Source organism: Sminthopsis crassicaudata, chromosome 2 (genome assembly GCF_048593235.1).
Source record: "Sminthopsis crassicaudata isolate SCR6 chromosome 2, ASM4859323v1, whole genome shotgun sequence".
Classification (NCBI taxonomy): Eukaryota; Metazoa; Chordata; class Mammalia; order Dasyuromorphia; family Dasyuridae; genus Sminthopsis; species Sminthopsis crassicaudata.
This window is the reverse complement of record NC_133618.1, coordinates 136214490-136286578: the sequence shown is the minus strand read 5'-3', so window position 1 is coordinate 136286578 and position 72089 is coordinate 136214490. Positions and strand designations below refer to the sequence as shown.

The following is a 72089-nucleotide window of genomic DNA, read 5'->3' as shown; positions in this document are numbered from 1 at the left end:
AGAACTGGATTTAGTTTTTGTTTTATCTCTAATCAAACAATCAGTCAACAAGTATTTAGCCAATCTTTATTGCCAGGCACTGTCCTAGGTTCTGGAAGTATAAATACAATGAGCGAAGCAGTGGCTCCTCCAAAGAGTTTACGTGCTAATCTGGAAATCATGGAAATATAAGTATATAAATGGAATAAAGGCCAATACTAGGTGAGTAACTTTGGAAGTTAGGCTAGACAACCTTTAGGTTAACTTACAATTCCAACATTTTGTGAATTTAAATTAAAGGGGGAAAAGACCAGTTTCTCCAACAAAAACTTTAGCAGTGCTTAGGAAGAGAAGGAAGCTGACGTCAAACTGAAAATAGGTGGCCATAAGGAATGGATTCCCCTTCACTGGATTACTTGTTAGGTGTGTCTTTGAGGAGACTTCTGATCTGGTATGAGTTGAACTGGATGACCTCTAAAGTCACTTCCAGCTCAAAGCTTCTGTGATTATCTTAAGTATGAAGCTAAAGGACAGGAACAGCTATGAATTTAAGAGAAAAGTCCTCCTCTGGAGGGCCAGTAAGCTGAATTTAACATCTATTGTGCCCATGTTGACATGAGGGTATTATGCTATTCCCCATGCCCATGCTTGCCATAGGAGCATGAGGGGAACCCTGATCAAGAAGCTCTTGGTCCCAGTCTGAGAAGGATAAGAAATGCTTCCCACGGAAAGGGCACACCCTGACAAGTGTGGGGCTTTAGAGGGGAATCTGTTTGTCTTTCTGTGTGTATCTTGTATCATCCCTCCCCACTTAATACATCTCCAACTGTAGGTGTGGTTCCAGAACCGAAGGACCAAATGGCGAAAGAAAAGTGCCCTGGAGCCGTCATCTTCCACCACAAGGTCCACGGGAGGCGGAAGCGGAGGCGGTGACCGAACAGCTTCAGAAAACGAAGATGATGAATACAACAAGCCCTTAGATCCCGACTCAGACGATGAGAAGATCCGCCTGCTGCTGCGCAAGCACCGGGCAGCCTTCTCTGTCCTCAGCCTGGGCGCTCATAATGTCTGAGGCCGCTTCCTGGCCGCTATCTCAACCTCCCCTACCCAGTGCCCATCATCCCCATGAGTCTGTTATGAGATCTCCCCGTTCCCCACACACACACACCAAAAAAAATCCAAACCTTCCTCCCCTGCCCCTTAACATACCTATATTCATGCATACACGCACACATGCGTCCCAAAGAACCCCCCTGAACTGTCTACCAAAAATCCATTCGTTTAAAAATACATCAGTCTTGTTTCAGCTGGAGATGGACCTGATAATTCAAGCTTGATATCTCATTAGGACAAGTCAGATAATAGACAGAGCTTTGAAAGCTGATGAAGAGAGGGGCCTGCGGGAGGGTCTGAATTTTTTCTTGGTTTAAACCCAATAGCAATTCCATCATTTTGTCCTTCCTTTTTCTTCACCCCACTCCCACCTCCCATTCTGTTGAAGGGAAAATGTGAAGATTCATGGAGATGGGTGAGTATAAATGAGTTTTGACCCCGAAGGAGAGAAGGGCTAGGAGGAATAAAGCATGAGGGAGAAAAAAGAGAGAGAAAGAAGAAAAGGGAGAAAGAAGGAAAACAAAATGAATCATTGAAACCTTTCACAACCCCTTGATTTTAATTTCTTAGACATGTCCCAGAAGAGTGAGGTCTTTTTCCACTCTGATTTATAAGCAAGGATGCTCAGCAGGGTTGGGGATGTATCAGAAAATGGACAGGTTGTGATCATGCTAAAAACAGAATGAGCTTTTATGCATATACTTTGTTCACCTTTCTCATCCAGAGTTAGTCTTGAAGAGGAGAGACAACAATATCATATAGCTATTAGGGATGTTTTACACTAGGTGTCTAACCCAGGCACTTTCTAAAAGGATTAAGGGAAAAGAGAAGGTTCACAGCTGCAAAGTGAATAGGGTTGAAAATCTAAATTGAAAAGTCATACATATCACCAAGCAGAAGTCCCATGGGATCTTTCCTCCCTCCCCTTTCTGCTCATATCTCTGACCCATTTGGTCATCAAACTTCACAATTTTGCAGAGGTGGACAGAATTTAGGGTGAGGGCCATGGCAGGTGGTATGGGGTCAAGGGTAGGAGGAATGAGGGGAAGAAATCCTAAGCATTATGCCCATTGGGACTTCTTCACTCCACACCTGGACTTCCCTGGGGTACAAAAAACCCAGGAAAGAAAGCTGTGGAAGTGCAGAGCTCTCCTCTGATTGAGTACTTCTTACTAGGCAATTCAGAACAAAGTAGGAAAGGGAAAGCAGGCTCCACATTAGCTTCTCCTGCCTTCCTCCAGGTTATCCTGGGCAGGGGAATGGGGACTGTAGCTGTGAGGAGAAGGCTGATGGATTCAGGGCACTTGCTTTTTTCTGTGTGGTCCCAGTGCCTACAACTGTGAGATTCAGGAGACCACTGAAAACAAGGGATTATTTTTAATTTAATTGAATCTTGTGCCACAGCAGAGCAAAGGAGATCGAGAAGTGAGGCAGCAGCCTCAGAAGCCCCTTGGGGTGGGAAGGAGAATGGAGCTGGGGCAGAAATAAAACAGGAAGCTGCCCTGGAAAAGAGGAATGTTGCACTTACTGATCTCCTCTATGGTTCTGAAGAAAATCGAATAAAAACAAATCTCAGCATATTTTCCATGACTCATGTGTTTCTGTGAAAGACAGGATTCTTCTCCACAGTAGAAAATTAGCTCTGTTTATTGCACATCTCCTTCTCACTTGTCAAGGTTCCCTTGCTTCAAGATAAACTTGCTTCCTAAGCAAGTGAGCTAACTATTGAGATCCCTCTCCATCAGGAAGTATGGATGGTTTTATACACACAAGCGTGAGCATACGTACATATGAATGTATGTATGTATGTATACACATATACATAAATATGGAAAGTTTTTTCAAAATGATTTATAAACATTAAGTCATTTTAATTATCACAATAGTGGAGGAAACTGAGGTAAGCAAAGGTTTATTTGACTTGCCCAGAAACTAAGAGTAAGTGTCTAAAGCTATACTTGAACTCAGCTCTTCCTGATTATAGGTCAAGCATTCTTAATTTCTATACCATCTAGTTGCTTTTTACTGAAGCAGAGAAAAACGGAAGGATGACATTTCACAAGATCTAAGAAGAGACATTTTTATGCAGGCAGAGGGCAAAAGGAATTTTTAAATGTCCAATCCAATCCAGTCTACAGCTATCCCTTCCACATTGTGACTTTCCCCATCACAGTTTCAATATATCATAGGTCTGCATAAGAAATTAAATAGTAATTGTTAGGAAATTTTGCAAAGACTAAAGGCAACATGCAAAGACCAGCAGTTGACACAGAAAAAGTTTAGAAACATAGAACTGCATGAAAATATATGTATATTATTGTATACATTTTTTTTTCAATTTCACAATAGGGTGCCCTAAGCACCTTATAAAAGAAAAGAAAAAAAAATCAGACTCCTTCTCTGGTACGAAGGAAGGACCAAAAATTTTATGTGAATTTTTTAGCTCACAGGAGCACTGACTATGCTCCTAATCCCATTATTGTGGAGGGAATAATTGTAGCAAGCATTTTTATTAAGTATTTACTTACTTCATGCCAGAATTTCTACTAGACAAAAGAAATACCAAGATAATAACCATAAATCAGTCCATTGACTATACAATTATAAACAAATATGCATGTCTATGATATTATGAGAATAGAAAATTAATGGAAGCAGGAAAGAACTTCTGAGGATATGATATATGAAATATTACCTGAACGAAGATGGGACTTCAAAGAGATGGGGGCTAGATGCCAAATTCAGGAACCAATGGTCAGGTCAATTTTTCTGGAACAGAGAGAGTGGGAAGGAAATAATATGCAGTAAATTTAGATTATGGAATTATGAAAGATTTAATTGCCAACCTAAGAAATTTTATTTTGTCTCAGAGGTAATAAACTTCCACTAAGAGTCTTGAGAAGGAGGGCAGAATAATCAGACATATTTTAGGGAAATTACTTTGGATGCTACGTAGAGGATAGTTTGAAAAGGAAAGAACTGGGAAACCATAAATCCAATTAGGACTCTATCCAGCCAAGAGATGATGAGAACCTTAATTATGATGATAACAAGAGCAAATGGAGATAAAAGGGCAGATAAAATATGTTGTAGAAATAGAATTGACAAGATGTGGCAAATAATTGGATTATGAGGAGAGGGTGAGACGGAGAAGAAACATTCCAAGGTTGTGAGCTTGGGTGATGAGAAGGATAGTACTGCCCTCAAGAGACAAAGAGAGAAATCTGAGGGAAAGTTGAGATTAAGGAGACATGGTTTGAACAGGCTGAGTTTAGGAGTGGGAGAAATACACAAGCAGAACATTTATAGTTTCTTCAAACTACATGATTAAAGGTCTGATTTAGCCACAGTCCTAAAAATTCAAACAAGTACCTTTGACAAATTCCTGGTAAGGAATCTAGAGTCAGGGGGATCAAGTAAGAGAGGCAATAGCAAAGGCAATAAACTTGGAATCAGAGAGATTTGGATTTAAATACTGGTTCTGCTATTTACCAGATGATTAAGGGTCATTCAGTTCCCTTCCCTAATCCTCAGTTTTCTCATCTATAAGATGGGAATAGCATTACCTATCTTTACTAAAGTTCTCCTCTTTCCTTAATGGCTATGTCATGGCAACCCAAACTTGGGTAGGTCCTACCATGCTGGGAAGCTTCCCAATGCTTGACCAGCAACAACTAAGAATCATCAAAGGAGCAGTATAGTTAAGTTCAATGAGATTCATAATCACCAAAGCAAAGAGTTACTGCCATAGCAGTTTTCAAAAGTGATTATCCACCCAGACACACAAGGGTCTCGACCTGCATCAGTTGAGAGAATATAAATGCTCCCAAAATCATGGATCCTGGCAGTCTCAAACTGATATTCTCAGATCAAGTCCCTGCCCATCCTCACCTCCCATTCAAAAATTTTTTATGGCTTCCTAGAACGTCTAGGATAAAATATAAAAGCCCCAGCCTCCCATTTTTATACCTTAACTCTTTATTTCTCAGTCATTTCAATCAAGTCTAAATTTTCATGGGTAAGTTGAGGTTTTCTTGGCAGAGATACTGGAGTGGTTTGCCATTTCATTCTCCTGTTCATTTTACAGATGAGAAAACAGAGGCACACAGGATCACACAGATAAAAATTGTTTAAGGCCAGATTTGAATTCAGGAAGATGAGTCTTCCTGATTCTAGTCCTGGCCTTTATCCCACTGGGCCACCTAGTTTCCCCCCCAGCTCCTACTTACCTTCACAATCTGTTTTTACATCCCTCCTCATCATTATACTCTCCATTCCAATTAAACTGCCTTGTTCTCTCATCCATTGTATTTCTCACTTCTGCAGTCCTCTGTTTCTGAAATGGACTCTCTCCTTTCCTCCCTCAACTTCATAGACTCCCTAGCCTCAGTGATATCCCAAGGTGATGTGTAGTGGCCACTGAACATGTTATAGTTTCTTGGAGCCACAGACGAGAGGTGGACAGTCAAAGATGGATGAGCAGCACTGAAAGGGCTTGGCCAGCCCTTGCACCAGCCGTGCTAGTTCGCCCTGAACCCTTAATAAATGCTTGTTGGCTTAAGGTGATGATTTGAATTAAAGAATCTGAAATGAGATTTTATTACCTATAGCATCTACTTAATGGAACTGTGAGAAAATGATTTATAAATTTTAATGTGCCATATGTGATTTACTATTGTTGTTTTTATTGGAATATCAGAGTTAGGAAGAACCAATCCAATCTAATCCTGAGCATGTGCCTCTTTATAACTCAAAAGTGATCATCTATTGGTTTTTCTTGAGCAGCCTGATATTTCTGGAGATATGTATAGAAGATCTGCACATGTTTAACATAGATTGGATTACTTTTTGCTTAGGGGAGGGGGAAGGGGGAAAGAAGGAGAAAAATTTAGAACACAAGATTTTTGTAAGGGTGAATGTTGAAAATCATCCATGCATATATTGGCTGTGGTAATTGGAGTTAAATGACTTCCCTAAGGTCACACAACTAGTAAATGTTGAGTGTCTGAGGTCAGATTTGAACTCAGGTCCTCCTGACTTGAAGGCTGGTACTCTATCCACTGTACCATCTAACTGCCCCATGTATATATTTTGAAAATTAAAAGCTTTAATTTTAAAAAGTAGCCATCTATTTAGAGACCTACAAGGATGGGGAAGTCATTCTCAGGGGGTGGCAAAACTTTTTGCTTTTGGACAAGCTATAATTGTAAAGCAATGTCTCTCCTTTTAACAAGTCAAAAATCTGTCCTTTGTCTCTCCTACTCACTGGTTCTAATTAGGACCAAGCAAACCAGTCCGGCCATTCTTCTGTATACTCGCCCTGGAGTCAGGAGGATCTGAGTTCAAACATGACCTCAGACATTTAACACTTACTAGCTGTGTGACTTAACCCCAATTGCCTCACCAAAATATATATACATACACACACACACACACACACACATACACACATACATACACATCTGTCTGGAATGTTTTAGAGAACATTCATTCTAATTCTGACTTTCTATGATTCTATGAAAAATGTTTCCAATTTTCAAATGTTTAAAATTTTAAAATTTTGGCACATCCCATGATAAAGTCACACATGTGGAATGCTAGATAAATGAAGGACTATTGGGTACATGTGCTGCTGGCTAACTTACCAGACTCAAGTTATGTAATCTTTGTGAAGGGAGCTACAGGAAGCTGAGGGAGATCTTGGGAATGAGGCCAAGGTCACTGACTCACCTTGGAAATACAGCACTAATAATGGGACTTTGGGCCCCAAAGAGGCTGGAATTCAGTTCAACAAGCATTTGCTCAGGGCTTACAATGCACAAGGTCTTTAGGCAGGATACTAAATACAAAGACAAAATTGAAAAGGTCTGTCTGTTGCATCAGAGTATTACCCAGTAGAGCTAGTAGTACTTGCCTAATGGGCAATAAAATGGGAGGAAGAGTAGAGCAATCCAATTAATGAAAAAAATTTATCTAATTGGGAGGTTACTTTTTTTAAAATAAAGCTTTTTATTTCAAAACACATGCATGGATAATTTTTCAATGTTGATCCTTGCAAAACCTTCTGTTCCAAATTCCCCCCCTTCCCCCTACCTCATCCCCTCAATGGAAAGTAATCCAATATATGTTAAACATGGTAAAAATATATGTTAAATCCAATGTATGTATTTATACAACTACCTTGCTGCACAAGAAAAATCAGATCAAAAAGGAAAAAATGAGAAAGAAAACAAAATGTAAGCAAACAAGAAAAAGAATGAAAATGCTATGTTGTGGTCTACACTTAGTTCCCACAGTCCTCTCTCTGGGTGTAAATGTCTCTCTTCATCACAAGATGATTGGAACTGGCCTCAATCATCTCATTGTTGGAAAAAAGCCACGTCCATCAGAATTAATCATCATATAGTATTGTTATTGAAGTATACAATGATCTCCTGTTCCTACTCATTTCACTCAGCATCAGTTCATGTAAGTCTCTCCAGGCCTCTCTAAAATCATCCTGCTGGTCATTTCTTACAGAACAATAATATTCCATAACATTCATATACCACAATTTATTCAGCCGTTCTCCAATTGATGGACATCCATTCAACTTCCAGTTTCTGGCTACTACAAGAGGGCTGCCACAAACATTCTTGCACATACGGGTCCCTTTTCTTCCTTTAAGATCTCTTTGGAATATAAGCCCAGTAGAAACACTGCTGTGTCAAAGGGAATGCACAGTTTGATAGCCCTTTGGGCATAGTTCCAAATTGCTCTCCAGAATAGTTGGATCAGTTCACAATTCCCCAACAATGTATCAGTGTCCCAGTTTTCCCACATCCCCTCCATAATTTGTATGTTACTTAAAGAAACAGTTTTTTATCGATCCATTCCAAACTAAGCTATGAAAACAATAATGTTTTGCATTCCCATAGTACAATTTATAATGTGATTTCACATACAGTAAGATGGAAGGCAATGTGGCCTAGTGGAGAGAACACTGGATTTGTAGTCCAGGGAGACCCAGACTTAGACACTGCCTCTGACATTTTCTAACTATGAACTAAGAGCAGATCACTAAATCCCCCAGTGATTCAGGCAACTACCTGGAGGGGCCAAAATCTGTCATTGTAGAGGAAGTTCCCCACATTGTCACATAAGATAGTTAACATTATAGTGTTATATATCATTATTATTCTATAACTATAACCATACATAGAAATGGTGGATTCAGGGTACAGAATGAGGCATTTGTTTTTATATACAGCAATCGAGAACATTTGATTTGTTTGACTATGCATATTTATTATTATATTATTATTATTTTAATAATAGTTTTTTATTTTCAAAATACATGCAAAGATAGTTTTCAACATTCACCCTTGCAAAACCTTGGGTTCCAAATTTTTCTCCTTCCTTCCCCTCTTTCCTATTTAGCAAGTAATCCATTACAAGTTAAACATGTACAGTTCTTCTAAGCATATTTCCACATTTATCATTATACATATTTATTGTAAGATATTTGTCTTTCTTTTCTTTTTTTCCCCAATAAGGTAGGGATGGAAAGAAAATCAATTTCTGTTAATTTTTTTTTAAATACAAGAGTTTGTAACAGATACACTATGTTACATATTCATTTCCAGAGGTTACAATGTGTACTAGTTTTATTCAACTGTTTGATCTCGTCACAAAGCATGAAGTAGGAGTCCTCTGCAAATGTAATATAAAAACAAAATGCAATTGATAAAACTTTAAACAATTAAAAAATTTTAAAAACCAATGATAACTGAAATATTTGTAGTGCCTGGGATCTCATTTGATCCTCCCAGTAACCTGAGTTATGGTACTGTGATTACTTCCATTTTTCAGAAGAGGAAACTGAGGTGCAATGTGGTCAAGCAATTCACTTAGTATTACATGGAAAATAATTATCAGAATTTGAATTTGAACACAGGTCCTCCTGACTCCATGTCCTACAGCTTTCTATTGGACTATGTCCTTTTTCTATAATATCTCCTTAGATCCTTAACAACCCTGGGAGGATGGCAAAGCAGGGATGATTTATGATCCTTATTTTACAGATGAGGAAACCGGGCCAAAGAGAGGTAAAGTGGATACCAGTAAGTGTCAATGTTCACACCAGCCCTAAGGCCTCCTTTCCCCAGTTCAGGATCCTTTCTATGATACCTCCATTCCAACAGAACTACATGGGATCATAATTTATTTTTAAAAATCATTGTTTTCCAATGGTTAGTGAGCTACTAGAAAAACAAAACAACAACAACAAAAAAAAACTTGCTCTGTTAATACAAACCAGAGACTATTCTTCAATTTACTGCCTTAGAGAATTACCTGGGGACATTAAGTGAATTGCCTAAGATTACATGGCAATTTTGTGTTCAGAGACAGAGATATGAGAATGGTTCTCTTCTATCTACTATATCAAGTTTTCTTGCTTATTATTAATACTAATAATAGTTAGCATTTTATTTTTTATGCAAGTATTTGCATTCTTTCTTTTTTCTTTTCTTTATTTATTCTAAACATAAATCCTAAATACTAAAAGAAAAAAAAAATGTCATGCGCACAGAAGAACATGAGAGGATTCAAAATACAAAGCAATAAATTTCCATTTCAGGATTATGTGAAAACTGGCCATCTCTTCTTTGCTTCCTTGTAGGTTTTCTTTTGTTCTCTGCTGTTAATTTTTTACTTCATTCTTTTCCCTCCCTTTTTCCCCTAAGAAGGCTCCAATTAAGCATGAATATATGTGTGTATACATATATATGTATATAAAAACACACATATATATACATATATACACATACACACATACATAATAGCTAGCATTTTATATTGTATTTTAACATTTGAAAAGTTCTTTAGGGGGCAGCTAGGTGGCTCAGTGGATAGAGCACCAGCCTTGAATTCAGGAGGACCCGAGTTCAAATCTGGTCTCAGACACTTAACACTTCCTAGTGTGTGACCCTGGGCAAGTCACTTAACCCCAGCCTCAGGAAAAAGAAAAAAAAAAAAGTTCTTTATAAAAAAGCATAGTTTCATTTGATCTTTAGATCCTTAGAAATAGATACTATTGTTAACTCCATTTACAAATGAAGACCCTTGCCAAAGGTTAAATGATTTGCCCAGGGTCACACAGCTAATAAATGTCTGTGGCAGCTTTGGAACTATAGTCTTTCTGACTATAGATCCAGCCTCTTTCCACTGACACCATCTTATCTGCTTCTATGTATTAAAGATATGAAGTCTTTGTGTTGGGAAAAAAGGCTATTTTTAATAAATAAGAATCTTATTTCAATTACTAAAAGTCAGAATTAATGAGATTCTACAGCAACTTTAGGAACAACAGGAACAATGATGCAGATGGCACACACAAAGGTGGAATGTGGATACAGATGTAGTAATGTCTGGGCAGATTATATGGTGTTGATTGTCAGTGAGAGTCAGTAATATATTTCAGTCTTCATTCAGACACTATCAGTTCATTCTCTGGAAATAATAGCATTTTCTACCAAGGAATTGTCTTGGACCACTGTATTGCTGAGAACTACTAAGGCTATCATGGTTGGTCATTGCACAATATTGCTGTTACTATGTGCAATGTTCTCCTCAGAATAGACTCTTGACTCAGAACTTGATATTTTCTTCTTTTTAGGTTTTCAGGATATCACTCCCTCCTGCTTCTTCTACCTGTCTTCTTCTTTCTTTGTCTGTCTTCTTTCTTTGTCTTCTTCAATGATTCTCATGCCTTCTAATGAGACTTGTTCTTCACAGTTCTAGCCTGGGTCCTCTTCTATTCTCCCTCTACTGTTGATCTCATCAACTCCCATGGATTTAATCACCAACTCTCTGCTGATTCTCAAATTTATCTATCCTGTTCCAAACTCTCTGCTAATCTTCAATCTCACCTCTCAGATCTTTCAAATGGGATGTCTAGTAGAAATCTTTAATTCAATAAATCCAAAACTGAATTTTCTTTTCCCCTAAATCTTTCCCTCCTTTCCTTGTTACTATAGAGGGCAGCATCATCCTCCCAGAACGTCAAGCTTTCTAGGTCATCCTGATCTCTTCACCATCTCTCACCAGCCCCTGTATCCAATCTGCTGCCAAGGCCTATTGATTTTATCTTTACAATATGTCTCTTCTAGGCTCCTTCTCTCCCCTGAAACTGTCATCACTCTAGTCTGGGCACTCATCACCTCACAGATGGATTGTTGATATAAGGTTGCCCCATGTCTCTCTACTCTGATCCCTCCTTCATTCAACCACTAAAATGATTTTCCTAAACCTGGGTCCAATCATGTAACACCAAATGATCTTTTTGGCGTTCAAAGATCTTCATAATCTTGCCCTCTCCTACTTTTCTAGTCTTCTTACACCATGCTCCCTTCGCATACCTTTTGATCCAGTGATACTGGTTTCTGGCTGTTCCATGAAAAAGATTCCATCTCTTTGATCCAGGCATTCTCTCTGGCTGCACTCCACCCCTTGCTAAAATGTTTTTCCCTCTTCATTCTGACTAGTGACCTCCCTAGTTTCCTTTAAGTCCCAACCAAAATCCGACTTTCTTTGGCTTTCCCAACCCTCTTAATTCTAATGCTTTTCATCTATTAATTATTTCCTATTTATTCTGTATATAGTCAGCTTTATACATTTTTGTTTACCTGCTGTCTCCCATAGAGTCTTATAAGCTCCTTAAGGGCAGAAAGTTTTGTCTCTTTTTGTATCCCCAGTGCTTAACCTATAGCAGGTGCTTAATAAATGTTGATTGATTAATTGATCTCATGGAAAGAATCTCTGAAGTAGGAGCCTAAGGGTGGCAGGTCTGGCTCCATCGCTAACTTTTTGTGTGACCTATGCAAGTCACTAATCTCTCTGAATCTCAGGCTTTTCATTTGGAAAATAGGAATGTCATCTCTTAATTCATAGGTTTGTGATGAAAGCAAAATGAAATGAGTACTGGACTAAGTTTTATTCCTGTGGTTGCAACATCAGTTTCCCACACTAATAAAGGGCTAGACTAAAAGGTAAATGAAATCCACCATTTTTAAAGAAAAAAAGAAAAATTCTCCCCAAAACTAATTTTTGTTCCTATTGTTTCCCGCTCCCTGACCTAATCCAATCCCTCTCTGGTGATTCTGACAAAGAACAGAATTGTCCATTAAGATTTTTACTTCCTCTGACAGAAAGAGATACTAATGAGCAAGACAGGGAGCAGGAGAGAGGAGGAGTCTCAGAAGCAAAGGGTGTCAGCCTGCCATCAAATGAATGACCTAATGGACTAAGTGAAAGCTGGCTATATTCTTTAGAAACTGTCAGATTCATTATTCCTCTGACAGTGCTAGGTCTGGGAAGGAAGGGCTGATAAAAATGTGTATTCAGTGGCTGGGAAATTTTCTTTTTCTTTCCCCTTGACAAGGTTAAGCTCTCCAAAAGGACTAGAAGTGTTTTACCTCCAAGTGAGCGGGCATCCTCCTTTGACTGGGGATAATCCTGGCTTTTTACTACATGCCTCGATCCCCAGCACTTTAGGATGTCAGAGCTAGTCACACTCCATATTTAGAGGAGAAAACAAGTCATAAGTGACAGATTCAGCCTATGGAAGCAATTTTAAAGGTCATCAAATCCAACCCACCTTATTTTACAGATGGAGCAACTGAGGCCTAGAGAGATTAAATGATTTGCTTAGATCACATTGTTAGTCCCACAAAGTAAAATGATCACACAGCTAATGAGGCAGAACCTTCCATTTCAATTCAGGTCTTCTGATTCCAAATCTAGTATTTTTCTCAATTCACTACACTACTAGGTAGGTAGACTAGAAAACATCAAACGCAGAAAGGAGTCCAGGCCCATCTTATAGAAAAAAAAACAAAACAAAACAAAACAAAAAAAACCTTTAAAATGTATTCATTTGCTTTGTGAATTAGAGCATTTACCATACATTGATAATGTTAAATCATGAGACTTGCTAACTCTTGGCTGCATGAAGCTCTCTGCATGCTGGGACTTTTTTTTTCTGGAATGGCTTTAGGAGAAAAAAATAACCTTTAGACCTTAGTGGTCCCCCAATTTCAATAAGTTTTGTGAAAACAAGTGGAATGAATGTTCCCAGATCTCAGTTGGAATTTACAAGTATTTCTTTCCACCCTCCTAACTTAAGATAAAACTGACTAACTAAAATTATGTGAGTAGGGTAAATGACTTCTCTTCCCTAGTCTTAGAATCCATGGAAGTTCAATGTTATAGTTTTGATCCAAACACTGCTAGCACAAAATTCTCAACAATGAGCTTTAACTAGAGTAGAGAGGGTGGGGCTTTGGCTGAAGTCATAGCGACAGCCAATTCTCCCACATTATGACTGCCACGGCTCTGTCCTGGGCCACCAGTCCTGACAATGTCCACTGTCTTCCTGGGGCTGCTTCCCCTTCCCTCACTGCTTCTGCCCATTATCCTCCCTGAATCCTAGGATCTAGGGGGATGACCATGTCCCATTTCCTTCTATTGCTCCTGCCTGCTCCCTCTTCCCAACCTTCACTTTTTATTGGAAGTCAGGTAGGGGCTGAGGAAGAAGGGTCAGGGGTCACTGGCTATGCTACAATACTTTGGGATGAACTATTGCCAGGCTTCTCCTCCCCTGATATGACTATACCTGACCATGAGTAGCTCACATAAAAGCCAGCCTTGGCACAATGAAGGTCAAAGCCAATATTCCTGGTGTGAGCTCCTCAAACTCCTATATCCCAGGAGTTTCTTCAAGGCCTGGACCACAACTTCTTTCCCCTAAAGCCTGGTCATTCTTCTATCCCCAGGAATTATGATTCTGGACTTAGGAAAGCCTCAGACAGAAGAGGCTGTGATCACTTCCTAGTGGCTAATTATGGCTAACTTTTGATGAATAGGAGGCAGAGTGGATAGAGTGCCAGGCTCATCTTCCTAAATTCAAATATAGACTCAGACACTTAGTAGCTGTGTGATCCTAGACAAGTCACTTAATCCTGTTTGCCTCCATTTCCTCATCTGTAAAATAAGGCAGAAGGAAATGGCAACTTCTCCAGTAACTGTTCCAAGAAAACTGTTCCACAGAAAGTCAGACATGATTGAAACAAGTGACAACAACATGGTTAACATCTTAGTGTTATTTATAGACCTTGATAATTTAGTGAACATATGACCATACTATTCATCCAGTACCCTAGTATCCCATAGTAGTCTCCTCTGGCTACAGTCACGTCCTAGACCTTGCAGCCTTTGACCTTAAATAGCCCATACCTGCCTCTGACCAAATTAATAATAAGTAATCATAGCAACAATCACAACCTCAAAAATTCTGATCCTGCTTATGATAACAATCCTAAAAGTATATTAGGTACCATGTCATTGGGGACAGAACAAGCTGGGGAATGGGAAGTGGGGAGGACTTTTGGTCCATTTCCCAAAGGAGCTAAAGGAAGGCAGAAAGGGAATTAGCCTTCGGGAATGGATTCTGTTAAGTCAGCCAAGAAGATCTCAGAATCAATGTTGACCACTAGGAGAAAGAAAAATTGTTCACACACTCTTTCAAATTCAATATGTATTTACCAGGACCCTACTGAAAATGAGGTACTATATCCAATGCAAAAGGGATAGAGACCAAACAAAACAGTCTTTGAACTCAAGAAGCTTTCAAATAAGCAAGAATTTCTTCTGCTTCCATGGTTTTCATGAGAAAAAAGCACTAGACAATTGAATAGCAACAATAGCTTTAAAAATGACTGGGAACACTTTATGGGGCTCCATTTCTGCCCCCTTATAGCATTTTTCTTGTCCTCTCCTTTGTGGCCAACCCAAAAGCCATTAGTTCAAAAGTCCCTCATTAGGCCCCTCTTTGGAACACATTAGCAAGTAAACAAATATAATTTATCTTGGAAAAGTGAGTGAATGCATATTCACCTGTCTGGGCAGAGAATTAATGCAGTGTCAATAGAAGACTACTGTTTACTTCTGTATCTCACACCCTCCTTTTACTGTATTGTATATGGTAGCCTGATTGGCCAAACACTACATATGAAAGGATAAGTCAACAGAGTCAGCTCTAGTAAGTGGGGAGGGGACTCAAATTGTGTAAGAGCTGGTTACCCCCAGCTCCGGAGCAGAAAAAAGGGATGGCAAAAGTGCTCCATCAAAGAGACTGAGTGAGAAAATGAGGGACAGAGGGTGGCAGCACAGTATGTGTGTGTATGTGTGTGTGTAAGACACAGCTCCCTTGTCTCACAGTAAAGGAAAGGTAAAAGTCAAATTAGCACTAGCCTATTAAAAAAAAAAAAAAAAAAAAAAAAAAAAAAAAAAAGATATGTTAGAATGAGAAAGGGAGAGCAGGAAGGAAAAAGGAAAAAATTATAAGGTAACTTTATATATTTAAAAGGAATAGCATGTTGTATATAAGATTTGTAGTTTTATGTGCAATCATTTTTTTAATTATACTATGTTATGGAAATGATTGTTTTATTCTTTAAAAATTTTAATTTGTTAAAAGAATATTTCTCCACAATTCCAAAGGATTTATGTTACCATCAATCTTTACAGAGAGAATTGATAAACACTGAGTGCAAATTGAAGTATAATTTATTTTATTTTATTTTTCTTGCTTTTTTGCAACATGTCTAATATGGAAATGTGTTTTACATGATTTCACAAGTATAATCAATACCATATCGCTTGCCCTATCAATGGGCAGAGGAGGGTAATGAAAAAAAGAATTCAGAACACGCAAAAAAATTAAATGAATGCTATAAATAAAGCATTTATTTTTAAAAGGAATACATCTCCACATTTAAGGAAAGAGCATTTGTAAGAGAACCCCTTTCTCTTTCAATTATAAACTCATGGACAAAAATAACGCAGTTTAGTAAAAAGAGCATTAGATGGTAAAAATAGCTGGATTCAAATCTCACTTCTCCTTTTGGCTTTCTTGAATTCAGCTTCCTCATGAGAGGGTGGCCTAGCTGCCTTCTAGTTCTAAATCTGTTTTGCTATTCATAACATAAAATGTAGCATACAGTAGGCACTTAAGAAATGTTTGTCAAAGGGCACAGTGGATAAAGCACTGGCTTAGAATCAGAAGGAACTGCATTCAAAACTGACCTTGGATACTTACTATTGTGACTCTGGACAAGTAACTTTTAACATTATTGCTTCCAAAAAAAAAAAAGAAATTGTTGATTTTTTGATCATATGATCCCCTGCATGGCTTATCATAGGACAAACATGCACACATGTACACATTATTTGTGTAGGTCCCCCTGAGTGCCCTGTTACCTCTAGGATCAACTACGAACTCTTTGTTTAGCATTTAAAGCCATTTATAACTTATTTCCTTCCTATATTGCCAGGCTTCCTACACATTGCTTCTTTCCATGTCCTCAATAGTCCAGCCATGGGAGCCTATTTGCTATTCCTGACAAACTTTGCACCAACTTCAGTTGCTTTGCATTTTCAGTGACCAACCTGCCTGCTTGGAATGCTCTCCCTCATCAGCTCTGTCTCAAGACTTAGTTCAAATGCTGGCTCTGCAGAAAGCCTTTTTGATATTTTCCAACAATTCTGTTGTTTGTTGTTGAGTCATGTTCAGCTCTTTGTGATGCCATTTGGAGTTTGCCATTTCTTTTTCCAGTTCATTTTACAGAGAAGAAACTGAGGCAAACTGGGTGAAGTGATTTGTCCAGGATCAACTACTGTCTGAGGCTCTTTATGTCTCTTCTATGTGCATTAGAATATAAGATCCTTGAGAGAAGGAATCCCATTTTCTTTTTGGGGGTATACTTTGAATACCAATATCTGACAGAGTGGCTCACACGCAGTATGATCATTAGCAACGCATAGTGACAGAATGAAAGAACTCACACATAGAAGAGGTCACATCCACAAGGGCAAGGAGAAGGGAGGATAGTGTTAGAAGAGTGCTCCAGAGGCATTTTCCATTCTGGGGAAGAGCAGGAAGGGCGTGTGGGGTGAATGGAAGAACCCGTGGTGAATAATCTCATGGGTGTGTACATGCCTGTGTGGCCCAGGAAAAGAAACCAAACGGGCAGATAAGATCTCTCTGTTGCCAAAGCAGAGCACCAATTAAACACAAGGCAGATGTGAGCAAACAAGGCAGTGGCGTCCAAAGAGAAAATCAATACCAGATTATGTGCTCTGGCCCAATCAAATACCAATTAATACAGAGCAGGTGGGTCTTGGGGGTGGAAAGTGGGGGACAGACACACAGAATGGAAGTTGGCCACAGGGTTAGCCAGTACTGGGGATATTGTCTGATCCTGAAGCTGATTAGTGAGTGGGCTCTCTGGATGATAACAAGACCTCCCCATTTGACACACACAATCCTCTGCAGCTGACTCACCCGGCTGAAATTAATACTAGGTCCTCTGCAGCTGACTCACCAGAGCTTAAATTGACACTCTGGCCCAGCAGTTTTGGAATATTTCAACTACATTTCCACCAGACTGAGCTCTATCTCCAGTCTCCCTTGGAGTTAAGAGGCTGTTACCCCTAAATCTAAAAGTGTTTTCGCTCAATCAGGTCTAGCTTATCTGAATGAAGTGAAGAGCTAAAGGGATGGGAAGAGGAGTGAATCATGGGGGGGAACGAAAGTTGAAGAAAAAAATCATACTAGCTCCCCTTACATTGGGTACTGGAAATAAGGAGGGGGGGAGCCCCATAGGATAATAAAAAAAAGATTGGAGGAAGGGGTGAAGAGGAGAAAAGCCTTCAAATGTGCAGATAGTTTACCATATAATTAGATGTGGCTGTAGAAAAATAGGTACTGCTACTTCTCTAAATGTGTTTCCCCAGCAGAAAATAGGAAATTGGGCTGAAATGAGAACTGGAACATTATTCTTTTTTTTCTTTCCCATCTCACAAGAAAAGCCCCAAAATCCTGGTTTGCAAGAAGATCAAAAATGTGACTGAACAATTCATGAATACTTTCCCAAGGAGATTGCAAAAGACAAAGCAGGCAGGTGGTAAGCAGAAAGCATAGGTACCAGGGTAATCACCATAAGGATAACTGACATCCAGAGGCCAGAATTATAGAAGTTTGCCTGGGGAAAGCTTTTGCTAAGTTTACCTGAGTATCCAAAAAAGATAGACCCAGCACTACAGATCTTGAGCTAGCAGATCCCTTAGAGGTCATCTGTCCAATGCCTTTCAGAGGGCCCTGAGAAATTAAACAACTTGCCCAAGGTCTCCTAAACATTAAAGGTCAAAGGCAGAATTTGAGCCCAAATCCTACATTCTCTTCCCCAAATCTCATTGTCAGGAACTTCAAATTCTGAATCTCAGAAAGAAAAAAATCAAAAACAAAAACAAAACACAGATGGCAGTTTAATTCATACCTGCACTAATTCAAATAGGTGAACGGAATCAAGAGACCTGCACTTATGATTATCAAAATATAATACTCAAAAATTACCTCTTCCCCTAAAGTTTCCCAAACTCAGGACAAGGTGACTAAATCAAGGATACATGAGTGAAACCAAGAAGGAAGCAAGGAAAATGTGTCAAAAATAGTATTTTCACATCAATGTCCTTTCTACTGGCATAAAGGGATACTGACTCCTATTTGACTTTTAAGAAGGCAGTCCTACCAACCACAAGCCTTGAAATCTGTAGCTTCTCCTAGACCCCTAGAATCTCATGTCCTCTGACATGAGCCCCAGAGACAGAGACTCTTTGTGAGGGGGTGGTCCACGGTCCATGGACTGTTGCATGCTAAAGAAAAACGAAATTTGCTAGCCGAATATTTTTTAGACATTTTGCAAGATGCACGGCCTCCCTGACAATTTTTAATGTACTAACTGCCTGGTCCAGTGAGCTGATTAATTGGTGCTGGAGAGATCAATAAAAAACAGAAAATTAAAACAATTTTAAAGTGATTAAGTAGTTTAACACCTGTCTCCCGTCACGTCAGCGCAGGAAGAAAAATAAAGCAGGTGTCGAAGGGGCCTCCTGAAGCAAGAGAAAACAGTGCCTGCCTTAGAGAAATGACAAATCATAGCTGGTGGATCAATCTGAAGGCTGCTTGCACTTCCCTAACCCCAATGCTGCTAACAGAAGCTTGGGGACCCTCAAGGAAGAGGCTTGGCATCTCCCCAGGCCTCTCCTGCATTGGTGCATGTCTTGGGTGCAACTTCCTGGGCCTAGTTTCAAGAATTCCTTCTTTATTTCTTACTTTGAGAAAGTCCATATACTCAACAAAAAGTATAGTGAAAGAGTTGCTTAAAAAATATTTTTATACTTGGAAGAATCTGAAATGTTTCTGTTATTGTTCCAATCCTTTAAGAACCAAATTTCTGTGTGATCTAGATGCATTTAAATTCCATGAGGTCATTCACAAGGAGAACAAAAAGTGTCTGTACCATTCCCATTTCTAAAAATACCACTTCCCATCCAGAGAGGTTCACCTCCTCCTCCTCTAAACTAGAGAGAAGTTTGGCACAACAAATACTTTGGAGCCCCACCTACCAACATTTTTGGTTTAAGAAAATTAACCAAATCTCAGGACAAAACTTCGACAAACCCTTAGAATCTGAAGACTGACCCTGCTATCCCTTTATGCAAAAAAAGTGCTCTCCTAAACAACCAACATTTATTTCATTACTCCTGCCCTATAGCTTCATCCAGGTAAAATGCCCCATTTCTGTTCATGGTTGATTAAAAGAAAAAAAAAAAAATTGATAAGATAATTAGTGAAAGCCCAGCCTATAAAGCTTTTTGCTACATTGATGCATCAACAGGTGGTATGTAATCAGCTGATAGGTGACAGAAGAGAACATCTCAAATACTCCTCGAGTTGTGTCTGCAGTCAGAGAAGCATGTTCAGTCTGAAACCTTTATACGTGAAGTGTATTTGTTCACTTGCTTCACAGAATGGAGACAGCAGTGGTCCTACCTATCCAGCAGCCTCTCCTAGCATCAGAGAATCTATGAGCTGAAAAGGACCTTGAACCAGATAATCCTATACTTCTATTTTACAGATGAGGAAATCAAGATCCAGAGAGAAGGGTCTCTTGACCAAAGTCACCCAGGAAGAAAGTGGCAAAATCTAGAATTCAAACCTAGGTTCTATCATACCAAACACGGCATTTGTTCCACCGTGCCTTCCATTGCATTCCTCTAAATCCACTTTCCTGAAAGCCAGCATAAGCATCCTTCATACATCAGTTAGTGGGAGAGACTTGATTATCTTGAACACAGAGAATGGAGGAGCAACAAATGGGCTACTTTCTCCCAAAGTACTATGTTTACTTCTGTAATTGTACAACTGGAACCTGAAGGAATGCTTATCACTTACCATCACTTGGTTCTAGCTATTTCTGCTAAGTGATGGGAAGTCATCTAACTACCAGGAACTATGGCCAAGGACAAAATTTCTCCTGGCAGACAAAGCCTTCACCAGCCTCTCTCTGAGAGAGCAGACAGTATGAAATGCATAGACATGTAATACCAGGAACAAGGTAGCAAACATTCAGATTGTTAATTGGAGTTATTTTATTCATCACCCAACTGGCTGCATGGAGATTAACTTCTTCACTACAGCAACTCTTTCAAGATAAGGAGGCAGCAGTAAGCAGTTGTCTGCCCTCAGATTTAACTGAAACCCCAGCAATCTACTTTCAAGACCTAGGAGATGAGCTAGAACCTCTTCAGAAGTGAACTGGTCAGAATAGAGATCTGCAGCATGGAAGAATAGAGTTGACCTCAGAAAAAAGAAAACCTTGGCTCAAAAACTGCCTCTGAGACTACAGTCATCTATCAGCATCTCAAGCAACTCTCTACAACTGTTCTTTGCAGAATAGGCATTGATCAGTATTGGAAGAGAAAGCTTCCTTACTAGCATTTACCATGCCCATAAAATAACAAGTCTTCCTCCTTCTTCCCCCCTTCCCAATATCAATCAAATCCCCAAATGACAAACAAAAAGACCTCTAAACTCCTGCCACTCATCTCCTTAGTCTAAGCAATATTCAACAGAACCAAATCCCAGCAAATAAGAGTTGGACAATCTTTTGGAGCTTGCTGTGATGTGATCTCTGTACAAATGTGAAGCCAAGAAGAGAGCAAACAAATCCCACAGACCCAACTTTTCTCCTCAGTCTCAAATGTTTGCAAAGAACACTTGCTTTGGGCTCCATCTTTCAAATTGAATCAAACCTGATGGGGATTCACCGGGCCAAAGACAGCAATTGCAAAGAGCCAAAGAGGGCAACTGCAATTTCCAGCACAAACCCTTCCCCACTTTCAGAAACAAAAACTGTGACTGTACCACCCTCAGGCCCATAAGCAGTTCTCTACAGAGTGTGACTCTGGCTGACGGAGATAAAGTTTCCTTGGGCCCAAGTTCCAAACTTGGCTGTTTTGTTTCTGTTAAAATGCAATTGTTTTTCTCCAGAGTGTGCCGTGACTGCTCAGCGTCAGGAAGATGTATGGAAAGCCCTACTTCAATTCGGCATCCCTTTTCTCCCAGACAAACATGGTCGGATTTTAATAAATCAAAGAGCCACACTGTTTAATAAAAATTTATTGACTTACAAGTGATTATTTATCAAAAGGCCATTAATAGCAGGTACTGAAATGATGTGTTACTGGGTGGTGCAGGGAGACTAATAGGAAATCAATGCAGCCAGCCAGCCAGAATGCATATGAGAAGCCCACCCCCCTAGCCAGCGCAATTTCACCAGCAAAATTCACCAGACGCTACCCCTGGTGCAATGAAAAGTTCTCCTTTTTTATTTATCGTTTACAAATGAAATGATCGATACTTTTAATCTAGAGCAAAATTTATTAACTTTCCCATCGGAGAGAGACATATTGACTCGTGGGGGGTGGGGTGGGAGGGTGGTGTTAGTGCATCAGAAGATGGATGGTTGGATGGTCAGCTCTTAACCTGTCCAAGAGTCAGTGTGTGTCCAACTTCCCTTCCAGCATTGACATCGGAAGCCATTTGGGATGACACTGAGTGGAGAAATCAAGTCTGACCACCCAAAAGTGAAGGCAGATGATGCTTCCTGTGCAAGAGTAAAATCCTTTGGGAGACAGAAGACAGCAGTGTTCTTAGGTTCCAACAGGCCTTGGGTTTGTGGCCAATTATCAGAACAGATGACAGGACTTATGGGCAAGGCCAACTCCACTAAAGTTCAGTGTTGGCAGGGATTCTGTACTAAAACCCTGAAGGGGACAGATCCCCTGACCTTCACCTGGCCTATAAAGCTTTATAGGCTGAGCTTTCACTAATTATCAATTTTTTTTTCTTTTAATCAACCATGAACAGAAATGGGGCATTTTACCTGGATGAAGCTATAGGGCAGGAGTAATGAAATAAATGTTGGTTGTTTAGGAGAGCACCTTCTTTGCAGGCACAATTATTTTTAATTAGCATAGTTTTCTACTAAATTTTAAGAGTTTTTATCAGCTGTTTTAGCTAATAAAATGACTCAACTTTTCAGGATCCACCATAGGAATCATAGACCAATAGCAATAGTATCCCTTTCCCATCTTAGAAACCAGAGAAGTTCTTTAGACACTTAAACAACTGACCTATTCCCTTCCTTTCACATGGAGCTAAGAAATCCCCTAGTGGGGGATACATTGTGGGTATTCAGGCTCAAGAGTCAAGAACCACCATTTTAAGTAAATTCACACTTCTGAATTTGGGTACTGGTGCAGAAGTCACAGACATAATACATTTTCTTTTTTACAGACTCTTTGCCAGCATTTTGTAGCATCACCCACACTACAATAAATGTTATCACCACCTCCTTCATGAAATGTTTTCTGGTGTCTTCCATTCCAATTACCCAGTTTTATAAAAGTGACTCCTTCATACTCTCAGATTTTTGTCTGGATTCCTTCATCCCTATGTAACAATCTGCACTGTGCAATCTGTGGCTATCATATGTATTCTTTTGAGGACAGGGACTATTCTTTTGAGGACAGGGACTATGATACTTTTTTTCTGTATGACCATCCATTCTTTCAACTGCAGTATATTAATAAATACTTAAAACCCAAAGGAACAAATTGGATCATTCTGGGACCTTCAGGCACCAATAACAGGGAGCTGGACATAAGATAGTTATTAAGTACACTAAAATACCATATAGAAATTGTTCTTTTTCCCATCTACTCATTCTTTCCTTACCTGTACCTTTTTTCTGAGAAAGTGTGTTCTTCCTTTCTTTCTTTTGATACAATTGAAAACTTTCCTCCAAATCATGAGAAAATAACTTGATATTCTTATTTTGCAAAACAAGCCCACATTACCTTGCTCTTATATACAAAGAATCACTCTCCAACATCCAAAAACAAGATTGGATTTGAAATCACTTCAATACAAATTATAAGTGATGCTCCAGATTGTTAACAGTTTCCTGGGTAAATCCCAGCCACAGACTTAATACTTGTTTGTTAGAAAAAGATTAAACAAACTACAACAACAACAACAACAAAAGCTAAAACCAATATATGATAAAATAAAAATATACATATACAAGAGTGCTTCAAAAATTTAATTTTTTTAAAAAAGAAAAAATCTCAAAAACCTTTTAAGACCAATTTGAAAAATATTAGGATATCAGCTTAGAGGATTCTCCCAAGGAACTGAAAAAATTTAAATCACATTTACAAAGAACAAACTCTTTTAGAACATTTCCTGAAATAGGGTCCCAAAAATTGTTTGTTGCAACCAGAGTATATTAGTAAAAGAAGAAAGCAGAAACGGGGCACCAGGAATTATTAGATCTGGAAACCTGTTCAGAAGATTGAGAGGGCCAGGCCACAGGACCAAAGAAGCAGAAGTCCTCTGGGTATAAAATGAAGATTGATGTAGCAGTGTTTATTTAATACACCATGTTCCTACCATCTCTAAAAAGCCCAAATCAGAGATTACACACTCACCATTGGCCTCTGGATGGCTATGGATGACATTGTAAATTCAGGTGGACAGGAGGCCTGAAAGGTGTTATGATGATCCTCACCAGCTCCAGAGTTCAAAGTAGCAGCAGGAACAGACTGACTTTGGATCTTGCCTCATTGTAACTGAGTAAGCAAAAAAAAAAAAAAAACCCACACACACAAGGGCTATTGTGTCCTCTCAAATCCCATCAGATTCCTTAATCCTGTTTTGCTAAATCCACCATGTACTTGGAACATTGCCTTTACCCCCAAACTGTCTCGAATTCCACCAGGTCCAAATCAACTTTCTGAGTGATTGTCATCTGGGAATCATGTACTCATATGGCAGTCTGATGAAGACTACAAACTCTCAGAATGTTCTAAAAGACATAAAATACCTAGGATTATAAAGGAAGCCAATTAGATTGAAATATAGTTATCAAAATGTTTCCCAAAAAAATTAAAATTCTCAGATTCTAGTTTTAGAATCCATGCATCTACCTAAATCCTACACTGTTCTCTCTTCATAGAACTTAAAACAATTATTTAAGTGGCTTTCCACCCTTTATTCCAATATTCTGGAACAAAGTTAGAAAATTTGGACAGTCTTGTACTTATTTTGTGAAAGATAGTTCCAGTTTTCCTTTTTTCTTTCTAGTTCACACAGACTCTCAAGATCACTTTAGGCCCCACTATTACAACAAAAGAATTGTTTTTTAAAATGTTTATAATCCATTCAAAACTGTAACCTAAAGCAAAAAAGGACAAAGAGGGAAAACCCATCAATTCATTCACCAGCCAAGACAACTTTATTTACTCACAAAAACAAATTCAAAGCCCTGGGCAGCAGCTCTGAGCTCAGACCACATCCTGCCACAGTCAACGGACCTTGATTTATAACACTGAGCATCTTTCATACATCTCACATTAGCACTTTAATCCTCACAACACCCCTGTGAGGTAGGTATCATCACCCCCAAATTACATACGGGGAAACTGAGGCACAGATTGACAACTGCAGAGTCCAGGATCAGATCTCTGAACTTAAAATGACCCCTGGCTCCTACTACAAAATGATGGTCTATGCTGCCTCTTCAGTCTCATTTGGTGAAATCCTGTGGATTTGTCACAGGAATTTAAAACTTCATTGTGGAGTGGGGGAGAACAGGGGTGAAAAATAACCTGAAGACCACCATATTACCCTTTACTATAAATTTCTGCAGATACAAGTACTAGGGACTGTTTTTATGCTGAAACAGTATTTTGCTTCAGTCATCCTTTGAAGAGCAGGACAAAACCCACAAAAGTGACCCTGGCACATGGCTATTGGTAACAGATGTCTCCCTTAACAAAGAAATATGGCCAATTTCTTCTAAACACATAGCTCCATACAAGGTGCACAGGTATAGAGTTCACTTTAATGTTATTCCTCCAGTGGATTTAATTGTAACAGAAACAAGAAGGCATTTCTTCCTGGGCAGCAAAACCTAGTGGTATTCACTCCAGGCAACCAAGGGGCAAGCAACACCATGGCCTGAAGGATCCAGGTGTGACTCTGAAGAAGCTTGGGTCCAAGAATTCAGGAGCAGCTCTGACGAGCTCCGGAGCCTAGGAGAATGCAGCAGTGGCAGCAGCAGGGACTCCAGCTGGCTCATAGATCAAGAGTAGGGAGTAAGTGGCTCCAGCAAGGCTGAGGCAAGGGCTCAGGAACGGCTCCGGTCCTCGTGGTTCCCAACAATCATCTTGCTATACAGTTTCTGTTGCTCCTCCTTGAAAGTATCCTTCACTTTTTCTCTCTTTAGGCCCCCATCCCTGAGAAAAAAGGGAAGTAGATATAAGAGAAAAGAAGAAACCCAAGGAGATAATCACTCTTGCTTAGGCATGGTGGAGTACTTAGAGCTCAGTCAAACATCAAAGAAGCCCAGGTCATCCACTATATCCTGACTTTTGATGTCTCTGGAAGAGAGAGTGAGACTGAGGAAAGAGCAATTCTACCTCCTTTAAATCCAATTCATGTGAGAAGCAAGTCATCACCCTGTGATGTCATTGGTTCCCTTCAAAAAAGGACAATCACTAGTTTAGCTAATTATTCTCACTAAATAGAATCTCAGTTCTGCTATTCCTAGGTTGCTACAAGAAATGTCTCCAAATTTGGTGCCCTCAAATACGGGGGTATGGCATTAAGAGAAGAGAGCCTCATAGAAAGAACTAAGTCTTTGGGATAATTCCATGATTCCACCTTGCAAAAATCAGATGTGGAGACAATGGTCCAAAACTCTACTGTGGATAGGAACACTAACTACTTATCCTTTTATTGAAGCCCTTAAAATCTGAGCTCCAAATATCAAGGGCACACCTTAGAATATGCCCGATTTTTGGTGTAACTAGTTACCCAGAATCAAGAAAAAGAAAAAGAGAAAAAAAAAAAAAAAAAAAAAAAAAAAAAAAAGACCAGACAAATAAGGAAATGTTTAAAATGATCATATATATAAATATATATATATATTACACACATACACACACACATACACATATACACATACATATACACATACATATACATATACATATATATATACCCTTTACCAAATTTCTTGCTATTTTGAGGAGGGAGGAGGAAAAGAAGGTTGGGGAGAAAAAATTTGGAACTCAAAATGAACTTTAAAACAATCTTTACACAAAATTGGAAAAGGGCCAGTCAGAACCAAAAATGACTTTCGTTAAAGATGACTATGGAAACAAACTGAAGATTAGCTCATCCCTTTCAAAATGGGCACGTTAAGTCTCTCAGGTTTTCAGTAACAGCACTGTACTTTTCACCCTTAAAATATCTATAATAATGCTTTGAAAATTCTTTTATATTCCCATTCACTTATATTCATCCCAAATCTTATGGAAAAAAAATACAAGTCAACCTTAATTTACAAAGAAGAAACTGGCCTTATGTGTCAATATTCAATGACTTTTTAAATCATTAATCTATCCTGAGGATCTTTGCTTTACTATTTGCAAACAGAACCAAATTCATTATTTCCTGTTTGCTCAAGAATCTTTAATGATTCTCTATAACAACAGGTCCCAAACTCTTCTTCTAATATACATTTGTATTGGACTTGGAATCAGGAAACTTTCATTCGAATCCTGATAGTCAATTAACAACTAGGTAATTATGAACAACTATTCAACAAGCATTGATTAAAAACTGAGGTACCTCTCAAGATTGACTAAGATGACAAGAAAAGATAATAACAAATGTTGGAGGGAATGTGGGAAAACTGGGACACTAATGCATTGTTGCTGGAGTTGTGAACTGATCCAACCATTCTGGGGAATAATTTGGAACTTTGCCCAAAAGGGTTATCATACTGTGCTTTGATCTAGCAGTAGATCTCTTGGACCTGTATTCCAAAGAGATCATAAAGGAGAGAAAAAGAACCCACATGTGCAAAAATGTTTGTGGAAGCCTTTTTTGTAGTGGCAAGGAATTGGAAATTGAGTAGATACCCATTAGTTGGGAAATGGTTGAAGAAATTGTAGTATATGAATGTTCAGGAATATTATTATTCTACAAGAAATGATCAAGAGGATAATTTCAGAGAAGCCTGGAGAGATTTTCATGCACTGATGCTGAACAAAGTGAGCAGAACGAGAGATTATTGTACATGGCAACATCAATTTTATAGGACAATCAATTCTGATGGATGTGGCTTTTCTCAACAATGAGATGATTCAGGCAAGTTCCAATGATCTTGTGATGAGGAGAGCCATCTACACCCAGAGAGAGGTCTGTGGCAAGTGAGTGTGGTTCATCATATAGAACTTTCACTTTTTTTGTGGTTTGCTTGCATTCTCATTTTTTCCCTTTTCCATATGATTTTTCTTGTACAGCAAGATAATTGTATAAATATGTATATGCATGTGTGTATATATATATAATTTAACATATTTTTAACATGTTTAACACATATTGCTTGCTGTCTGGGAGAGAGAATGGGGAAAATATGGAACACAAGATTTTGCAATGGTCAATGTTGAAAAAGTATCTATGCATGTGTTTTGAAAATAAAAGTGTTAATTAAAAAAAAGAATAAACAAAATAAAATTCAATTTGACGTACATAAAAATGTAAAAAAACAAAAACCCACTTATGTGTGACACATTGTACTAAGTGCAGATTAAAAAAAAAAAAGTTCTACCCTCAAAGAGCTTATGTTCTAAAGAAAAAAATAGCATATATTATACGTAATATGTGTGTATGTGTATATAGATATGTGGGTATAGGTAGATATGTGCATTGTCTACAAATATGTGTACATATCTGTATATATATTACATATGGATAGATAGATGATGGATAGAGGATCCCCCCTGTTCCCATTCCATACTTTTAGGGGACCGGACAAGTAATTGAGATGATTGAAATAGGCCTCCCACAAGAAGGTGGCACCTAACTTACTTCTTACTGAAAGTCACTATTTCTGAGGGGTACAGAGGCCAAAACAATTACACACAACATTAAGTTTTCTGCCTGGAATTGCACTAGCTTTAGAAATACCTAGAAGTCGCACTACTCATTTTAATCCATTTAGCTGGTAAGACACCCCCAATTTTCCAAAGCTAAGGTTAAAGATCCCATTTTGGCTGCCCAATCTCCCATAAGAGTGACAGAGGAAGTCTGGATGCTTTACTCACCACAACAGGTCAACAAGCCCTCCCTGCCTGGCAATGGCCGACTTTACCCGATTTGCAAAGTGGACAGCATCTTCATTTGCCTATGAGAAAAAAAGGTAATTACTACCAATCAAAACCTGTTCATGGTCATGAGAAGGCAAATAAAAAACAGTCCATCGAGGTGCTCACCTCCCTGGTCATTGGGGGAAGATACCAAACGCTGCAGACAATCGCCCAGCTAGTCATCATTCTCAGAAGATAGGTCACCATCCCATATTTGCTGCTGTTCCAGAAAGCATCTCCAAACTGAGGGTCATACTGAAAGTCAAATGATAATTAGGTAATATGAAGTCATTGATCCCCATTAGATGGTAAGGCATCAACTATATCCATTTGCCTTTTTAATGTTATGAGGGAAGTTCGGGAGCCTCTTAGAAATGCAAACTGTGAAGCTGGGATTGGGTGATAGTCCTGTGTCCTCAACAATAGTACCCTGTTTTTGTTCAGACTCAATGGAAGAACATTTTTGAAGAGTGAGTTTGTATCTCAACCAGGACTTTCATGGAATAAATCCCTTCCTTACCATTAGTCTCAAGTTCAAAAAAAATTGTAATAATTCTTCTCAATTCTCATTCCATTTGTCCAACTCCTGGATTCCCTACCACCTTCCTTTGGGTCATAGCTTTCCCAATATCCCTGTAATGATTTTCCTTTTGCATACTTCTCTCTTATCAAACTAAAACTCTTTGAGTGTGGGTACCATTTTTTTTTTTTTGCTTTTCTGTGTATCCCCAAGAACTGCTCTACATCTGACATCTACAAATTACTTACACATGAGCATCTTATTATCCTTTATATAAGCATCTAACCCTCCCCTCAATAAAAATAAGCAAAAAACTTTATACATTCACACATATTATACACACACAGAGCTAATTTTATTTGTTCCTTTGTCTGCATTATCCCATCATTAGCAGTCACTACAAAATAAAGTGTTAAATACAAACTGAATCATAGTACTGAACTTTCCAATAATGGAGCCAGTCTAGTCTAAATATTTCCATTATTCAACAGCTCCAATAAAGAAAAAATATTTAAGAGAACCACATAGTTTTTTATGGGAATTATATGTAATTCACATTCATTCATCAACTGAAAAATATAACTTTGGTTCACAAGTGTCACTTAACAGGATGAAAAGAGCAACCTTTGTTAAATGAGTTTCTGATCTTTACACAGCCTTAAAAATGAAGACATTTTTATTTCATTCACAAAAAATAAAGCCAGATAGAGAACTTTAGACTAATGTGGTTAAAACTAAAGTCCTATTATTTTTGTAATGATGTAACTCAACAAATATGCACATTGTTTATTTGGTCCTGATTTATGATTTCATCAGTTTTGGAAACAGTCTCCTGGTGTAGAAAACAACTGACACAGATTAGTAAACTGCAATGAAAGTTTGAAGCTGCCTGGGCACTGAGTCCCTTTATTCCAAATTCATCTATCTCTATCAAGAAGGAGGAATATTCAGAAAAAAAGAAAATTAAAAAAAAAAAAAAATGCTCACCAATGAGTTGTGAGACTAAGACATGATAGTGAAAATGTAGCATTAGGCTTAGATTCCTCTACTCCTGCTTCTCTAGTCAAGATGACAAGAAGTAGCTATGCTCACTTGACACTGATAATCAAAAAGGATGCTACCAATCTACTAAAAAAAAGTTGGAAGTGCATCCAGAATACCATAGCATTGCTTTCAATAAAAAGCAAAAGACTCCAATATTATAGTGCTAAATGCAAACCTTCAAAAAGCAAGTGGCCTTAGGAAGTTCCACTAATGTGGCTATCTCATCTCCTGGGCTAGGTGTCATGATAAAATGCTATTAATGTGGGCAATTAGATGGGCGCTGAACTTGGAGTCAGGAAGACATCTTTCTAAGTCCAAATCTGGCTCCAGTCACTTCACCCTATTTGACTCAGTTTTCTCATCTGTAAAATGAACTGGAAAAGGAAATGGCAAACTGCTCCTGTTTTTCCTCCCCCCCCAAACCCTCCCCCCGACATCAAACAGTGTCACGAAGAATTGTATATGACTAAAAATCAAGAAATGTGGAAAGTTTTATTAAAGGGCTTTCAGCATAAAATTATAATTTATTTGTTCTGGGGAAATCAGCCTAAGTCCTTAAGTCCTAAAACACACAGACTCACATATTCCTATGGAGATAGTCAATAAACACATTCATCTCCAGGGAAGTTTGGGGCTGTTTATCTATTTAGGGGTTTAGTTAAGAGCTAGATTAGATGATTTCTTGAGAACCCTTTCTGCTTCAAGTAAAGTCCTTAGACCACAAAAACAATGATAACAAACCACTATTCTTAGGGACTGGATTTAGATTTGTTATCCTATGGGTTTTCACCTATCTTCCTTTTAAAGTTCTAGCTGTGGTAACAGTACCACCCATTGAAGAGGGTCTATCTTTCTATATTTTAGTTGGATAGCATACTATATTCAATTTAGTTGAGTAATAATCTGGGGGAGGAAGAGAGCGGGGATATAAGCTATTTTGCATGAACAAAATTAATGCAATAGGAAAAGTATATTAAAAGTTTAGGAAAACTTTATTAAAGTCTTTGATAAGGGTCTGAAATCCAATATGTGGATAACTGACAAAAATATATAGGAACAAAAGCCATTTCTCAATAGTTAAGTGGTTAAAGGATTTAAACAAATTTCAAACAAGTATAAACTATTAATAATCACATGTTCCAAAACACTATTAAGAATTGCAAAGCAAAGCAATCTTGTAGTTCTGCTTCATATATCCAACACATTTGCAAAGATGACAAAAGATGATAACAGGTAATATTGGAGTGGTGATGGAAAGATGTGGAACTGTCCACTGGTCTATTTTGAATATTTGGTCTATTTGGAATTATGCAAATAAAGTTACTAAAATGTCTATATCCTTTGCAAAGTCCAGGGATGCCACTACTAGGCATATACTTCAAAAAGTTCAAAAGTAAAGAAGCTAAAACATTTATAGTAGCATTATTATTATTATTATTTTTTGTGATGGCAAAGAACTGGAAACAAAATAGATGAACATTAACTGGACAATAACTAAAAAAAAATATTGTGCTAAAAGAAATAACCAATGTGATAACAATGGAAAAATACAGAAAAATATATATGATTAAAAAATGAAGTAAGCAGAACTAGGAAAACAATATATATAACGAACAACTACAACAATGTTAATGGAACGATACAACAATAACAAAAAAATGAAAATGGAATATTGAGGAACTATGATGACCAAACTTGGCACCAGGGAAGATCTATGAAAAGATCCATTCCTCTCTGAAAGAGATTTGTCTGGAAGACACAGATGAAAATTTACTAAAGCTAAATGGTTTACCATTTTCCTCAGATCTGGGGAAGGAAAAATTATACAGCTTAGGGTTGAGGAACTTTATTCTGTCTACACTATGGATAATTAAGCATTCTCTTTCTCTAATACTCTAATCACAGAGTCCAGCCCAATCTAAGAGCCACTCTACTGGAAAATGATCAATCCAGTTATTAGTTACCCTTGCTCCTTAACTTCAATTCCTACTATGTACCAGCCTTGGAGGTAAATCATAAGTGACAGGATTCTACCTTGATAGCAACAGGATAAACCGTGGCTCCAATTTCAAAACTGCCTTTCTTGAACATCATCACTGATGTGTTATTGATGCAGGTTCCTGAAAAATAAAGGGAAAAATACTATTTCCTTTCTTCTTAATATCACATGTCTAAATTATACTCTAGATATCATAGGTCCAGAAGAAACAAACAATTAGAAGAACTATTTTTCTGGAAAAGCTTTACCTCCTGATCTTCTTTAAAGAGCTTTTAGTTAGGAGTTAGGAAAAATTCTGAAAATAAATCTTACAATACTCTTACTAACTTTTCAGTTGATAGATTAAAAGCAAATACGTGGGTGCTACCCTCCTACACTCTTTTCATAAAATGACCTGATCATACTTTCTTCCCTTCTCCTTTATTTTTTTGACCTTATATTAACTTACCTTCTGGGAAAATGAGAATAGGTAGCTTGCTCTTATCCTGGACATGTTCAGTCAGTCTTTAAATAAAAGAAAAAAAGAAAACTAAGTTTAGGAAAGAAAATCTCTAATCTCAATATTAAAATGCATGCATTCAGGACCTATATGTATTTGATACAGTGTTAGATGATATAATAAACATATGGTTCCCAAGACAGACAACATTGACAAGGGCAAGAAAGATGTAAACTTCTCAATTTATATGCCGTACAAACAATTTTTTGCAAACTAAAGAGTAACTCTAAATAAAATGGTTAATGAGCACAGTACGTACATAGTACATATAAATACATATTTGTTGGTTAATAAATTGATGTTATAAGAATCAATATGAAGAGATACTGAAGGAAATTTAGATAATGTAAAAATAAAAGATATCAGAAAAATATAATTTTAAAAAATCAATAATATATCACATCTATAACCTACTTGGTCCCATTATGTTTTTGATAATGGTATCAAATAGCATTTTGTAGAAAGGTATAACATTCCTCTCTGTGGGAGATAGTACCATTCATATGATTCTTTAACCAACACAGTGAGCATTTTGTACCTAATTGGTAATGATTTCTGAACTATGTTTATAATAGGGACTTTCTCCCAAGAAACTTATTAGAGTTAGAGCAATGCTTACCTTTCAGCCACCAGGTGGCGATCTTTCACTTCAGACCGTTCAAACCACACGTGAGGGCAGGCCTTCACCATAGCTCTCTGAATCACACCCATCAGTCCCCCATGAATTTGGCCCACCTAATCTCAAACCAAGGAAGATTTATTAGTGAAAATGTCCTCACACAAATGCTGGAATCCCAGGATGTTTTTTTTTTAATACTAAGAAAATCCTAATTCTGAAGATCAGTGGCCCAACCACTCACCCTCTTTACATTTTATTCCACATCAGGTTTGTCCTTGCCCCATGAGCATTAAATGTCTTCCTTTAATCAGTGGCACCAGTCTAGGATAGGTATGAACAGCTAAATCCCACAGAAGTAGAAGGATGTGTATCTTGAGTGACCCCACCCACCCACCCTGAAGCGTAGAATCCCATCTGCCCTTGAATCCCTTTCAAATATCCCATGCCCTTCACCCCTTTCCATGATCTACCTGGAGGTATGAAGTGAAACCTCTAACCACACCCTCAGCAACCTGGGGCAGTTTCTGCTCAGAATGTCACCAACAAGGTTGCAAAGTGGTCGCTAAAGCCCTAGGGACAAAGAAAGCATCTTGGAAGGAGGTCATCCAAACTGGCATGTGGGTATATGTGTGCATGTGCTTTTGAAAAGACACTCTGAAAACTACCTTAGGTTCTAGCATTTCCCCAGTCTTGGCCTACATATACAAAGTTAATTACGCCATAAAAAAAAAAAAAAAAAAAAAAAAAAGCAATGGAGAGAGGAACTCTTACCATGGCATAGTAGCCATCACTGGCCAGAATGATAACATCGATGGGAGAAGTATGATTGGCTACACAAATGCCACCATTCCTGGGTCGGTTTTCCCTGGTTTGAAATATATAAAATAGCACTCTCTTAATAAACACTTGATCCTGGACACTTTTCATTCTACTTTGAGAATTCCTGTCTTAAGGTTTTGCAAGTGTAAATATTGAAAATTATCTATGCATGTTTTGGAAAATAAAGCTTTAAAAGAATAAAAAGAATTCCCATCTCATTTCCCCTGATACTTGAGGGCTTGAACTGTGCCCTCAGGAAAATTTCTTCCTTCAAAAGGCAGCTCAAATACCACATAAAGCCTTTCCTGATCCTTTCAACAGCAACCTCCTTCTCAAACTGCTATTAATTACTTTGTCTATTTGGATAATTTTCTTTATATTTATTCTGTCTGTGTTCATAAATATCCTGGTTGTTTCCAATTTTTATGTAAACTTTCTAACAAGCAATTATTTCAGTCTAGCACAGAGCAAGTGCTTCATAAATAAATACATATCTTGCTCATCTGCAGCCCCACACACTCATTACAGAGATACAATGGGAACTTTATAATAGTTTGTTCAACTAGATTGAAATGATGAGCTCAATGCTAATCCCCTCAATCAAAGCTATAGTAACTCTAGCTAAAAGGCTGAGAAAAACGTCCTTTATATTAGGCACTAAGAAATGGTACTTTTTGTTAGGACTGTTACTTATGTTTCTAATCACTACTCTAGTTTCATCCCTAAATTCTGTATCTCACCTGTCATGGTAAGTAATGATGGCTGTTAGGGCACGGACGCAGATCCGATAACACATCAAGTGTACGTGCTTACTCATGAATTCCTTAAACCTGCAGCAACCAAGACAAAGGCATATATTAAAAGGGAGTAGGAAAGTTAATGACTTCAACTATTCTACTACTTACTAGCCTTTATATCTGCAAAGTGGTTTTAAAATATATATTTATACACATGTTATATATGTATATATAATACATATTATATACACATGGCTTTTTATTAGTTATTCCTAAAAACCCCATGAAAGTCTTAGTATTATTGTATTAGTATTTCCGTTTTACACATGGGAAAACTGAGGCACAGAAAGAGAAGACGTGACTTAAAGTCACATAGCAAGTTAATGTGTATTAAAACTCACAGCCCCAGAGTTTGCAGTCTCGGTGAACCATGCTGTCTCCTAGATCCTCTTCCTCCCCAATCAATCCCTGCCCCACAGAGTCACATGTTTGCCAGAGGAGACTCTCCAAAGCAGGGCAAGAACCAGAGAGTCAAAGCCTCTCACCAGCCTGGCCAGAAGAAAAAGAGGTCTGCTAGCCCTGGGACTTCCCAGAACTCGGAACTTTCCCAAAAATAGCCCCACTTTCCTTCAGATTAAACTCCTTTACTGTCTACAATCTATCACTAGAGGAGACAATCAAAACTGAAGGCTTTAGGTAAAACCACCTAATGTCTACCTCATTTCACATTCTGCATTTCTTATATACCTACATTTCTTCTGCCTCTAGAATAGCATGGGTATGGAGTCCATTTCATATGGGAAAATTAAAAACACTATACAGATCTGGGCACATGAGTTAAGAAGAAAATATTTTAATTAATATTAATCTTTAACTTATCAGCGCCTTCCAGGAAGTCTCTAGAGACTTGGGATTTGTCGAAAGAAATGGCCTTAAATGTCAGTAGCTGTACTGCCTGACCCAGGGCCCCCAATCCTTTTATATACAGACATCAGAAATCTGCTCACCTTCCATTTGGCAAATATCCCACCATGGTTGTGCCCACCACCAAAAGGCTGACCCCCGTGAAGGCAAGAGCTATCCTGTAAGAGGAAAACAGATTAAAGGATGGCAAACCAGTCTGGCAGCACCTGGAAATGATGAATTTGGTACACGGGAATAATACTGAATTTCATAAAAGCCACCACAAAGATCTGATCACCCAAAGCCTGAAATAAAGAATTTCAACTATTTGTTAGGGTCAGACAATATCTAGGCACTAGGTCCATGTATTATGGATTCAGATCTCAGGGGACATTAACTCCAGGGACAAAATTATCCAATTCTCCCTCCCTCAGGGTATTTGACTGATCCCTCTGGCTTTAAAGACAAGCAGGAAAAAAAATTCTATCATCTGCTCAACAATGGAAACCAGAGCTTAGGGATTACTCTCTGGTCTCAAGATCTAGTCAGGAAAATACATAGTACAAATGACATTTTTTTTTTTTTTTAATGCCTACACTAAGAGACGTAAGTTGCAAGGAAAAAGCAAAGAAAATTATGACCAGGGAAAGGTGGCATGAAGAACACAATGTCTCCCACTGTTTATGCCACCCAAACAAGCAGTTTAGCTATAAATAATTCAATCATCTCAGAAAAGATGATGGAATGCAAGAATTCTAAGAGAGTTTAGGGATAGTCAATCAGTTCTTCTAAGTAACAAATGAATTCTTAAGAACTACTAACTAGTCTAGAACAAACATTAACTCTCTCCCCTTCTTGAAAAAAGGCAGTCATTTGTCATATTTACACATTGGTAGTGGGCAGATAAGCTTTTTTCCTCTATCAGTTCCTGCCCTCACCTGAGTGGCAGAAGGAAGCAATAGCGAATCAGCACCCCTAACCCCCACAAGATAGTGAGTCGAAGGCTGATATATTGGAAGTTATAATTGGTTCTGCTCAGCAGGTTCCAGGACTCCAACTCCTCCGCTGAGAACCTCTTTGTTACTTCATCATCCATAATGGTTTCCATTCCTTTTCGGCAGAAGTAGAAAATGTCAGAAAGTTCAAATTCTGGAGTGTCCAAGGTCTTATTGCTCCCACTTTTACGTATCTCTTTGATCTCTTCTTCTAGTGAAGTGGGATCTTTTGCAATTATTCCTGAAACAAAGAGACCCTTCCTGTCAAGCAGCATACTAGGATAAAATAAAATGAAAGAACTCACAATGTCCAATGGGGGTAAGAAGTGTGAAGTTAAAAGCTGTAAGTTCAAGGGGACCTATTAGGGTAAGTTCAAGTACTTTTAAGAGCCCTCAGGTAGTTCTTACCATTGGTGTACGGCTTGTAAAGTTGATGGTTCTTCTCCTTGGCTCCTCTCTCCATTCTTAGAGTGGCCCACTGGAAGAAAGCATCAAAGGAGGAAAGAAAGACACTCATTCTCCTCTATTAAAATATACATGTAAGTTCTGCTCCAAAGTGCCCTGAAGTTAGATGGCAATCAAGGCATAGCCTAAGAGAAGACCCATAGCATCCATCCAAATAGCTTTCCTTAAATGACAAATTGAAATCCTAAAAAGATAATGGACTATAAAAAAAATTGATGTGGATGGGGGGAGGGTAGTTTAATAAGTAATACTTTAAATAAATTGCTTCTATCCTACTTAGAACTTTGTATGAGACCAAGGATTTTCTATCACATAAATGCCAAATACATTTTAAAACAAAAACCACCTCTCAGTTCTAAGCTTTTTTTTTTGTCTTACCTTTCTTACCTCAAGTTCCTGATCAACCTATCCACTTTCTTAGTAACTTTTATTCAGTACAGCCCAGGAGCTAAATTTATATCTACAATTCTTGCTTAGTGACAAAAGTAAAAAAATCCAGCAGGGAGGCATCAGAAAGATATTGGTGACCTGGTCTGGTCATGGCTCTCCACTATCCCAAGGAATTGATTGTATTAACTCCAATTAGACATGATTTCATCTTAATTATAGATGGAATAAATGAGAACAATTAAGAATTATTAGCTTGCCTTCCTATCTTAATATCCTTTTAACTTGCCTTCCTATCTTAATATCCTTTTAAAGGAAATATAAAAGTTATATCACAAGGAGACAACTATAAGCTTTCAGTAAGACTCTTCCCCTTCTTTCTTTGAAGAAATTAGTAAGCCATTAGAAAATTTAAAACAAACATGCATCTCTTTGGAGACAATCAAAGAGGTAAATAGAGAATAACCCCCTCCTTCCAGCATAGTATCTCACTTGTACGCAGGTTAGAAAAGGAATCTATGGCACAACATAGTTTGCATGACCAGATATATACTAGAGGGTTTACCAACAAAATATTAGTTATTAGCAGGATACTTTAGTCAAGCCATATAGCCTGATTTGATCTGACAGAAGATAATACATTAATCTGAACCGAACAATCTAAATAGACAAAATCAAAAGAAGGACAACAGACTGATCTGAATGATCTCACCTTGTCCAGGTGAAATCCTTTAAATTAGGTTGCCTAGAGATACTGGGGACTTTATAAGAGGCAAACAATTATGAAATGATGAAAATTTTAACTCACTTTGCTTTCAGTATCTGATATGTCTTCAGGGACTTCTTTTAGCTTAAGAAATCTTACCAAAGAAAGAAAAATTTAAATAATTTCTCTAAAGTAAAAGTCTGAAATTAAAGGAAAATCTATTATATGCGCAAGATATAAGACACATTCACCACTGCAGTTTGATTCCTTATTTTTCTTTTCAGCTAAGAAATTGCCCTTCTAAAAAGATTTCAGATGATAAATTAAATCAGACAGATCCATGTCTATGTAGAAAATTCAAATACTTCTACTGGTCTAAAATGGGCAGGAAATAAAAGCTTTCAATAAAGCTTGCTTCAATTTTACAAAACAGAACAGCATAGTGTTTTATTTTTAAAAATAGAAAAAGCATCTCAACAACCTACAACAAATTCCCATAACTGAATTCAGCAACAAGTCAGTCATTTTCTATGACTTTTTTCCCCAATCCTGGGAAACAGCAAAAGTCTTATCTGTGAATTTAAATCTACTGTGAATGCATAGGGACATATAAATATAACAAATGCCTGTGAACATACCCAAAAGAAAGTTAAAGGCAGAGCTACAATAATCCAACTTGCTAGAGATTGAAAAAGGTTCATTTTTTAAAAATTGTTCAGCAAGTAGAGGCAGTATGATACAACACATAGAATATCAGATTTGGAAGTAAGGAAGGTCTGGATTCAAATATTTCCTCAAAAAAATATTAGGGGGAGGGGAGGGAGAAGGAATTTACTAGTGGTATAATCTCAAACAAGTTAATAACACTTCTCAGCATAAGTTTTATTTATAATAGCCTTTAAAGGATTACTATGAAAATCAAGTAAGAAAATATATGTAAAAAAATTTACAAACATTAAATAGGTATAATATGATATTAGCTTGCTAATTTCCATATTATCTATATCCAAAGAAAGAAAAAAAAAATTGTATCTGAATATAGATTAAGGTTTTTTTTTTTAACTTTTATTTTTCTTGAGGTCTGGGTGTTTTGTTTTGTTTTTTTTGCGGGGGTAGGGGAGAAACTATGTTTTCTTTTACTTTTATGAAAATGTTTTGCATAATTTCATGAGTCTCATGGTGAGGGGGAGAGGAGGATGGAAGGAAGAAAATTTAGAACACAAGAGTTTTAGAAACATGTTAAAAAATTATTTTACATGCAAAGTTTCTTTTCGGACCTAAGAGGTCTTGCGACCCTAATATCCAGAAGTTTGGACACTTAAGAATTATTTAGGAGCTTTGACCCAAAATCCCCAAGGCCTGAAATCTAATATTAAACAAGACTTCGTAGTCATATGTCAAAGAAAAGTCATCATAAACCAGGATCCTTTTTCAAAGAATGATCATCTTTGCTGCTCCAAATTGGGAAAAAAAAAAATTTTCCCCAGTTTATTTAACAGCATAACTTTACTCTCTGCTTCCTTCAACAAGAGATGAGCATATTTTAAGAATATTCATGATAATGACATTTTTATTGATATAGGCAACTATCACTCTCTTCAATGCAGATAACATAGATCTTAGGAATTACCTACTAAGCAAATTGGAGCTTTAGTTATCTAAGAAATCAAAAAAAGTATGTCAAACGACCCAAACTTTAGATTCCAAAGCTAGTTCTGTATCTACACAGCTTTTTCTGGCCCTCTAATACACACACACACACTCACTCACACACTCACATACACACTCACACTCACACACTCACCTCTCTCTTGGCTAAACCCACACAATGGCCATCCCAAAATGCAAGCCTATAGAAATTCATATGCTGCAAAAACTTTCCTAGGCCTATAAAGAAGTAATTTTTGCTATAGTAACTCTCTCTTCACTTTAAAAGTATTACAAAATACTTAATGTTATTTCATTTGATTTTCAAATGAGACTAATTATCTTCCTGAAATCCCCCTGGGCAAGCAACAATCAAAAACGAAACATAAGTGAAAAGAACTTTTCAAGAAATTCAGATTTTTTTTTTAGACAAGGTATCTTAAGAAATTGACAAGGACTACAGAAAATGAGAAGGCATGAATGAGTTCCTATCAGGGTAAGGAGTACACATAATGAAAATACTATATAATATTATTACATATTATATATCATTACTTATTGGTATTTCTTATTTGTAATAGTCCTTATACCTTTAAAGGATTACTATGAAAATCAAATGAGAAAATATATGTAAAGAGATTTACATACAACTCTATATAATAAATACCATTATTAGGTAATAATTTGAATGAATAATGAAGTGTTACCTTAACTGCTTTAGAGCTCCCCTCCTAGAAATCTAAGTTAGATAAACTTATAAGAAAAAGTACCTGTCCTTTTATCTTCCTCCAGTTCCTACCACCCTTCCTCCCAATACAGCAGTAGGTAAGAGTTAAATTAAATCTTAATTACTTTTTCATAACAAGAGGCAATATTGCTTTAGAGCTCTGTTTCTTAAGCTGTCAGTCACAACCACATATTGAGTCTCATAACAATGTGGAGGATCACAAAATTATTTGTTTGATGTTTGATTTGTATACCTACTTTATATACCTATATACTTGGGGTAATGTAAAAATTTCTCAGGGAAAAAAAGTGGTCTTAAGTACAAAAAGTTTTAAAAGCCCTGATTTATTTTAAAGTACCGAAAGATGTGATTGACTTAATCAATAACACCTGGCCCAAACCAGGTAGTATTTTCCTGTGTTCACTTAGAAAAAGCTGCCTCCATTTCCTCTATCAAAGTGCTACTCCTAAAGCATAGGATGACCACAATATTCCTCTGTTCAATAATAAAAACTCTTCTATAAGCTCTAATAAAAACTCTTCTATCAGCCAAAAATGCCATTCATCCCATTTTCTAATGGCCTTCACAATATTCACCAGTATCTGGAATGTACATCTACCTTAATCTACAAATCTCCCCTAGTTTACTTCAAAGTTCAACTTCATGTCTCTCCAACAAAATTTTTATATACTTTGCTATGTATCTAATATATATAAAGCTCCCTATAGCTATTGTTTCTTTTTTGTCATTATCTGACACCTACCTAGGCACAATAAAATTGAAAACTATCTTGACATGTATTTAGAAAATAAAACACTATTGAAAAGTTTTTAAAAAGCTATTGGGATGATCTACAAAGTCTCTGAGTCCTTTTGCCTCCAATGATGGCTTATAGATATACAATGATCTGTTTCTAAATAGCTTTTCCTCACAACTTTTTGTTTAGGCTTAGTCCAACTACTATTATCCCTAATTCCCAGATGAGAAAACCAAAGATCTGAGACTAAGCCCAGCATAAGACAACACTAGTAATCCTAAAAACAAGGATTCAAAGATAAGTCTTCCTGACTATATAGTTCTTTATCTATACACATCTCTACCAAAGTGGTCCATGAACTAAAAAGCTAAACATGCCAGTTACAAAAGTCCATAGGTTAGGATCTCTGCACAAGGGGGGAGAGGTTGCAGAAAATCCAGCAGGGATTTGTAATATGTTCAAGTTTTACAAAGACTGAGAAAATTGAAAAAAATTACACAAGTTAATTATACAAAACATGTTAATATAAAAGATGTCAAAAATGAACTACATTGTGCATTAAGTAGTCTTATGGTGTTTATGGTGGTCAGACATGTGCTTTGGAAAAATCATTAGTGGCTGAATGCAGATTAGATGAGAGTGGGGAGAGACTCTGGAGACATGCTGACCCAACAAGCAGGCTACTGCAACAGACCAGGCATGAGGTCTACACCAGAGTGTACTAAGAGTGTTACAGGAGAAAAAAAGGTATATACAAGAGACTGACTGCTGGTTGGGAGCCTGAAGAACTGGGAGAATAATACTGTCCTCAGTAGTGATAAGGTAAGTTAAGAACTTAACTTCAGGAAAAAGAAAACAAATTTCAATCATATGAACCTAATATAAAACATTTCATCTTTTTATTATGCCCATGCATGGCAAACAAATGCCTTCTATTTAAATTTACTTCCAATTGGGTGTCTGCAACCTTTTTAATGTGATCTTTTTTCTTCACCACTCAACAAGCTGTACGACCCAAGGCAACTCACTTCCTCCAATCTTCATTGTCTTCATACACGAGAAAATGGAGTTGTTTGGAGGATCAAATGAGAGAGAACGTACAAAATCACTTTGAAAAAATACTACCACAAAAAATGGAGGGCACTATTGTGAATGCTATTCTCAAATTAATAGTGTCTTGAGAGCCACAGGAAAGAGTCCTTAACAAAAAATTCAGAAATCATTATCACTGACAAAATTCCCAAACCTCTGGTTAGGGCATGCAGTTAAGGATGGTGCAGTGGATAACATACCGAGAGTGTGGAAAACTGGAGCTCAAATCCAGCCACAGATAGTAACTGTGTGACCCTAGGCATATCATTGTAACCTCTACCTCAAGGTCCTAGTCTGTAAAATTGGAGATGAAAATAGGACCTTACTGGTTATTTAAAGGATCAACATCATGAGTTTAATTACCATCTCTATGCAGAAGAATTCTCAAATCTACCTTGCCCAACTTCCTAATTAATTTCTAATCTCACATCTTCATAAAGTCCAGATTTTTAGAAACCTCAAATTGGTTATCTAGGAGACATCTTAAAACTCAATATGCCCCCAAAACATCATCATCTTCCCCCAAATCCTCCTCTCTTACTACTTCCCTTATCACTACCAAGGACAGTATTATTCTCCCAGTTCTTCAGGCTCCCAGCCAGGAGTCAGTCTCTTGTATACACCCTTTTTTCTCCTATAACACTTTCAGTACATTCTGGTATAGACTTCATGCCTGTACTATTGCAAAAGCCTGCTTGTGGGTCAGTGTGCCTCCAAAGTTTCTCCCCACTCTCATCTAATCTCCATTCAGCCACTAATGATTTTTCCAAAGCACATGTCTGACCACCATAAACTCCAGAAGTTCCCTAATGTCTACAGGATCAAATACAAAATACTATTTGGCATTAAATGCCCTTCTTATAACCTCATACTCTCCTACTTTTCCAGTTTTCTTAAATATTATTCTCCAACACCTAGTTTTTGGTCCAGGGACACTGGTCTAAGGGCTGTTTCATGAATAAGACATTCAAATCCCTTGACTCCCAGAATTTTCTCTGGTTGTCCCCTACCTGTAATGCAATGCTCTCTTCTTTTCTCCACTTCAATTACTGACTTCCTTGGCTTCAAAGTTTCAGTCTCTCCCCCAACCTCTTAATCCTAGTGCCTTCTCTGTTATTTATCCTATATATAGATTGCTTCACACATACAAACATACACACACACACACAAACTCACTCTCTCCCTTTCTCATTCTCTCTCCCTCTCACACTGCTGCCCCAATTAGATTGTAAGCTCTTTCAGGACAGAGATTGTTTTTTGCCTCTTTTTGTATCCCCAGTATTTAGCACAGTGCTTAATACATGGTAAGCACTAAGTAGTTATTGACTGCATAGCATAATTTCTGGCACATAATAGGTGCTTAAAATGCTTTCCTTCCCTCCTCTAGCTTTGACATAATAAAATTGCAAAAGTATCAACTCTTACAAAAACTATCTTCCCATTCTTGCTTTTCAATTAATAGAAAGTAGTATCACTTACAAAAGAACTTTGCAAAACCCATTTCCTTTGGCTGCAAAAGGGTTTCTCCTAGATGTCCCACAGATATTGCAAACACAGCATGGTAAAAATGAAATTAATTATCTTCCCCTCATCTAGGTCCTCTGCTAAACTTCCCTTATTTTTATTAAAGGCATTATTCTCTTACTAGTCACCCAGATTCAAACTTCAATGTTATCCTCACTACATACTCTGTTCTCATCTTTCACACCTAATCAGTTTGCTATTAAATTCTAGGGATAAAGCAAAAACAGACAAAGTCTGAACACAAAAGTATAAAGTAAGCTTATTTTCATACTGAATAATTAACAAATCAAATAATTTGCAAAAATCATAATTTTCATGTTTCTCACAAAAAATCCCAGTCACATCATGAAAATGTCAGTGTTATATAAGAAGACAATTTGGCAAATGTCTTAAGACATATGCTGAGATAGAAGAAAGACTTTATTCTCAACTGGAAGGAGGCAAAGGTCAATGGCAGCAACTATGATCTTACTTCTACTAAAGAAGCAAAGTTTAGGAAACACTTTTAAATGTCTTGCCTTTGATCTTTTACATTTAAAAACAATGAAACAATTCTTAGCTTCCTTCTCTATGGAATACACTTGATCTTGTATAATGTAATAGAGTCTACTTTATTTAGGAAGTCCCTTTATTTAGGATAAATCAAACAGTAACAAGAACCTTATATTCAATAAAAGACTCCTGAAGGCTTTCACACAACTAGCTTAAATGGAGCATTATTGTTCTACTCTGAACACCACCACTTCCTTCCCTTACAGCTTTCTCCATGTATCAGGGAAGAACAAACCAGATGTCAATAAAAGTTAGTTGTATTCCTCCCTTCACCACGTGTCAACCATTTGTAATATAGCACAACTCACCGCAAAGATTTTTAATAAAGTTTTCATGTAGAGTTTTCGGATACCAAAGGAGACGCCAAAAATGGCTGGGACAATGATGAAAACCAGAAGGAGAGTGAAGAGGACTGTCAGGGAGATGCCAAGCAAGTTGACAATCAGGCTGTTAAAGGGCAGCAGCAGGAACATGGTGGTGGATCCAGACAAGGCCAGTGCCCTTCACTCAAACAGAAACCCTGCAGGCCCTGAAACTTTCAAACTGTCCTCTCTGAGAGGAATAGTCTGTGAAAGGAACCAAGTTCCCAAAGTTTAACTAGCTCCATTCCAAAGTTCACATCCTTTTACCATCTGTGTATGGAAGGGTAAAAAAAAAACTACTAGGAATGGTCCACAAATGGTAGACTGAAGACTCCAGACCACCCAGGAAAGATCTACTTTGGATATGAATAAGAAGGGGTAAACATTAAACAAAATCATCCAAAAGTCCAGACTCAGTCCTAGGAGAGTGAGCAGAGAGATCTCTGCTTCTGCTGTCCTTACACTGATATCAGAGGTCCTCTCTCATCCAAATGCACTTGGCAGATGAATCTGTCTTGGTAATAATACACACCAAGTTGTTATGTCATTGCTAGAATGGCACCAGAAAAAGGTCAACTTTGTGCCAGAAACATTCAGCTAATTCCTGAGCAGGCTACTGGCACTTTATATAGAAGACTGTTCACGTTAAAAATGGGGAAATTAAATAATTTTTTACTTAAAATCCCTTCACAGGATGAAAAGAATGTCTTCACAAGGGTGAGTTCATGTCTGGCTCCATTCTTCCTCAAGAGAGGTTCCTGGGGCTCTCTGCTTCCAGGATCCTCCTACAGAGCTACAGTCCTTGCCAGTGGGCCACAGATCCTGGCAAAAAACTTTTCATGCTGCCTCCATAGAATGAAATTCCAGACCCTTCTGGCATTGGTCTTCACTGAATAATCTTCCTTCTAGGGCCCCCTTTCGATGACTTATGTTCTTAGTAAAAAGCTGCTCACATGCTGCCAGAGCTGGAAGAGAAAATGGAAACAAAAGTCAATCTAGCAAATCAAGAAACATCAATTTCTTTTTTTAGGCAGTTAGGGAAGTGTTCAAGTGGTCCTGAGCCAGGTTCAGTAATTCTGTATACTAAGGATCTGGCAGAGCAAAAAGGACAGAGTAGACACGAACACAGATGTTTTAAGTGATTTTCTATCTCTTAAAGCACTGGCTTTTCAATTTCAAATGTCCAAATAGAATTCATACTTTGCAAAGCTGAAATAAGAAAAAATATTATGTCTAAAAGGGCAATATATAATCACCAAGCTTGAATTAGCATTGCCCTATATTGATACAAATAACTGGTTTCTGACCTTCTATATCCTTGAAAAACAAGACTTTCATCTAGAAGAAACATGTAATTATGCTAGGGATGACTTTACAATAATTCCTAGGCAAAGAAAAGCCTGAAACAAAGCAAATTTAAGCACATTTCTGTGCCTGCATATCACAACTTACAAGAGCCCAACTTGGTGGATTCCAAGCTTCATCCCAAAAATGCTTCAGAAAATTATGTCTCAGTGAACCAAATTCAGCAAATCAAAAAGTTTTAGCCAAATCAAGTCCAAAAAAGCATTTACAACAGCACCTACACGAGGTGTGGAGGATGAATGTGTAAAGAAGTGTGAAATTGGAAGTGGTATAGAAGGAAGAACCTCCTCTTCCACAAGAAGGTTCAAACCAGTTAGGAATCAGAAAAAGATCAGATTGACTTTGGTTCTCATTCCAGGTCTACTTCCTTTTGGTTCATTTAGACCAGAGCCTTTAAAATTATAAGTCTTAACTGTCCCCCCCCCTTCAATTTGCCAAGATATTCATTTTTCTAAATATTCTTTGCTTTTATTTTCCTGAAGACAGCAAATCCTCTTCCCTCTAATTCTCCAACCCAGATTTTATGTGGAACCAGTCATGATTAATAATCTGACCAAGGACTAGGAATCTAATGTGGTCTTTCAAAAATAAGGAAAAACATCCATCATATAAATTAAATATGACTTGAATATCTTATTCTCCTGAAAACACTCTAATTAAAAAACAGCATTGGTATCAGAATGGCCATCCAAGGCAGATTCTAACAGCTCAGTTAAAGTTTTGAAAACTTGCAGATATCAGGACACTTTCCTCCTTTCTCACTTCAGCAGTCTCCTCTATCAAAAATAACTCATGTCTAAGCCGGCTATTCATTCCACTGAAAAAGTGATATTTTTCTTCAAGTAACTACCACATCCAAGATACTTATGCTCTATGATAAGACTCATTAAATTAAAGTAAGCCTATTCTATTCATCATCCTCATTTCTTATTCTTTTCAAGTTTTCAATGGATCCCAATGTGGTTTGATTTAGGGAAAAGTATAATTTCAGCAAATTCCTGACCTGGGTACAGACCTGAACAAAAGCCTGCTGCTGAACCCTTACTTCTTAGCCACCTGGAAAGCTCTGATGGATCTGACTGACAGAACTGTAGGTTTCCCTTCTGTTGGGTATTTTTGCCCTGGTTATTCATTCCTCTACAGAGTTCAGATTAGACTCTGGCTGGACCTGAGACCCTAAATGCTACTGCTTGCTTCTGATTTTTTTTGCTCAGTACATAAACATAGTTAGGGCTTACAACTGTTTACTTACTCCAGAATGCACAATTAAGAGTAAGTATCTTCCTCAGTTCTCCCCAAATCTATGATCCTGATGTGGAAACAAAACTACCTTGACTTATTTCCATACCAGGCATGAAGTGTCCCAATTCCATTGGAACCTCAATGTGCTCTTGAGTGCTATAGCCTCTTGCCCCTAGTTGGACCTAATGTTCATAGACCTGTATCTAGCCAACTTGGGCTGAAAAATGTGATTCACTGAGTTTTTTCCTTTGGATTTCCCAATCAGTATTCAGATGGTGCATTTTCTAGATTTTGTTTAGAGGAATTTAGATGGCTGGAGGGGAAAACCTGCTATACTTCTTGGTGTCTACCATCTTGGTTCTACTCCCCATTATGGTCACCTTCTAGGCTTTAAAGTGTTAACAATGATGGGGCAGCTAGGTGATACACTGGATAAAGCCCTAGAAGGAGGAGGACTCAAGTTCAAATCCAGCTTCAGACAATTAGATATGTGAGCCTGAGCAAGTCACTTATCCTTGACTGCTCTCCCCCATACCCAAAAAACCCCCAAAGAATGGCAGAAGAAATCTGAGAAGAAGGAAAGAGGAGAAAAAGCAGACTGGCATCAACAAAAATAAGGCTATGTAATGTCAATTTTTGAATTCAAGTCCTAAACACCAACTTTTTTTGGTGTTTACCACATGGTAGCCATGGTAGCTTACCATTTTCTCCAGTATAATTAGCCCAATCTTAGGATTGGATCATAGATCAAAGAAGTAGAGCTAGAAGGGATATTAGAATTGTATTCTAATTGTATTTTAGATGAGGAAAGTGAGATCCAGGAACATGAGGTGGTCATTCCTATGGGACACATAAGATATAAACATTTATATAGAGTCTATTAAGTGGCAAATTATAGTTTTCATTTTAAAGATAATTAAGCCTAAAGAGGAACTGACCTGTCCAAGTTACTATGGAGTTGATGCCAATCTCAGAATCCCAGTCAGGTTATTTGATAACTGGTCTAAGCCCAGGATGGAGAAGTGCATTCAGTTTACTAATCTGGCTGGACTGACTTACAGACTAGATAGCCATTTAGAAGCTTTCAATGCTAATTTTGCTCATAACATAATTTCTTCAAATTTTCATCCCCCACAATCTATTTTTGAAAACAATTTGATGTAAGAAAATCAAGGAGTCCATAGTAAAGAAAAACTTGAGTGTAAAGGTCAAGTTAAATGTAATGTGTTTCAGAGGAAATTGATAGGGATAATAAGACTTTATGAGTTAATACATAAAACTGTTAATGGCGGAATTAAGCACCCAGCAAAGAAAGGTTAAGACTAGAAGAGGTGCTAAGAGAAAGGACAGGGAGGCTATTAATTTCAAGCAAAAATTGAGGAAGGCAAAGCTTGGCTATAACTTGCACTGAGGGGAGCTTTAACTTAAGGCATTATCACCAGCAAGAAGTAATTCACATTTATATTAAACTTTAAAATTTTCAAAGTACTTTCTTGTTTCAGGAAATTCTATGTTGAAATGGGGAATAAAACCATATATTACTATGATCCATATATTCCAAAATAATATAAAGCAATTACAAATCCACAGCCCTAGGCATTTCATCTAATCTTGTTTTCATCAGTTTCCTCATCTGCAAAATCAATTGGAGAAGAAAATGGCAAACCACAAATGGGGTCCTATAGAGAGTTGAAGACAATTGAAACGACATGATAGTTACAAAAATCATAATTCTGTTAGCAAAATCCTCAAATAGTAGAATTGTTAGGGAGATGTAGGAACAAATTTAAAATAAGTTAGTTAATACAACACCTCATTTTATAGGCATGTATACTGAAGAAGAGATTAAGTGCTGTAACGTGCTCTCCTGGTAGTTACAATTACTAGCTTAATAACCGGTAGTGCACTCAAGAACAACCACGTGTAATCTTAAAAGCCTTTATTATACCTACTCACATAATGCCCTAACTGATGCCCTGACTTGTTGGTTCCCGAGTGAACACCTGGTCAGAAGACCCATGTGTTCACTACCAAAACCCTTACCTCTTTTGGCTATCCATCTTGGCTTGGCCACCCAGGCTGGGAAGCCAGGGTGAAGAATGCCAGGTTAAAGAGGGCGCTTGCTGACTGCAGTGGGCTTACATAGGGCCTGTGAGGTCACACACACAGCCAATCAGCGAGAGAGTCACCCATTAGGAAGCTATCTCAATATGGCCAGGATCCTGCCCAAAGGCAGTCCTAATATCCACAGAAATTACTTCAGGGCCTCAATCTCCCGATGCGCTGTGGCACCCATTTAAAGGCCCCTTACAATTCCCTTTCTCTTGTTTTGCGGGAACCGCACATCTCACCAAGCTAAACTTTTAGCACCAGCTATAGTTCACTTGATCCATGAGATGACAGAGTGTTATGCCCAAGGAGGTACAAAGCAGCAGATCAGTAAACAGAAGTATGACAATAAGAACCAGGCTCAACAGTGGCCCAAGTGTTCAACCCATTCATCAAAGTCATACTCGAGATAATATGCCAAAGAGGTTGGATGCCAATGAGGTAGGATGTCAACACTGAGGTGGGAAGTCAACAAGGTAAAACATCACAATTCTAGTTAACAAATATCAGTATGTAGGTTGTCACAATTCTAGTTACATTTATCACAGTTCTAGACCAATTCTAGTTTCTTACAATTTTCTGTTGCACTTGTCACAATCCTAGAACAATTCTAGCTTATCACAATTCTCAATTGCACTTTTCACAATTCTAGAACAATTCTAGCTTATCACAATTCTCTATTGCACTTTTCACAATTCTAGAACAATTCTAGCTCATCACAATTCTCTATTGCACTTTTCACAATCCTAGAGCAATTCTAGCTTCACAGGTGCACATAAGCAAAGTCATGTCCAATAACATTGTCTCAATAACAATGGCAGGTGGGTGTGTTGGTTTTTCACCCACTAATTTAAAAGCATAGTCCTTCAATAGAAAGCATAGGGCAAAGCCTCTCCCCAGGCCACCATATGGCAAGTAGCCACGGGAGGAGCAAGCAGGTCCATTGTCCATTTACAGTCTTTATATTGCGTATCACCCAAAACAGTCCATTTCAGCTGCAACACTGGAACTGTGTCTGGTGTCTCTGGTGTCACGGTCAGGAGGGGCATCGCTGCCATCAGCGTCTGAAGGGCTGCAGACATCTGGCTGGTCCCTCTGTTGTCTGGTCCTTCTCTTGGATCCCCAGGTTACAAATGTCTCTGGTGGGGATGAACTCTGCTGCTGGATCTGCACCTAGGAAGGAATGTCCCCGGGGCCCAACCTGGGCCTTTCCAAATGCCATCCAGGCCTTTCCACATCACAGTGGAAACAAAGTTGTTGTCAAAAAGATTAACAAAAGTCAGACAAAAGTTAGTCAGTTTGTCACTTAGCTGCACTTTCTGTGTATGCCCGAAGTGCATTGCTAAGGTAAAAGGCAAAGAATTTAAAAATGTAAAACCAAAATAACTTTAAAATGTAAAATCAAAATACTTTGAAGATGTAAAATCAAAATTTAAAAATTGTAAGCAATCACATATCCCAAAATTCCCTTCTCTTGTTTAGAAGAGAAGATCTTGGGGATAGTCTGTGCAGTAATGACTTTACTAATAGGATTATAAGATGCCAATGGAATGTGCAAAATCAAATTCAATGCAAAAACACCTAAAGGCAAAGTATTTGTAAGCCAATCCATAAACTGTCTTAAATGCATGTGAAATTTCTACAATAGAAAAATGGTTGATCACATGTCTAGCTGCTTCTCCAGATTGGAATGAGGCCATAATGTCCATTGGTCTTAAAACATCCACTCATACAGTTAATGAAAAAAGAACACTCGGCTATATCCCTGAGTTCTTTTGCCTAAAAATCAAAGTTTGAGTTTCTGATACCGAATTGTACTCCAGGAGTGTGAATCAATAAATCTGATATTACTTTTCCTCCTGGGTCAAAGATCACACACTGTCTATTTATTCTAGTGATTAAAACAGCAATTTTCCAACCCATTCTAGGCATAAACACTGTTTTATAAATACTCGTAGGGGGTTGGGAAATCAAGCCCACCTGTGGAAGTGAAAAATCCACGAGGTAAGAAAAGAGGAGTTCCAACTCTCCAAAGACTATCCTAGCAGTTTTACAAGTATAAAACTCCACTCTCTCTAACTGCAAGGTCTTGTCCCTGTAAGGTGTCTTAGAAATTAACTGAACAGTATTTTTAAAACTTTTCTGATTATACTCAATACCCCACAATTCCTTTTTGCCTTGGGGCATAAAGCCTACTCCAGTCCTTTGAAATGAAGACACAGGAGTTTTGAATGGATTAATGGGCAGTGCTGATAGTATTATCTCCCTTCCTTTTCCTACTCCCCCTTCTCCCTAGGCCCAAGAAGGTGAGGCAGAGGGAAGAAGAATTGGAAAATTCCCCAAAGGCTGATTTAAAATCAAACCTGAGCTTTGCACATAAAAAGAACTAAACTTCTTCTCAATGAAAGAGTAATCAATAAATTCCTTAAAACAACAATGCACTTTAGTCCATGTGGTTCGTTTATTTCCTTCCTTAGTTTCAGCCACTGGTTTGAACTCTTCCTGTTCTATCTGTAGTAACCTAGCTTTTTCTTCTTTCTCTATCTCCATCTGTAGTTTAACCTGCAATTCCAGCAACTCTTGCTGTGGCATTTTATACTCTATACTGTCATATATACGCATTAGCTCTAGGTTGCTCCCTCTCCGAGATATATTTACTGGGTGTGGGGATAGCCTTCTCGGAGCTTGATTACAAGCTTCCTGCTGTTCTTCAGTGGTGATCTTTGTTAAAAGATCTTCCATCTGGCTCTTTAACCTCTTTATGTAAGCATTATGTTCAGCTGTGTCCTTGAGCCTGATCCCAGATTTACCTGGGTCCATATTGCTTCTCTGTCTTCCCTCTTAAGTGGCGTTTCTACCGGATCTTTCAGAATCTTAACTCTGAATATTAAATATTTTCAAAACCTGATAATTCCTGATGCCCCACGTTGGGCGCCATTTGTAACGTGCTCTCCTGGCAGTTACAATTACTAGCTTAATAACCGGTAGTGCACTCAAGAACAACCACGTGTAATCTTAAAAGCCTTTATTATACCTACTCACATAATGCCCTAACTGATGCCCTGACTTGTTGGTTCCCGAGTGAGCACCTGGTCAGAAGACCCATGTGTTCACTACCAAAACCCTTACCTCTTTTGGCTATCCATCTTGGCTTGGCCACCAGGCTGGGAAGCCAGGGTGAAGAATGCCAGGTTAAAAAGGGCGCTTGCTGCCTGCAGTGGGCTTACATAGGGCCTGTGAGGTCACACACACAGCCAATCAGCGAGAGAGTCACCCATTAGGAAGCTATCTCAATATGGCCAGGATCCCGCCCAAAGGCAGTCCTAATATCCACAGAAATTACTTCCGGGCCTCAATCTCCTGATGGGCTGTGGCACCCATTTAAAGGCCCCTTACAAAGTGCCTTGCTAAGAGTTAAGCACAGTATCTGGCACATAGTAAGTATTTAACAAGTGTTTGTTGATTGACTTCCAAAGGTCAGAGAACTGGCAGGCCTACATTAGAACCCATTTTTCTCTAACTCCAAACTCATCATGACTTCCATCACATTGCCTTCACTTAACAATTATATTTTAGATTTTCCAAAATGTTAATCTTATGTGGCTAAAAAATAACTGAAGCTACTTCAATGCCTAACTTAATTAAAAAGCAACTCTTTAACTGTTTAAATTCAAATTTAACATCTTTGGTGGATTTGCAATCAGTGCAACATCTGAGTTTGAGGCCTATTTTTGCAACTTATCTGTGTGACACTGGACAAGTTATTTATTCTCTCAGGTCTACCATTCCTAATTTGTAAAGTGTGTAGGTTGGAAGAAATGACTTCTAAGTCATATGTAAGAGATATGCTAAATGGAAAAAAAAATTTTCAGTTCTAGCTAAACCATAATCTATGACTATCCCTACATCATACAACCTCATTAAGATTTTTTTAAAATGACCAAATTAATAAAACAGGAAAAAGATGATTTTTTATCTGAGAAAAATAAATTGAGAAAGCCATAAATGAACTCCCATTAAAAAACTGCAACAATTTCCAAGTCTAAACAAATGGCTTCTATGAAATATTCTAAAAATAGTAATTATGTGATCAAAACTGTTTCCAAAAATAGGGGAAAATTCAGATATAAACTTGCTACCAAACCAAGAAGAAATAAAGCAAATATCAGATCAATACACATAAAGAATACTAATACAGACATACCAGAATTCTAGCAAAGAGATGAACAGTAACATGTCCAATTTTTTTTCATTGTGGACAAATTGAACTTATACTAAGAACAACCAATCCCCAATATATGTATAGTCAAAGTCAGGCATTTTTTTACCACATTTCAAAGAAAAAACAATTCACAACAGAGGAGAAACACGGTAAAAGCAGCAATCTAAGTTACTCAAAACAGATAATTATAGAATTTGGAAAAGATCTATGATTTCATATACATAGGAAACTGGTCTTCTGGATCCAAGATCAGATCTCTATCTACACTACCCGACAACCTCTCATATAAATACAAATAAATATAAAGTATCATCTCACATTCATTCAAATGACAAAAATGATTAAACAATGGGAAAATTCTATATTGGTGGTGATGTGGGAAAACAAGTATAGTATTTTATAGCTGGTAGAAAATAATTTTGAATTTTGCAAGATACTTTACAAAATATTTACCTGTATTAAATTCATAAAACTATACTGGGATTATTGGGGGGAGAAGGGGAAGAAATCAACCATGTTTCCCAACAAATGGAAAAGACTGAAAAAAACTGGCAATACAAACACAATGGAAGATTACAGTATTTTAAGGGATATATATATGAAGAATTCAAATAAGGAGAAAACTATAAGAACTAAGCCATAAGTAAACAAAAGAGAATCAAAATACTGTAACAAAAACAAAATACAATAATACAAAATACAATAATATGAAAAAGATAACTAATTTTTTTTCCCTGAGGCTGGGGTTAAGTGACTTGCCCAGAGTCACACATCTAGGAAGTGTTAAGTGTCTGAGACCACATTTGAACTCGGATCCTCCTGAATTCAGGGCTGGTGCTCTATCCACTGCGCCACCTAGCTGCCCAAAAAGATAACTTTAAATGATTCATATTTAAAACACTGGACTATGGTTTTTTCTTTAATTTTTTCTTTAATAAAAATACTAACACAGGCTATACGTAATATGGGCCACAATCACTTTTATGTGGTTTTACTTCATTGTTCTTGTGGAGATTAAGACTTAACTGTAAATACACTGCAGTCATTTGTCAAAATTTATTGATTAAAAAAACTTGAAAGCTTACTCAAGTGACAAAATGAACTTTAAAAATTAATAACTAGAAAATGTTTATTCTTCCAAATATAATCTACTAACATCAACTTGTACAACATTCTTACCGAAAAGATGGTTTTCTTTTTGTTTCATGTCCAAAAATTTACAAAAACCTCAGAACTGCACAAAGTTCCTAATATGTAAGAGAGGTTGTGTACCATAATTACAAACTCAATTAGTACCAGGAAAATGCAATAATTAAGTAGCGTTTTCCCTTTCAGCTAAGTAAAAGTGACTAAATCTCTCTTGTACAACTATTACTTGAGAAAAATCAAATATACAATCCTTTCTATTTCCCCATCTTTCTGAAGCATGAAAAGAGAAAAACATTTTAAAGTAGATCTCATTATACCATAGATTATGTTACAACTATAACAATATATCCTATAAAATAAATATTGCATTGCTACAATATAAGTTACCAAAGAGATACCATAATGGAATTTTACTTGAAACACTAAATATACAATACTGTTCAAGTGCCACCAGTTTTAAGTCACTGAAAGCAATAGAAATTTAAAACAAAGCACGGATCTTCCTGGGAAAGTTAATATAAGCCTGTGTGAAAATTAGTTATATTAAGAACAGAAACCAGTCAGCCACATTAAGCTAGACCTGTTAGAAATATTCAAAAAATCAGTTCTGCTAGAAACAGAAAAACCCACACTATTCAAGAGAAAAATAAATATGTAATTTATAGGAGAAAATATTTTACCTTCCCAAAAGCAGTGAGTGATTTTTGATAGCACATACATATAAAAAATTAGAGAATGTGCCCAATATATGTATAATTTACAAATTATACACATATACTACAGTAATGATAATTATATGTACTGTGAAATTTACAAAAAAGATTAGCTAAAATTAAATGAAATATTGATCCTACAGTCATAAGGCAACAGTTTCTTAAATAGGGAAACAGCATAGCGCATAGTCTTAAGTATTAAGAATATTAAAAATATTTGATAGTTATCCTACTCTGCCTACTGTATTTATACCTTTATACTCATTATATTCCATATGCTATATCCATTATATTCCATATGCTATATCCATTATATTCCATATGCTATATCCTTTATACTCCTCTTCCATATACTACCTCCTCCTTCAACTTTGGGAATTCCTCATTTCCTTCAAGGCAGCTCAAGTACTACCTTCTTCATGAAGTCTCTTCTGGTTTCCCTACTCCCAAAATATATATAAAAAATACAGTAGGCACTTAATAAAAATTTATTAACTGACCAAAAACATTAAGTGCCTATTATAATAAACATTTATTAAGTGTCTACTATACACAAGAGGCTTAAAAGATAGTCCTTAATCTTACATATATTCTGTAAATACACACACACACACACACACAAAACACAGGCATATGCAGGCATATATACATATTGTCTCTCCCACTATTAGATAAGCTTCTTTTTGAATAAACAATTTTCTAAGAAACAAAGAATTAATAATTAAAGAAATAAAAATTAAAACACCCTTATCAAATCTTCAATACCGAAAAAAAAAGAAAAATTACAGATGTTGGAGAGGTTATGGGGAAAACAAGGACATCAATGCATTGTGGGTAGATTTGTAACTTGGTCCAGCCACTGTGGAAAGCAAAATCAAAAAATTATAAATTGTGCAAATCATTTGATCTAACAATGATATCAACTAATATGATATTTAGCAACTAGTCCTATTCCCTATCAAAGAGCTCAAAAAAAAGATACATGCAAAAGTAGTTCTTTTTCTGTTGACAAAGGAATGAAAACGAAAGGAACACCCATCAAATGAGGAATGACAAATCACAGCACAAAGATGTACTAGTATACTACTATGCTCTAAGAAATGATGAAAAAGACATTTAATAAATCTGGGAAGAGGCATTCAAATTAATGCACCAGGAGAACAATGTATTCAATGAACAAAACTGTAAAATGCAAACAAATTTGAAAGATTTAAGATATCTCAGATTAATACAATGGCTAACCATAATTTTCAACAATTTACCCAAGTCTTGAAAGAAAGGTGATGGGCCAATGGTGCTGACTAAGTATATTTACCGGACATGACCAATGCAGAAATTCATTTTGCTTAACTATGCATATTTTTAACAAGAGTTTTGGTTTTTTCCTTTTCTTTAAAAAAAAAAAAATCAGGAGATGGCAATTAAATGGTACAATGGATAAAGCACTGCCCCTGAAATCAGGAGGCCCAAGTTCAAATGTGATCTCAGACACTTAACCCTTAACTAGCTATAAGACCCTGGGGCAAATCACTTAAACCCAAATTGCCTCACAAAATAATAATAATAATAATAATAATAATAATAATAATAATAATAATAATAATAATAATAATAATAATGATAATAATAAATCAGAAGAATGGCAGATAGATAGAAGAAACAAATGTTAATCGAAAAAAATTTTAAAGAAATGTAAGCTTTTTGAGGACAAGGATTATTTTATTTTTGCATCTCCAGCACTTACCAGTTACATAGCATGAGTAAAGTACTTCATAAAGTTACTAGAGGATGAAGTGGAGAAGGGAGACTCTTTAGACAGGGAGACCAATTAAGAGTATATTGAAGGGTACATGATTTGGGCATAAAGGATGCTGCCATAAATAAATTAGGAGATCAAGGGATAATTTAGGGATAATTTACCTATTAGATCTTTGAAGAAAGGAAGAATTTATGATCAAAGGACTAGAGAACATTATGAAAGGCAAAATGGACAACTTTGAGTATTAAAGTTTTTGCACAAACAAAACCAACAGAAATAAAATTAAAAGGGAAGTGGTAAAGGTCTCATTTCTAAAATACAACTCTGAGATACCACCTCTCATCTCTAAGATTTGCTAAGATGAAAGGAAAAGATAATGATAAATGTTGGAGGAAATGTGGGAAAACCAACATTAATGCATTGTTGGTAGAATTGTGAAGTGATCCTACCATTCTGGTTAACAATCTGGAATTGTGTCCAAAGGGCTATAAAACTGCATATATACTCTTTCACCTAGCAGTACTACTACTGGGTCTGTATCCTAAGGAAATCATAAAGGACCCACATGTGCAAAAATGTATGTAGCATTTCTTTTTTGTAGTAACAAAGAACTGGAATATGAATAGATGCCCATCAATTGGGGAATGGCTGAATAAGATATGCTATAGGAAGACAATGGAGTATTTATATTGCTCTACAAAAAAATCATGAACAACCTGATTTATACGAACTGAAGCTGAGTGAAACAAGCAGAACCAAGAATACATTGTATGCAATAACAGCAAGAATGTATGATGACCAACTATGAGACTTGATTCTTTTCTCAGTGGTTCAGTAATCCTAGGCGATCCCAATAGACTTTGGACAAAAAATACCATCTGTATCCAGAAAAAGAATTGTGAAGATTGAATGTATATCAACACATGTTATGTTCACTTGTTTGTTTTTAACAAACAAATTTTTCCTATGGTTTTTCTCTTTTATTCTGATTTTTCTCTCAACATGATTCATAAAGCAATTAAAATAAAATTTTAAAAGTATATATTGCAGAAGCAATATAACAATATAGGTAGTGAAAGCAAGGAGAACGTTAGATATGCTAGTGAAGAGATGGATATGAACACTGTTATAGTGGAAGAATGGACAAGACTCAGCAACTGGTTGGATATGTGGAATGAGGTAGAATCAGTTAAATCTGCTTAACAGTGCTTGACACACAGGATATGTACTAAACAAAATGGAAGATATCAGCAAGGTTATGAACTTGGGTAACTATAAGGATGACAAAAATAGTAAAAGTTGAAAGAAGAGTGTTAGGGGATGAGGGAAAAAGATACATATTGCAAGCTATCCAGCTTATTCTTCACTAAAAAGTAAAAAGTTAGGCAAAGTATAGCATTCACCAAAGGATAACTTGTAACCACAATGATCTGATATAGAGGGCAGGGTGTGAGTATGCTGAGGGAAAATTTGTAGCAATGAGTTATTACAGCACCAAAGGGGAGTTTCGGGGACTCTGCAAAACCATGGAGGGCCAGCAACTAGACAAGGTAGAGCTGAGTGATAATGGATGAAGGAGAAGTTCAGTAGTGTTGAAAAGAAGCCCCATCCACTAAAATTCGGTTCCGCACATATATATTGTTATCTAGGATATAGTATAACATATTCAATATGTATGGGAATGCCTGCCATCTAGGGGAGGGGGTGGAGGGAAGGAGAGGAAAATTCGGAACAGAGGGAGTACAAGGGATAATGTTGTAAAAAATTACCTATGCATATGTGCTGTCAAAAAATGTTATAATTATAAAATTAATAAAAAAATTTAAAAAAAAAGATATTTTGAACCATTAATGCCAATACAAAAAAAAAAGTCAGGGATGTTATCCCAAAAAATACTACTCTTCATTAAGAAATTACTTTTCTTCTGTATAGAAGAATTTTACATATTTAACATATATTGGATTACTTGCTATGTAGGCAGGAAAAGGAGGGAGAAAAAAATTAGAATAACACTTGGCAAAGGTGAACACTGAAAAACTATCTTTGTAAATAAAGCTATTATTTGAAAAAAAGAAATTACTTTTCCTATGCCACTTAAAATATAATAATTTCCATCAATATGTAGATATATAAACATTGAAATTAATCTCTTTTGAGTTCCAGTTTCACATGGCCATCTTCTTGTTAGACATCTTTAGCTTGGATGTCTTGATTTCTTTGATGTCCTTTCTATATGGCAAGTTAAACTCACTATGTTCAAAATAGAACTTATTATCTCCTGCATCTAAATGAAAATGACTCTTCTCTGCTAAAATCCCTCCCTGTAGCGGTTTCTCAAACATGACACAACTATCTCATACTTGGAATGTTCACCACCTTCAGTTTCCTTGGCTTCCTTATAAAACTTTCTGCAGAAACACCTCTAGAGCCTTCTTCCCCAGCAACTAGTACCTTCCTTCCACATCCTTTCACCTCTTCCAGTCCAGAGATGCAAAAGAGAAAAATGCTTTTAAGAATACCTGTAGTAAGGGTATGATACCCTATGTAGACAGAGGGAGAAAAAGAGGGAAAGGGAGAGGGAAGGAATGAAAGAAGGAAGGAGGGAATCTTCCAGCTGTTGTTTGTTCTTTGTTCTGGAAGAAGACCAAAAGCTCAGAAGTGATACCATGACCTTTAAGTGAATTGGATTTAAGGGAGGGAGGGAGGGCTGTACAAGGTCACGTGCCTCACTTTCCCCCACAGAGCCATATGGATCAGTAGCAAGATATATATCAAGAGGATTGGAGATGGCCCTGGATGAAGTGGGGGACCTTTGGTCTTTTTAAACAAGGTCTTCAACAGGCCTCAGTCTGAGATTACATGCATTAAGTGATTAAGGATAGGTAACAACTGAGGCAAAGAATCTTTTCTTTCACCTAGTCCCCCCCCCAACAAAAAAAAAAAAAATCTAAAGAAACAAACTAACAAATCTGAGAGGGGAAAATCCTCAGAGTTTCTGGCCAAGCAGAAAAGTAGCCAAAGCTACTTACATTCAATCTGTGTCGATCAGGACCCAGTTACTTTGAGGTATTGGCTAGAATTCTTTTTAAAGGACCAACACCAATCTGATTCTCATTGGCCATCAAAAGACTCTAGGTCAAGCTCCATTTGGTCACCCAGGTTTGTAAACTACAACCTAGGAGTGATCCTTGACTCCTCACCCTCCTTTACATCTCCTGTCCAATTAGCTGGTGATTCTACTTAGGCTACATTTCCTACAGCCCCCAACAAGATATCTCCTTCAGATACCCACATGACCACCTTTCTTTATCACAGGCTTTCAACATTTCTGCCTTGGGCAGAAATAGCTTCCTAATGGCTCTTCCAGCTCCAAGTGTCCCCTCCACTAATTCACACTCCAGATGCCAGAGACATTCCTAAAGCACAAACCTCTCACCCAGTCGCTCCTCTGCTCAAGAAACGCCAAAGGTTGTTTATTGCCCCTTCAATAAAATGCAAACTTTTCGGTTGGGCGTTTAAATAGCAGTCATCATACTATTCCGACTCCAGACTATCTTTCCAGACTCATCCCAAATTCTTCAAGAAGCACACTTCAACAAATCAGTTCCTGGCTTTCTCCAACATGCCATTTCCCCTGCTGTTTCAGGGCTTTTGCCCTGGTGGCCTGTTCATCCACAGGAAGGACTTCCTCCTCACCTGTGCTTCTCAGAATCCCTAACCCCCTTCTTCCAAGATCAGCTCCCACCTCCTGCATATAGCCTACCTGATCCCCAAAGTGACCAATATGGCCCCTGCTAACATCACCTTTATACAAATATTTTATCTACTTATATTTCTCTAACAAAACAGAGGGCAAATAAAATATTTGCTGACTGATACTCATTGCGTGACTACGTTGTCCCAGACAAGTCTCCATGAATTCTAAATTTTTACACTCAGCTAGATAATTGATCCTAGATGATTTCTTTTCTAGAAATTTCTTTAAAGCACTCACGGATGCTCCCTAGTTCTAGTATCATTAAATTGTTGATGATTTTTAGTTATGGGTACACCTCTTAGGTCGGCTGAATGGCACTGGGGACAGCGAGCCTCAGATATGGTCTCAACACCCTTCATAGGTATTCGATCCCATGCTATTAGCCTTATTAGCCTGAACGTCTTCATTTATAAAATGCAGCCCACTAACAAAAATTCACAGGACTTAAAATGGCCAAAACAACAAAAATGCCTTTTAAGCTTTTGCTTTGTTTACCAGTTCTAGACAAGAAACTTCTACCAGCGTGGGTTGGTCCCTTCGCTCCCATTCACAGTCTCAGTGACTTGTCAGAGACACCAGGTCACATAGGCAGATGAAACAGGGTTTCGTAGGGGTCATGAGCATGAGTACCTACCCTCGGGACTTCCACATTTTGGTAAACAACAGCGAAGTGAAACGGCATCATGAGCCAAGCAAGGCAAAGGAATTAAAGAGATTCGGTCACTGTTAGAAGTGGACCAGAGACAAGGTTCAGACACAGGCGTAATTAGTTTGAACTGTCAGTGAAACAATTTCTTCAGGTGAAAAATTACGCCAAAAGCTAGAAAGAAGGATTCCAAGCCAGGCAGTCAATTACGAGATAAGCATCACAACAAACAGCCGTGTGAAACACTCCTGGGCTGCGTGTGTCCTCTACCTCAAAAAGAAAAATGTGTAAAAGCCCTCGTCCGAGGACCCCCCACAGAGAAGCCGTAGCGGAAAGCTGTGAACAGTTTTTGAAGGTGGGAGGGAAGGGAAGGAAAGGGACTCTGCTTTCCCCCCGCTCCCCCCAACATATCCCTAGTGAGATATAAAGAAAATGCAGGCTGGGAGAAAGGGCGAGGACACGTAGAACGGAACAATACAGCGTAGGATTTCCGAAGAAGATGGGGAGGAGATAGCCAGAGACTCAGTCTGGAGGAGGAAGAGTAGGAAGCGGGGTGAAGGTGGGCGGGGGAAAGGGAAATCCTTTCCCCATTGGACGCCACGCGAGAGCGCCCCTCCCCATCCAGCGTGGATTCGGGGAGCCCTGGCTCCGACTACACAGGCAGCCAGGGCTGGGGAGAGGAAGATTCCACTCCAGGAAAGAAAGGGGAGGTCGGAATGTTCCACCCTGGGAACCCCGGGGGAACTCGATGGTGTCTCCCGAGCTCCACAGCCGGCAGGAGAGGCCCCCGAGAATCTAGTACCGGCCCTTAACCCCCGCCGAACCCCTGACCCTCCCACTCCTCAGCCTCGTCCTCAGTTCCTTTGGCGGCTACCGATATTGGGAGGGCAAGGGTCGGGCCAGTTATACTCACCGGCTGTACTGCACCGGGGTCCTGGTCCTGGTGCTCAGGATCCCTCCGTTCACAGTCCCACCCCCACCGCCGGCCAGAGACTAGGTGGCGAGTTTGTGCGCACGCGCCCGCCCGCCCTTTGTCTACGCCGCTTTGACGTGACGCCCCGCCCCCCGCCCCTTTTTTTCCAACTGAGGGCGCGCGCAGAGGGAGGAAGGGCGATGCTGACGTCACCAACGCCGCCAGTGGGCGGGTGCCGCCTTTTGAGCGCTCCTCCTGCAGCGCTAGACTAGAGCGGAGTCTCCCCCTAGCGGGGCAGCGATTGGCCAGAAGGCGGTGATAGATCTTGTGAGAGGTTCGCACTGGCCCCCGTCCGAGCGGCGGCGGCGGTTGGGGGCCGAGGCCTGGTCTCCAGCTCCAGGCGGGCCAGTTGTGGGTCCGCGCCCCTGCGGCCTGCGCTTTCTCAGAGGTTAGACATTCCCGCCCAGTCGTCCGGGGACGGAGCCCGGCCCTGTAGCGAGGGAGCCGGGCCGGGGCGGTCACCTGGGCTCTCGGTCCTACTCTGCCTGGAACACAAGGTAGCCCAAGCCAAACGTGTCTCTCTACAAGGAAACTCATCCTTGGCCATGCTATTGTCCTGCAGAGAGAAAGCAGGCTTTGCCTGCAGCCCGGCCGGGCCTCCGTCCTGGCGGTTCACAGTCAGCTTTGGGATTTAATGACTCACTGCCGTACCGATGACTTAAAGCCCTACTTATCCGGCCCTGACCTTTCTACCGATCTGTCTCCTCTCCAACGGCTTATGGATGTCCAAACTCTTAAATCCGGCATTCTCCCCGACCCAGCCCTTCCAAACCTCCACTGTCAGCGTCCCGTCCTCCTGACAGGACCCAGGCGGACATCCTCTTCCGACCCTCCGTCCGGGTTCAGTCTGTTGCCAAGGGTGTAGATTTCACCTTTGAGGGGCAGCTAGGGGGCGCTAAATAGAGCACCAGCTCTTAAGTCAGGAGGACCTGAGTTCAAATATGATCTCAGACACTTACAGGTCCTAGCTGTGTGGTCCTGGGCAAGTCACTTAACCCCAACTGCCTCAGGGGGAAAAAAAATCTCATCTTTGCAACAAGTCTCAAACACACCCCTCCAGATGTCCCCGTGTAAGGCCGCGCTGCTGTGGGTGCTCAGGTTTGGACTTCTACATCAGCCTACTACTAGCTTCCCCTGCCCCAAGTTTCTGCCTACAACCGTCCTTCCTCCATTCAGCTGCACAGTGATTTAACTAAAGCACACCCTTTTAAGCCACTTCTAGGCTGAAATATAAAAATCCTTTGGCTTTCAAACCCCTCATAACCCCACCACACCCCTCCGCCAACTAACTCCCTCATATCCTGGATGCTCTCTCTACCACATGAACCGGGGAATTGCACACAGCGGCAAGGCCGACTTTCTGTAATACATAATAAATACGGACAGCATTTTTGAGTCAATGTTGAGACTCAATGAAAAGAACCAAGATATATGTAATATATATGTAATAGTATATATTCTATATATGAAATATATATTATTATGTTATATATTATGTAATATGTATGCATATTCAGAAATCATGGTACTTCATTAGATGGAAAAAAAAAAAACTTGGTAAATGTATGCATCATTTAGCCCTATCTTTTTTTTTTTTTTTGGAAGGTCTTTTCTATGTTTTGTTTTTTTTTAATTAATTTTATAATTATAACTTTTTTTTGACAGTACATATGCATGGGTAAATTTTTACAACATTGTCCCCTGCACTCCCTTCTGTTCCGAATTTTCCCCTCCTTCCCTCCATCCCCTCCTCTAGATGGCAGGCATTCCCATACATATTACATATCTTATAGTATATCCTAGATACAATATATGTGTGCAGAACCGAATTTCTTGTTGCACAGGAAGAATTGGATTCAGAAGGTTAAAAAGAAGAAAAACAAAAATGCAAACAGTTTACACTCATTTCCTAGTGTTCCTTCTCTGGGTGCAGCTGTTTCTATCCATCATTGATCAATTGGCATCGGATTAGCTCTTCTCTTTGTCCAAGATATCCACTTCCATCAGAATGCATCCTCATACAGTATCATTGATCTAGTTCTGCTCGTTTCACTCAGCATTAGTTCATGTAAGTCTCTCCAGGCCTCTCTGTATTTCTCCTGTTGGTCATTTCTTACAGAACAATAATATTCCATAACATTCATATACCTAATTAACTCAACCATTCTCTAATTGATGTAGCCCTATCCTTATGTCAAATCATATAGTTCTTTTTAAAAAGTCCACATTAGAAGGAATGAATTCTATTATGCTCATAGTAAAATAGAAAAAAACTGGAAGGGAAAGACATGGATAAGTAGAGCATAATTTACTAATTTCACCACGTAGGATCAAAATATAAAATTTAGGTAGTATATTAAGTATTACATATGTCATGACTAGATGAAATAATTCATTTAAAATCCCACCCTTTGCAGAAAGCCTTTCCCAATCCTCCTTAATTCTAATACTTTCTCTCTATGGATGATTTCCTGTTACTCCTGTATGTAACTTGTTTGTCTTTTTCATTAGATTATAAACTTCTTGAGGCCAGAAACTGATTGGTTGGTTTGGATTTTTTTTTTTTTTTTTTTTTTTGCTTTTCTTTGTGTTCCTAGATCTCCACACAGTGCCTGGCATACTATAGGTACTCAACACATTCATGCTCATTGAATAATGAATTTTTTAAAAGGTAGTAAATTCATTAGATGTTTTTGAGCCAAAGATGCAATTGATTTTTTCTATACAGCTTATTGGTATTTTCCTGAATTACTGAACTACTGAGAAGAATCAAATCTTTGATAACTGTATTTCAACATAATTGTATTCCTATGTAAACTTATTAATTTTATGCATTGAAAAATATTACTCTGGGAGCAGCTAGTTAGTATAGTGAATAGAGCATCAACCTTGAAGTCAGGAAGATCTGAGTTTAAATCTGGCCTCAAATAACTTAACACTTCTGGCTGTGTGACCCTGAGCAAGTCACTTAATTTCAATTGCCTCAGCAAAAAATAAGAATAAATAATAATAGTAAAGAAACCAAAAAACTATTTTGAGGTGTCACATAAGTTTCATCAGACTGCCAAAAAGCTTCCTTGACACAAAAAATTCTAAGGATCCTGCATTAGATTTAAAGGAGTTTGAACAAAGAATTGACATGTTAAATAAGATTTCTACTGAATTTTTATCTATTTGGGTAACCCATTTCTAACTCAAACTCAACATGCCTTACATTAAAAGTATCATCTTCTCCCAGTCATGGATAAACAGTTTCATCTTTCTAACTTCTCTTATTTTTTTTGACCACCTTAAAAACTTGCCTCAAAATCTTAATCAGTTTTTACTTCTTTTTTCCTCCCAATATCATCAAATACAACTTCCTCTCACAACTTCCTTTTTTCCCCCGCTATGGTCATCACCCAAGCTCATACTGTTAACATGTCTATCTTATTACTAGATTACTATAACAGACTGGTACCTGGCGTCTGCCTGAAATCTCTTTTCATTCTGCTCCCAGATTAATCTTCCTAAAGAATCGTTTTTCTCTAAATAATTATTCCCAATATATGATCCATTCTTTTGCTCACAAAACTAATACCTCCACTATCCAAAAGCCAAGGGATAACCAGAGAAATGCCAGGAATATTCTTTGTGTGATTCAGATTATTTGGGTAAAGTAAATTATATATCTAGGAGATCTCTGTTAAGAGAATCCATGTAAGAAGGTTGCATAAAACTGCCACATATGTTGGTAACATTCATGGGGGGAAGCGATTTCTATTTCTGACACTATAGAGATACCCATATTTTCTGACAGCTATAATATTATTTTCTGCTTAGCCTTAGTGTGACCCAGTGATGTGTAGTATCTAAGGATAGCTAGGTGGCACAGTAGATAAAGCACCATCCTGGAAGTCAGGAGGGCCTGAGTTCAAATTTGATCTCACACACTTAACACTAGCAGTGTGACCCTGGGCAAGTCACTTAACTCCAATTGCCTCAGCAAAAAAAAAAAAAGCTCCAAGAGATCAAGAATTTTATCTTTTTACAATGTGCACATTGTGGTTTCTCACTATATTAAGTAATTAATTTATGGAAAGTCTAAAACTTGAGCCAGGAAAGGTAGTTGCCCAGTTCTTTTCAAAGAGTTTTTTCGTTTTTGGATCTCCTTTTCCAAATGGTTGATTTTTCATAATTTTCTACTTTTCTTTTTTTTTTTTTTTTTTTTTTTTTTTAATTTTTATTTTATTTTATAATTATAACATTTTTTTGACAGTAATTTTTCTACTTTTCTTGAATTGTTTTTCCCTAATTTTTTTCAATCTTTAACTTGATTTTTGAAGTTCTTTTTGAGTTCTTCAAAGAACTTGGGCTCATGAGTATTTGATGTTTACAATTGTATAACAAGAAGCTTTGTTGGAGATGGAGCCAAGATAGGGAGTCAAGGCAGGAGTAGCTTCGTTAACTTCACTATCTTCCACTGAATTTGAACCCAGATATTCTCTATCCCCATAGAAACTGTCTGTAGTTGGGTTCTTTCACCTTTGCTTACTCATTTTTATTTTTATTTTGTTTTATTTGTAGCAGCTTATTGTTGTAATTAGCTCTAGTCCTGAGGTGTGATGACTAGTACCACAGGCCTAAGATCTTTGTTACTGTAATATTCTGAGCTCTGTCCAAAGGCCCAGTCTGTAGCACTTCTTTACATCCCTAAGCCAGGGCTAAGACTCTCAAGTACAATGTCCTGCAAACCCTTTTGCTCCCTGCAATCCCTCTGGAGGCTCTCCCTTCAATCTAGAGCTGAAACCATTTGCACTCTGCTGCAAATGCCTACAGCCATTAGGGTCCCCACCTCTCTGCTAGCACATTCACTATGTATATGCTTGCTTCTTCTAGACCACCACCACTTAGAATCATGTCTCTTCAGCACAGCTGTGCTTGGCATCCCATAATGGAGAGTCCTTCAATCCCCCTTCCTCAACCCACCTGACTGACTACCACACACATACTTTCTGCTAAGTGAGAGAGAGCTCTTGAAGCTTAAGCTGCTTCTGCCCAACTGCCCCTGGGACTTTTTTTTTTGTTTGTTGATCAGAATTCTGCTTGGAGATGTTTGCTCTTCACTTGGGTCTCTCAAATTGTCTCAGGGAGACAACTGCTTTCCCATAAATTTTATTTATTTCTGCCATTCTACATTTGCTTTGAGATGATGATCTATCTTTTTTGTGGGGGAAATTCAGACAGCCTGTGTAATGCTGGAGAAACTGAGGCAAGATAGAGATTAGAGAGTTTTTAATATTTTATTTGAAAGGGAGAGATTTACTAGGACCAAATGGACATGGTTTGGTCCCCAGGCTGAATGAGACTATTGTCTCCAAGAATCTAGCAGCTAAACCATACTTCTCATGAAGTACACACACATACACAGAGCTCCAAGTGACCAGGGTATACTGAGGCAGAGGCAGAGTCAGAGCACTGAGAGCAGAAATGACTATCAATCCGGTTATGACATGTGGGAGGAGGCACCTGACATTCTGAAGTTGGGATCAAGAACAATGGCAGAATGGGGAGAGGCACCCCACATTCGGATAAGTAGGGAAGAAGAGATAAGTAGGGAGCTTTTTTAGAGTGAGAGAAGAATCCTTTATTCAGCAATCTTCATAGGAAGCAAGTATACTCATGGATGACATGCACAGTACTAAGTAGGAGCAAGCTTTATCCAGTTAGTTTAGTTAATCCTCTAAAGTTCAGATTGATCAGATTTACCTTCAAGAATTAGTTACAATTGGTTGAATTTGCCATCCAATTTACAATTAGATTGGATTACAATCAGATTTGTGCAATTGGTCAGATTTACCACTCAAATTGTAATTAGGTTGGATGTACAATTCCCTTTATTCACCCATTCCGTATGTTGAAAGGCCTGTGTCCTGCCATTAACTTTAGCTGGTTTGGGATGGTTTTACCCTAAGCCCCTTTATCAGCAACTTTGTTGTTGAGTCAGTTTCTTGATTCACACAGTGATTGGTTGGAGATATCTTAATATTTCACCTCTCCCTTCTTCCTGTTTTGATAATATCTGTGGAAACCCAACTTCTCATACTCCTCACATGTCTTATTTCAGTTAAAGAATATGAATTTCTTTCATCTTTTCTTCTGAGGCCTATTTTTCTATTCATTTGATTATTTTGGATAATTAAGTAGCATTAATTTTTGCCAAAGTAGTAGTCTAACAATGCCATTTCCCCTTCCTCAAATAGCTCCACTGGTTCCCTATTGCTTCATCCTGATGTAATGCTGGAGAAACTGAGTCAAGATAGAGATTAGAGAGCATTTAATAATTTATATAATGGGAGAGATTTACTAGGACCAAATGGATCCCAGGCTGAATGAGACTATCGTCTCTAAGAATCCAGCCCACAGTGAGAGTTCGAAATGATCTATATACACATGGCTCAGACTGAGGCGGGGGCAGAGTCAGGGTGCTGAGAGTGCGAACAGGACTCTGACAATTTGGTTCTGACAGGGTGAGGGGAGGCATGGGGAGGAACCCTGGACATGGGAGGAGCATCTTGATAAGATGGTATCTGACATTCCAATAACTTGGGATGGGGAAAGCCATTCTGATATTCTAAAACATAAGATCTTTTATCCTTAACAAATATTCTGATAAAGAGGGAGGGGAGGTTTTGCAGGACTGAGCTTTGAGAAGCAGGGAAACTGAGTCAGAACTGGGTCCGGATAATTATGGAAACTGATAACTGTGGCATAACCCTGAAGATAATTTAGCAAAGATCTTCATCTTGAGTAGATATTTTGGGGGAAATATAACTTTGGGGGTTTCTCAGGAAAAACCCCTTAAGTAAAGGTGAGAACTCAGAGGGATCTAGAAGCCAGATGGAATGCACTTACAGGTTCCCAGACATGTCTACAGATATGCTAATAATATTACAAAAAGTTGTTTAATGATGCAGAGAAGTTTTGAGAATTCCATCCTCACATACAAATGGTATAGCCTTGAAGGTATATAGCTTCTAGGAAAATATAGCCATGATTTTGGGAGGCTTCTGTTCTGGCAATCTAATTACAAAGTAGTCTTGTTTTGGTTTCTCCCTTTCCCTCCCAACCTAGGAATTCTATTGTTCTGACAATGTCTGATTCAGTAAGATAGCTTCAGGCCTCAGGATAGTCCCCACAGATCAAACTCCTGATTCAATAGTGAATAGACCACTTCTCAGTTCATTGCTGATTGTCAGATAGATATACAACAGGTCAGTGATAACCAACTTTTGGAGACCACTCCTCCACCCTGCCTACAAGCCTTAGAATTAGAATGTCAGTGATAGAAAGCTAGATAAATGTCTCCTTGCTTCTGCTTCTTTGCTAATTTTCATCTTTGGCAAAAGTAGATTTATTTAAGGGAATAGGTTACAGACAAAATAAAGGGATAAAATAGACACCAGGAATGGTAAATATGAAACAGAACTGGGAGAGCATAGAAAGGGACTTTTAATAATCATGGAAAGTGTAAGTTCCTCAGTGGAACTTGGCATTTACCAGGAGAAAAGAAACACCCCATGAGTTTGGGGCATGTCCTGAGCTGGCGGGTTAAATCCTGAAAAGGCCTTAGCACCCCCCAAAAGAGTTAGTTATGAGGAGAGAGGTAGGATTGAGAGAGACACCACAAGGCATGTTTGGTCAGGAGAGACTACATACATGACATAAGTAAAAAGAAAGACACCATGACAGAGTGCCTGCAGACTGACTCAAAGAAAGGCAGCAGTGAAGTCATAACCCATAAGTAGTTTTTATGGGGTAAATTTAACTTCAGAGACATAAGTTGGATTTCTGACTGGATGACTTCCCCAGAGGGTGGGACCATAGGGGTAAATTAATCTCTATTAGTGTCTTCTCCCTGCTTGCCTCAGGGATCTATTCTTCAGTCTCTCTCTGCTAACCACACCCAATATTGAAGACCTCATCATTTAGTATAAATTAGAGCTAATCAACAGAGAGAACATTCCAGTAATAGAGAGATCAGAAAAGTCATCCTGTAGAAGGTAGGGTATTAGCTGGAATGAGAACTATATATATAATTGGTGGAAACCTTAGAAATACAATATTTTCAAGATTCATAAACTAAGGCTAGATGATTCACAAAGGTTATACAGAGAGTTAGTGGCAGAGTTCTGGCCTGAACCCAGAAGTCCTAACTCATATTCCATTTCTATTTCCACGATACCACAGTAGTTTTCAACAATAAACCAACTATTTTAGTGTGTCCTATATATTAGTATGACTTTTATATTGTATTATATAGAATCCTATGCTCTTCAAAACATTATTCTTAGTTATAGATTTAATCACAGTAATGAAAAATAAGACATTATTTAATATGAGATCACCGTATATGTAGCTATACCATTACCCATTAATTCTGATAAATCATGAACTAATAAAGTTACTGCAAATTGGAACATGGCAAATCTGCCCAAATTTTAAAAATGAAATATGGCCAGTCTCTTGACCTTAGAAAATATAGACAGGTCATTTTAACATGAGATATTAAAAATAAGCTAGGGGGAAAAAATCATTAATCAATTTGCAATTACTTCTAAAAGCTTAAGGTACTGGATAGTAATCTTTTGAGTTAAGCAAATTGTGCCAAACCAATTTAACTACTGTGATGACATTTTGGAAAACATTTATTACTTTTCTCCTAAATGACCTAATTTCACTAAGGCTTTTTATTCTCTCCTATATTTACACTGACAACCACTAATAGTGGCTATATGTTCAGTCATTCAGTCATGTCTAACTGAGATCCTGATGAAGGAGCTCCAAAAACCCCCCTCTCTCTCTCTCTCTCTCTCTCTCTCTCTCTCTCTCTCTCTCTCTCTCTCTCTCTCTCTCTCTCTCTCTCTCTTTCTCTCTCTCTCCGACTTGGTGGGGGGGGAGAATGAGGTAGAAACTCCTTGAGATTCTCCTTGAACCCTTTTCTTTGCAAAAGACCCACCCCAAGGAATCAAGACAAGGAGTTTCATTCTGTTAGACCAG

General features: G+C 38.0%; 2 protein-coding genes across 5 annotated transcripts in view; one reads left to right on the top strand and one right to left on the bottom strand.

Annotated features, from left to right (window-relative positions):
- NKX6-3 (NK6 homeobox 3) overlaps positions 1-2662 on the top strand; it is a 7354-nt gene extending 4692 nt beyond the window's left edge. Inside the window, 1 exon segment of the mRNA XM_074287336.1 lies at positions 812-2662. Within this exon segment, the coding sequence (XP_074143437.1) occupies positions 812-1051 (240 nt within the window). The 3' untranslated portion in view covers positions 1052-2662.
- Positions 2663-25425: 22763 nt separating this feature from the next.
- On the bottom strand, positions 25426-63867 carry GPAT4 (glycerol-3-phosphate acyltransferase 4). Of its 4 annotated transcripts, none has more exons than XM_074287340.1 (13): positions 63744-63867; positions 45792-46110; positions 37305-37374; positions 36840-37137; positions 36006-36080; positions 35002-35091; positions 34214-34307; positions 33443-33558; positions 32773-32828; positions 32360-32445; positions 28888-29016; positions 28720-28799; positions 25426-25839 (listed from the first exon to the last, which is right to left on the bottom strand). In XM_074287340.1, exons 3-13 carry the CDS (start codon positions 37357-37359, stop codon positions 25731-25733), a joined length of 1188 nt encoding a protein of 395 aa, XP_074143441.1. In that variant the 5' UTR covers positions 37360-37374; positions 45792-46110; positions 63744-63867; the 3' UTR covers positions 25426-25730. The 4 variants fall into 4 exon arrangements, with proteins under 4 accessions (XP_074143441.1, XP_074143440.1, XP_074143439.1 ...); XM_074287339.1 differs by lacking the exon at positions 63744-63867 and adding an exon at positions 62991-63162 and having other exon boundaries at positions 45792-46080; XM_074287338.1 differs by lacking the exon at positions 63744-63867 and adding an exon at positions 62991-63113 and having other exon boundaries at positions 45062-46080.
- Between the last annotated feature and the right edge of the window lie 8222 nt (positions 63868-72089).

What these genes read in the sequence shown, in the direction of transcription:
- GPAT4 (XM_074287338.1), bottom strand. Translation starts at nt 45,226, where the DNA reads ATGTTCCTGCTGCTGCCCTTTAACAGCCTGATTGTCAACTTGCTTGGC. An exon ending in TTACAAGCCGTACACCAATG is followed by an intron (nt 37,138 to 37,304) that starts GTAAGAACTACC and finishes TCTTTGTTTCAG; the next exon opens with GAATAATTGCAAAAGATCCC. An exon ending in TTTATCCTGTTGCTATCAAG is followed by an intron (nt 29,017 to 32,359) that starts GTAGAATCCTGT and finishes TTTGACTTTCAG; the next exon opens with TATGACCCTCAGTTTGGAGA.